General features: G+C 41.4%; 2 protein-coding genes and 1 pseudogene across 4 annotated transcripts; 2 read left to right on the top strand and 1 right to left on the bottom strand.

Moving 5' to 3' along the window:
* Positions 1–4,105: 4,105 nt before the first annotated feature.
* Positions 4,106–30,889, bottom strand: LOC102961076 (WT1 associated protein). 3 transcript variants are annotated; one of them, XM_042987453.1, is made up of 8 exons: positions 30,367–30,889; positions 23,266–23,303; positions 20,996–21,051; positions 18,154–18,212; positions 16,333–16,460; positions 12,263–12,441; positions 7,018–7,172; positions 4,106–5,363 (listed from the first exon to the last, which is right to left on the bottom strand). In XM_042987453.1, the coding sequence occupies exons 2-8, from the start codon at positions 23,293–23,295 to the stop codon at positions 4,780–4,782; spliced, it is 1,191 nt and encodes a 396-aa protein (XP_042843387.1). In that variant the 5' UTR covers positions 23,296–23,303; positions 30,367–30,889; the 3' UTR covers positions 4,106–4,779. The 3 variants fall into 3 exon arrangements, with proteins under 3 accessions (XP_042843387.1, XP_042843386.1, XP_042843388.1); XM_042987452.1 differs by lacking the exon at positions 30,367–30,889 and adding an exon at positions 30,033–30,219; XM_042987454.1 differs by lacking the exons at positions 4,106–5,363; positions 7,018–7,172; positions 30,367–30,889 and adding exons at positions 11,243–12,043; positions 30,033–30,217.
* LOC122238966 lies at positions 14,428–14,540 on the top strand (annotated as a pseudogene).
* A 20,971-nt stretch (positions 30,890–51,860) lies between the features above and the next one.
* On the top strand, positions 51,861–63,297 carry SOD2 (superoxide dismutase 2). Its single transcript, XM_042987451.1, has 5 exons — positions 51,861–52,115; positions 52,450–52,652; positions 56,999–57,115; positions 58,843–59,022; positions 61,530–63,297. The coding sequence occupies exons 1-5, from the start codon at positions 52,093–52,095 to the stop codon at positions 61,673–61,675; spliced, it is 669 nt and encodes a 222-aa protein (XP_042843385.1). The 5' UTR covers positions 51,861–52,092; the 3' UTR covers positions 61,676–63,297.
* The last annotated feature ends 6,866 nt before the right edge of the window (positions 63,298–70,163 follow it).

Here is a 70,163-nt window from a genome sequence, read left to right as displayed (position 1 = left end):
CTGAGCGGATGCCCTCTCCATTGAAATCTCATATAAGCCCATCAAATTTAACAACACATCTAAACCAAACTCATGATAACATCTACCTCTTCCAGCCTTTATTGTTTCTTCTCTATTGAAAATCTCAATTAGCAGTGCACCTATCTTTTGTTAACCCACCTACTGGGGAGGAGCACTCCATGTAGATGGTACTTCTTTCAGGAACCTTTCCTATCTTTCCTAGCATTTGGTGCCCCTTGACATCATCTACCCAACTTATCTTCTTACCAGATGTTAAAACTCCTAGTTTCGTCTGTCTCCTGTACTAGACTACATAAGCTTTACAAATCATCTTGTTATATTGCTTTATGCACAGGTCCTAACACATTACAGGCATTCTATATGAGTGAATAGATTCTTTATGTCCCGTGCCTAACACATGTGAATGAATATGAATATATTCTTCTGGATGCAAGGAATGTATCCAGCTGTTTCCCACCTGAAGGCTCTATCAAGAACCAAGTTAAGAGCAAAAATTGAGAGGGTAATTGCTTGCTTCTGTTGAGGCGCCACACAGCACCTGTTTTCAGGGGAGTCCTCATTATAGTTGCGCATCAAGCTCTACTCAGAGCTTTGCATGGACCAGATAGGAACTAAGAATAATGAATAGGCAAAAGGAGAGCAAGAGAATCATTTTAAAAATTGCATCTAGATCAAGGATCATACGCTACCTGGGCTGGTGAGGAATGGGTGGGTAGCCACCATAATCTCCACGTGCGAGCGAGGGGCCACTGCTACAGCAGCGCTCCTCAGCCAGTTTCTCCTGAAGGGGCCTTGGAGCCATTCTTGGTGAAGTTTCACAAAGAGGTTGCAGGAGTGCAGGCCAGATTTAAGCTAGAGGGCAGAACCCCCAAACCTCCCCTGTAGCAAGCTCCCCAGTTGGTCTGAAGGGGGCAGCGAACCACCACTGCAGATTGGCCACAGCTCATTTGCCGTACACTCTGCAACAGGGGTGACTCAATTCTTTCTCGGCACAACTCCTCCATGGTGGCTCCAGACCAAAGGTGATGACGTTATCCAGGATTGTGAGAAGGGTTCATTATGAGCACAGGGATAAATGAACTCCTAAGAAAGTGTCGTCAGAGAAGAGCAGGGGGGTAAAGACTGGTCTAGAGGACAAACTGCTACGAATGAGAAATAAGGAGTATCTGAGAGAAAGAATGCCTTTGCATGATGTTTGCAGAAATGTCCCAGAAACTGGAGTGGTCAGTTTTGTCAACTGCAGCCAAGGCCAAGAGAAGGAAGTGAGCCCTCTGTACCAAGCGCTGTGACATTTCTGTTCTCCCAGCAGCAGTGTCCACGGAAACTTCTGTGAGCAGGTGGCAACTGGTACACTTCCAACAATGCCAGACCTTTGCGAAATGTTTTCGTTCCTCTCGTCCACAAACTGGTAACATCTTCAAAAGACATATTAGCCACTTCTAAAAGACTATTCTTAATGAAACCCTCTTACTTCAGCCAGTGTCTTCAACTACATACTACAAATCTTTATAATTTGTATTTTCACCATCAGTGCATTGCTGGGTCCTGTGGTTGTTGCCTGCTCCTACATACCTGACACAGCAGCCTCTCTGACCGCTGGGGGACCATCACCCTCCGCTCAAGCACAGCTCCTTCTCCCACCCAAGAGGACTAGCAGGATGACACAGCCCCAAGCCCAGGCTTTAGGAATCAGACAAACTTTTGCTCCTAGCTTTGGAGGTGGGTATTGCCCAGGAAGCTTTGATGACAGGGCCCTACGGGGCAGATCTAATACCTATCAATCCTTGGGTGACCACTTAACCCTTTCAAACCCCATTTCTTGTTCTGTAAAATGACCAGTTGCCTCTTCTCAAAAGGGTGATGATAAAAATGCAGATTAAAAAAATTACTTGTCAGTTTCTGGCATGTAAGTACTCAAAACAGGTATCAAAAAAACGTTCAGGCACTTTTTGCTATCTTCATAGTACAATTCTCTTCAGAGTGATGCTAAAGTAGAGACATCAAAACTTTACTAACCTTCAGCTTTATCCAAGTTGACTGCACTTACAATTAACCTTCTTTGGCAGTACTCGAGTTTTTGCCAAATGGCAGATTCTCCATTACTGGAGGTTGTCTAAAAAACGCTTCAGTACTCTCACTTATCCCACTTAAAGAGAAGGAATACACTTTTAACAGGAAGTAAACACAGGCAGCTTTTCACCTTTACACCCAAGACCTTACCATTTACTGAGAAGGCACCATGTACTTGGCACCACTGTAAGCACTTTATGTGTATTAGCTCGTTTAAAAAAAATTTTTTTTAATGTTTATTTATTTTTGAGACATTGTGAGAGACAGAGTGCAAGCAGTGGAGAGGCAGACAGAGGGAGACACAGAATCTGAAGCGGGCTCCAGGCTCGGAGCTGTCAGCCCAGAGTCCGACGCAGGGCTCGAACTCACGAACCGTGAGATCATAACCTGAGCCGAAGTTGGACGCTTAACCGACTGAGCCATCCAGGTGCCCCTAGCTCATTTAACTTACAGGCAAAAACTGAGCCACCGAAAGAGAATGCAATTTTCCTGAGTCTTGAAGCAGGTAGTAAGTGGTAAAGCCAGGATTCAAACCCATTAGCTCCAGAGGCCAGGCCATGCTCTGAACTGGATTAAGACTTACCACCTCTCTTATCATAGTCATACCAGCAAATAAAGCATCCAATCCCCAAAATGAAAAATATTGACTTTGCACAATCCCAAGTTCTCTCTGCCTGACACAGATGCATCAGAAACTTGAAAACTGGTAATGACATATAACCGTTCTATATTAAATTTAGTTATAAAATTCTATCACTAGTTGAAAAGTTTATTTCCTATTATACGCCAAGGATTACAGAACCTCAAAGGAAATTCCATTTTTCTTTAAAATGGCAAGGTTAAAAAAGTATCTAAGAAAAACCGAAGTCAAAAGTACTTCATAAATCCAGGGAATATTTAGTATTAAAAAAAATTTTTTTTTTTTACATTTATTTTTGAGAGAAAGAGCGTGAACTGGGGAGGGGCAGAGAGAGAAAGAGCCAGGCACAGAATCCGAAGCAGCTCCAGACTCTGAGCTGTCAGCAGAGAGCCTGATGCGGGGCTCGAGCCCACAAGCTGTGAGAGCATGACCTGAAGTCGGACGCTTAACCGAGTGAACCACCCAGGCGCCCCTAGTATTTTAATATACACCAAAATGTCAAATTATCCTGAGTAAATGTATTTAAAATTGTGTAGGATTTGAGACCGCACAAAAGGCTAACCAAAAGTCACAAAGTGTAGTATCTTAAATACACCAATGAAGACAAGATACACCTGTATGCCAGCTGAACGAGCAAAAACACAGGGCTTATATTCAAATAAGCTGTACCTCAGTTTCGGGTGTCCTAATTCCACTTCTGAGGTCCCTTGATTATATTACAAGAAATATCTAAAACAGTATCTTGCTTTCATCGGAAATCACATTTCCTCTCAACCACATATATGTAAAAAACTATAGATTCTAAAACCATTCTATAACACAGACTTTGATATATCAGTAGACATATTATTAGTATCAGTAGCAGTGGCCAGTGTTTTCAAACAAACATCACTGACTACTACACAGATACCCTAGTGACCTGAAATCATCTCACAAAAACAAAGTCTACTTCTCAACTAAAACCTAACACACACTTAAGGAACCGATTTTCTTCTTTATAAAATTTTTCTGTATGTGAATATTTTATAATAATTATTTTTACAAGTCAGAAAAAACATTTACAGTCCTAAATTCCACGTTTATCTTGCAAAACAATGCATATTTTTTTTTTAAAGATTTTATTTAAGTAAAGTCTATACCCAGTTGTGGGGCTCAAACACACAACCCTGAGATCTAGGAGTCACATGCTCCAGCAACTGTCAGCCAAGCACCCCAAAGAATACTTTTTTTAAAAATTAAGTGCACAATCAAAATCAATGCATGAACTGAAGTTTCACTTTTGTGGTATGTTGAAGAATTAGGAGAACTTCAGCAATTCAATGAAAATAAATGCTAAAAACACACACGCAAATAAAAAAAAACTAATGCAAGCGGTTACAATAAAAATCTTTATTTAGGTTTGGTCAGTACAGGTAAGATATACTGGAGTCACAGAGCAATATGCATTAACAGGATACAACAGTTCATAAAAACTGAGTAACTATGCACACAAATTTCTTAAACATTCAGTCACCTAAAGAGAAAATGCACAGATGTAAGGTGGAAAAAACTGTATCTAACACTGAAACTACTCTAGGACTCCATCAGCAAGTCCAGCTTTTAGTGAAAAACTACTGTACTGGGCAAACTTGGCAGTCATAAACCCACATCTACTCTAACAAGTCTGAATGGTGCATAAGTATAATAACAGCATGAGGAAGAATGCCCGTACACAGCACAGGTTCTAGGATAGACACAGATTTATACAGACATCATTGTGTTATACTTTAGGGAAAGATTTCCATTTACAACTTCACATTAACTCATATAAAAATAACTTGACCCTACACAAAATGTCCTTTTAGCAACATTCAAGGTAATTAACTGTTACAATTTCCAAAGTGGCAGAGGTATTGAAGCAAAGGGGGGGGAGGGGCGGGGAGGAAAAGAAAAAAAAAAACCACACCCACAAAAAAAAGGCAAATTGTGACAAAAGTATGCGTTAATTTTCCGGACAGTATCCTCTCCCAAATTAAATGACACTGTATAAAAATTTGTTGGAAAAAATATTACAAAACTGAACCCTGTACATTTACACTTGAGTCCAAGCCATTCTGAACGTGGCGGGAACCCGTAGTTCGGTTACCTTTCCCACTCACTGTTTTCTCCTCTTGAGGGTCAGGATTGGAGTCTGTGTCATTTGAGTGGTGTGTGAGAGAGTTTTCACTGCCCGTGGGAGAGTCTACACTTTCATACCCCGCACTGAGTTGATTTACGTAACTACCACCTCCTCTGCCAGTTCTCTCCTCTGAGCTGTTGGAGGCCTTATTCCCATTCCCTGGAGAAGAAGGAAAGTCATCTTCGGCTGTGTCCCCCTCCCTGTGAAATCCAGACCCAGACGTCCTCTGCCGGGAGGAACTGCCATTACTTGGTCCGTTGGCCAGCCGGCTGCAGTCTTTACCTGTGGCCTCCGCCTGTCCTCCAGGCTCGGAAGGTGTAGTCCTGCTGGTACTTGGGGCTGGAGCCTGAGACTGCTGTTGTTGGTACTGAGCCAACTGCTGACGCGTCTCTTTCAGCTGTTGCTGAAGAACTAGAATGGTGCTCTGCATACCCTCGACTTCTTCGTCAAGTTGAATGATGAAGTCATTCAGTTCTGTGCAAAGGAGAGTCAAACCTACTTTAATATCTCTGAAAACAGATTTTAAAATATTGCTTAGCGCCTGCCACAAAGCTAGACAGTCAATAAATGTTTAAGTGAACAAATACAAGTCTAAAAGTCACAAACTATTTCAAGCTTTTGCTTAGAATTTAAAAATAGTCATTCAAGAATGAGTTTGTTTGGGGTGGAAGTAGGGGTGGGGGAGACTTGCTTAAAATATCTATAAAGCAACCAAGTTCCAACTGACCCAAGCCATCTAGCCATATACAACTCATTATAGCCCACAAAATCCACTCCGCATGGGTTTACCTCTGGGCCCACATGGCCACTCCCCTTACTCCTTATTCTCCTAATCAGTGTCTGTCTCAGCTCCACAGCAGGTTCAGCCCTAGGAAACAGTGGGTCCTCTACTCTAACACTCCAAAGAGGCCTATGCTATAACAAAGGACTGTCCCACATCCAAAAAAAATTAGAGAAAATAACTCTTGAAAACTGATAAAATACACATGTCCATTAAATCCTAAAAAGCCTTGGGAGAGGAAAAAGTCCTTCACTACTATACTGAAATCTATTTTCTATGTTTACGAACAGTAAGAGCTAACAACTATCACTATGAAAAGATACTTTAAAAGATACTACACTGACTACTGATCTTCACAATTAACTGTCAAATATACTAATTCTCAATTTAGTTTTCATTGGTGAGATATTTTAGGTACTATTCATCCTTCCTCAAAGAGAAGAGAAACAGAACAGATGCAGCTACACTTGCCAAAAAAAAGTGTGGGGGAGGCGGGCGGAGACAGAGACTGAATTAAGTTTACCTTTAGCAAATTTAAGTATTACATTACATGTTTAGCAGCACCTGGGTGACTCGCTTAAGTGTCTGGCTCTTGATTTCGGCTCAGGTCATGATCTCATCATCAGTAGACTGAGTCCCACATCAGGCTCAAGTTGGGCGTGGAGACTACTTAAGATTCTTATTCATTCTCTCTCTCCTCTCTGCCCCTCCAGAGCTCATGCTCATTCTTTCTCTTTCCAAAAAAAGTCACATCTTATTCACTAAACAGGACCTTAACAGGTACAATCAATTCTTTATATTCAGACCACTGGAAATAGCCAAATACCTCCAAGATTTACACTTACAGAGAAATTGGTTAAATGGAGATAACCCCCTTTTAAAAACACTGAATTTAAATTTGTCTACATACAGCCTTATGTTTCACCAAATTCCACCCCTCCAAAACCAAAAACTTCTCGAAATTTGCACAATGAACAATTAGGAGGAGGGGGACCGCTAAAATTAAAATGGCTTTGCTACTCAACTAGAAATTTTTAAGTTTATTTAGAGAACAAGTGAGCGGGGGAGGAGCAGAGAGAACTCTAAGCAGTCTCCTTCCTGTCAGCAAGGAGCCCAATGTGGGGCCTGAACTCACAAACCTGGAGATCATGACCTGAGCTGAAACCAAGAGTCGGATGCTTCACCAACAGAGCCAACCAGGTGCCCCAGCTAGAAATGTTTCATTTGTAATTTTATAGAACTACTGGCAGAGATTAGCACATACAGAATCTAATCTATAATATTCATGCCTGGCAAGTTTTTTAAAGCCAGTGCAAATTTAACCAAACTTTTCAAAAATCCCCTTACCATCCTGACTGCTTTTAAGCTCCTCACTATATTTCTTCTGTAAAGCCAACTCTGCTTCAAGTTGTGCAATACGTCCCTGGGACAGCTGCCTTCCAAGTTCTTGATTCTCCTGGATAAGCATTCGACACTTCGCCATTAACTTTTTGCCTGTTTGGCTGCAAAGGAAAGAGCCATCCATCACAAAATGAAGACAAGTTTCTACAACCTTGTTTACTTGCAATTATTACAGCAATAGATGTAACACGTACAGAATGTAACTGTCACAGCAGATGCCTCCCTATAATTACCATCTTCTCTTCTGGAACACGTCCATCTTCTGCATTTCAGTATTTTGCCAATACAGCAGCAAAAATAAACCCTAAACAAAAAGTACCCAAATGGCCACATCTTCTATTACACTAATAATTAATTCTGGTATCTATTTTCATCCCAATTTATCATTTGTAATAGAAACAAACCAGTTAATTAACACACATCTCAGATATATCAGTATTAAAAAAACACTAAGGTACTTAGCTTGGAACAGTAAAGTTCTTGAAAAGGTAAAGGCAGGATCATAAGCAGAGTATATTTATTCTTGCTAAAACAGCATTTGATGAGGATGCCTCTTAATAAGCTGTTCTCACAAGAAGGTTTACTGCAGTAAGTAAGGCATATTCAGTAACTTTTTAAGGAGCCGTTTAAAAACCCGTTAAGACTATTTCCATTCACTAATCTTCATTTAACTTCTTTATTATATACTTCTGAGCTATCTTCGACTATAAACATAAATTTAAAAAAATTTAATATTGATATGTGGTTAAGATTTTATTCATGTTTAATAGGTTATCTTTAGAACAGAAAACTAAGATTGGGATTACTTATCACAAATAACACTGATGTAAATATCTGCCAAATTAGGGATACCAAACTTTCCACAAATTAGTTACCAAGGCCCAGTGCAACACTCCATAAAGACTACACACACATACACAGCAACTGCAAAAATGCAATCAAATGCCTTAATAACAGTCTTCAATAAAACTTTACAGCTTTTCTTTAGCCTCAATAATAGAAATGATGACTTCTAAAGGCATCTGATTTAAATACATAATTGTGATATTACCTGACACTTGAATAAGGACAGTCTGATATTTTTAACTTTTTTTTTTTTTTTTTTTTTAACTAAGTAGGCTCTACACCTACACCCAAGTAGGCTTGAACTCACGACCCCATGATCAAGAGTCGCATGCTCCACAGGGATGGTCTGGTATTCTTGTGATGGCGTTAAGTTCAGAAAGACTTAATGGGTTAAAAAAAAAGTTTTGCTGACATTTCCTGTCCTTTCCTTCCTTTAGTGGGGCTTTCACTTGCCTGATACATTACTTCACAATGCATCATATCCTGTTATATAAGCCTTCAGACTTTTTAAATGAGAGCATTTTGCGGAGTGCCTGGGTGGCTCAATTGGTTAGGCGGCCGACTTGCGGTTTCAGCTCAGGTAATGCCCTCACGGTTCGGAACTTTGAGCCCCTCGTCGGGCTCTGTGCTGTTAGCACAGGTGCCCACTTCAGATCCTCTGTCCCCTCCCCTCTCTGCACCCTCCTCGTTCTCTCTCCAAAATATTTAAAAAGTAAGTTAAATGAGAGCATTTTGTAAGTGATTCTCATTCTTTGACTCAGCGTTCTAGTGTTTTTATCCATTGTATATACTCTACCCTAATTCAGGGGTAATTTAAGCAAAAGTTCGTAAATTAACTTTCTCTGTGGTACAGTGAAACCTGGGTTACTGCTGCTTGGAGCAGCCTCAGGTGAAAGCACTTGCTAAGGGTTTTATTCTCTCTATGGTAACTCTATTAGCTGGTGTTCTTGCTCGTTGCTACTGTAGCTCCAGACTCCCCCTCATCGCCCATCAGTACCCTCCGACTTTGGCTTCCACTGAACAAGAGTTTAGAAATCCAGTGAGGAGTTAAAAGACGGGGCACCACTGTCAGGCAGCGCGCTCCTCCCACGCCCTGCCTGCGCTCCCAAGTTTGTTTTCTTACAAAGTCTATAGCTTCAGTGTTTTCCAACTAACCTGAAAATCCTATGTGAATTTAATAAAGATTAGAAAAAAAAGACTACTGGTAAAACCAATACATTAACTTGTGACCTGACTTAACCTCGTATAAAGTACCACAAATTCTAATAGGAAAAATGCTTCCTTTATGGTCATACCTTTTAATAAATGCCTGTTCTAAGATAATCCTATCACTTCTGAAATTAGTGATTACTGAAACAAGTCTTAAAACACTTTACCATTTTACCATGTCATGTGAGATTTATATTGTGTTCATTACATCCTCCAAAATGGTAAGAGTTCAATTACCAATAACTGTCTTTGGAATAATTTTCTTTAATTACACCCCCCACCCTGCCCCATAACCCATTCCTAAAAATCAAATAATCCCAAAGAAAATATGAAAGGAAACAGTCTTGAGAGAAAGATTTATAAAAAAGAACAGACACTATACATTGCTTTATGATCACAAGGAAGGGGGCCAGGGTATCTGAGACATGTACACACAATTGCCTAAATGATTAAACGCAAAACAGAACTGTCAAAATAACTGAAATATACCTCTCTTAAATACTCTAAAATATATGCACTGTTACATGTATGAAGTATTTCAACTAAAGAAGATAATTTAGAGAATCTTTCTCTTTCAAAATTAAAACAGAATAGGAAAATGGGGGGGGGGGGGGGGAAACCCATAACCCATTCTATTTGAATTACTCCAGACACAGCACTGATTAATAAGCACTGTTTCAAGTTAATGATGTATTTATAGTACCATTTATACCCTATTCTTTACAGAACAAAAATTCACTTACAGGTGATTAAAATAAATTATGATTTATTAATACAATGGAAATATTATGTACCCATTAAAAATGAAGTAATCTAATAAAAGAATGAAAAAACCATGCAAGGGATAAACTGTGTCTGTGTGTTAGGGGGAGGGGGACACCAAGCTGCAATCGTGTATGTACGTTCACATTTGTTTAAAATCAATGTATATAAAATGACTGTATGTGCACAGAAACGATCTTGATGATACCCAAGAAATTTAACAGTGGTTACTGTTCCTGGAGAACACAATGGGGAATGGCAAGGTCACATCCAGAAGGGACTCTCCTTTTTTGTCTCCACCTTTCTTCATGCTGTTCCAATTTTATACATGAGCATGTATTATCTTATTAAAAAAATATTTTTAACCCCACAGAGAAAAACCCCCACAGACCTCACAATGACTCTTACCTAAGCAGTAAAGAAGGATGCTAGCTAATAAAATTTGAGTACACGTTAATAATACATTTTATGAATTATTTCTTGACCTACTAAAAGTACGTAGGCCATTTCTACTGTGATCTTAAATGGCATAAAATATATACAAATGCCTTAATGCGGCACATTTTTGTTTACTTACCCTCCAACCCCACAAATAGTGAGAATTTTAGAAGCGGATTTTCTTGCCGTAAAATCACACAAACCACTTCTTCAACCCACCCTCTGCCCCACAATCAGTTCCCTAAAGCACAAACATATAAGATACTTACAATTGATTTGAATGGTTAAGAGAGAACTTAAGTCACCCTTGTTAAAACTGCACTTAAGCGTTGGGACAATCTGGAACATTTATCTTCCACTCATCTTAGACTCCATTATCACCAAGTGAAAATTCTCACTGGTGACTTAGAGAATGATCTGACGAAAAAAATTCACCTCCAGGATTGGATGGAAGCATGAAGAAATAATGCCTCATTTATCTAAATGATCAAATGAATTTGCTAGAAATGATCACTATACCTTTTTTTCAATTCACAAAATGTCTCACTTAGGCCAGCCCACAGTTCCAATACATTATTTCCCCCAATCTTCTGGCAGGCACCCTGTGAAGCTGTCCCACATTAATTTCTACTGCAATACCCTGGGACAAGGTGTCAAAAAGTAGCAAGTGTCAAGTCTCCTTGTCTTTTATGATACCAGCTGGAAAAAAGTAGGTCTTTAAAAATGTGACACAGAGCCTTTTCCTTCACTTTGAAGAGCATGGCAACAATTTTTCCAAAATCAATCTGCTCTCCACAGCCCCCCAAAATCAAAATGTTAAAAGTACAACAAAATCATCAGAGTATTCCTTGAACTTAAAAAAAAAAAAGAAAAAGAAAAAAAAAACCAACTACTTCAAGGCACATTTAATTTAATATCAAGAGTGCAATACAAAAGGCCCCAAATACAATGAAGGAAACACATTCCCCCATTAACACCAACGACAATACTCTTTCAACATGTGCCTGTTGAATGGAATGGGGATTTAATTTCACTACTGAAAAAAATAACGCGGTGAGTCTCATCACAGCCAATATCCTTATACAATCTAGTAGTGAAATGAATGTTCATAATGCTTCAAACAGTTTCAACCTGAAGTTTGATACCACACCTTTATGTTTGTACAGTCCTCAGTAAGATTATCTACAGCATTAGCAAGAATTCAAAGAACAAACCATTGATTAAACCCACATTGATTTAAGGCTCAATCAAGTAATATAGAGCCCCAAACTAAACGGTTATGAACTACTTGTACTGACATCTATTATTTGATTCTCTCACGACTATTAAGTTGGTTCCTTAGCAAATGAAGCTCTTTAAAGGCAAAATTCACCTCATTTGAGTTTTGACCCAGAAGTTCAACAACAATCACGAAGTCCACAGTCTTATTGGCAAAACTGATATACAGTGTCTCTAAGTCACTATGCTCAAGGTTAAGAGCGATGCATATTCCATTTTTACATTTTACTGGAATTTTACATGTTCAATTCATGATTTTAAATCTCTAGGTTTTCATTCCTCCAAACTGTCTGAAGACACAGTGTGCCACAGACTTAAGACTTCTGTTTCTCCCTCTATTTTCTTCAAACAGAAACATTTCTCAAGTGTCTACATGTTCTAGAAGGGGAATTTTTCGGAGGTGGCCACTTCTTCGGAATAGTCCGACGCCATCAGGCCTCTGAAGCAAGGGGAGGGGGAAGAGAAAAAAGCTGAAACACAAGGTTCATCTGGTAAGTTTTACATTAACCATTACAAGCTGGATAGTGTAAGAATGTGGCTTTTTTTGGCTCAAAAAGTCTGAGTCTTGGTGTGGAAACGAGTACTTGGCTGTCCCACCACAGCTTTCTCGCAGTGGGACTGTCAGGGAAGTCTTGACTGGGGAGTATGATTTGTTTACCTATCAGGCGTAAACTTCCAGGCACTCAGTTCATTTTGGGCTTGTTCCAGTTTGTCTTTAGTCTGTTCCAGTTCACCTTTCATTTTTAGGAAAAACAAGTTGATCGCTGGGTCTACCATTGTTGATCTCAGTTGGGCAACGCTAGGCTGCTGGACTTGCTTGAGGTACTGGATTTGAGTCTGTACAAAGTAAAAGAAACAATTACTACCAAATCAAAGAAAATATACACGAGAAGGTGGCGTAAAACCCCTTTTGTTCACAGAATTTACCAATTTATTAAATCCTTCCTCCTTTAATCTTAACATCCTCTAAAAAAAGTGTAAATTGTAAACAACTATTTAAGGTTACCCATGTAGGAATTAAGGCTACAATTGCATTTCCATATTTGGAATCTTTAAAGAGGCTGTATCTTACTTCGCAACCAAAGGATACAAAAAAATCAGTTATATTTACTAAAAATATTGACACCCCTAGAAAATTGCCAAGTTTAAAATATTATCTAAGAGTACAGTAGTTTATTTGTATCTATGGAAATTATTCTATGTATAGGTCTCCTAAAAATATACCAAGTACAAGATTATAACTTAAAATACACATTTGTATTTCCAAATTTAAAAATACACCGTGCTTATATTTATGAGGTGGTATTACAGCTTTATAAATAGCTCAAGTGAAAATGAAGTATATATTCATTTTTTTCCTTCTGAGTAGATATGAATCACAGAATTATATAGGTGGAAGGTGACTGACCAAATCCAAACTGCTCATTTTTGAAATTAAATAAGGCAAATGTCTACAGATACACAGTTCAGTGCCAGAATGGAGACTAGAATCTAGTTCTCAAGCCTCCTGACTCCCAGTCTGGGGCTTTTTCCACCACACCAGAACCCTTCTACTTACATATGAAACCTTCAATTTCGACTTCAGTTGTACTATTACTAGCACACTAACATTACATTTCTAAAATATGAAATACAGTTTATTAGCATTAAATGCATCACTTTCTTCACACCCAAAGTAGTTTTGGTTCAAGATCCTGCTGCACACTAACACTTAAAATAGGATTAAAGTAAACAATTTATAAGCTGCTAATTTCTACCAAAATTTAGCATAAAGTACAAATATGCTATGTGGATTGGAAATATATTTACTATTTCACTGAGCAAACAGAGGTAATTTTTTATTTAGCATAAGGAGATTTCTTAAAGTTACTCATTAAAAAAAAAATTTTTTTTTTGAATGTTTATTTTTGAGAGAGAGGGAGAGAGAGAGAGACACAGCACGAGCAGGGGAGGGGCAGAGAGGGAGACACAGAATCTGAAGCAGGCTCCAGGCTGTCAGCACAGAGCCCGACACGGGGCTCAAACTCACGAGCCATAAGATCACGACCTGAGCCGAAGTTGGACGCCCAACCAACTGAGCCACCCAGGCGCCCCAAAAGCTACTCATTTTTTAAAAAGCGTTTTATTTTTGAGAGAGAGAGAGCATGAGTGGGAGAGGGACGGGGGTGGGGGGGAAACACAGAGGATCCAAAGTGGGCTCTGCGCTGCAGCAGCTCGAGCCCTATGCTGGGCTCGATCTCCCGAACTGCGAGATCATGACCTGAGCCAAAGTTGTATGCTCAACCAACTGAGCCACCAGGTGCTCCTTAAAGTCACTCATTTTAAACAAAAAAGTGCAGCTGCTTATTTAACATAAGACCAGTTGTTAAGATAACTGAACAGGAACAAAGCATGTCATACAGCACATATCAGCCACTGTTATCCCTAAGAAAACATGCCTCTCCGAGATGGACATAGTTACTATTTAGGTTTACAAAGTGAACTGCCCTCATCTGCCATAGATAATCTTGTCCTTTCCTAATGGTTTTGTTCCTACCACCCTTTCTGCAAAATCTTACTCTGTAACTAACTGAAAACGAGCTGGTTCAGCTGACATGTGAAGGGGAAAACTATTAAAAAAAAGTATGACTGGAAATGGTTAGATTCTAGTTGAAATAACCTTAAAAACCTAGGATGAAAAGACAAAAGGGTAAATGAGCATCACCAAAGGCTCTGATCAGGCATGATGTTACCAAAACTGTCTGTGCCATAGCATAGCTGGAGAATAGAAGTGAGTCAACAGTATATACTGTCTAGGCAAGCAGTAAGAAGTATTTGACCTAGGTGTTGTATGAAAGGAGCACTCACTTGACAAGGATGGAAGAGGCCCTCGGGCATGACAACACATATGGTTAAGGCACTGCCACCTATTTCGTGTCATCTAACCATCGTTAAAAAAAGGTACATGAACTAGGATGTCAAGAGTAGGGCTCAAGAAAGAATTCAAGACACACTGGTGCTAGGAGATATTAGCACTGGCACCCTCCAATCACACTCTACCAGCAGTTTGTATCTTGCAGATAAGATTCTTCCATTGCATGTATAAGCATCTGGCACAGTGCCATGCAAACTGACCCAAAACTAGGTAGAATCTAGAATCCTTAGTATCAAAAAAAGGAGAAAAGAATTTAAGAGTTTTGAGATTGGGGTGTTACCTATAAAGAAAGAAAATTAGGGGTGTCTGGGTGGCTGCCTCAGTCAGTTGAGCGCCTGACTTTGGCTCAGGTCATGATCTCACGGTTCGTGGGTTCGAGCCCCACGTTGGGCTCTGTGCTGACAGCTCAGAGCCTGCAGCCTGCTTTGGATTCTATGCCTCCCTCTCCCACTCTCTCTGCTCCTCCCCCCTGACTTGGCTCTGCTCTCTCTCTCTCAAAAATAAACAAGCTTTGGGGCGACTGGGTGGCTCAGTCAGTTAAGCGGCCGACTTCAGCTCAGGTCATGATCTCGCGGTCCGTGAGTTCGAGCCCCGCGTCGGGCTCTGTGCTGACAGCTCAGAGCCTGGAGCCTGTTTCAGATTCTGTGTCTCCCTCTCTCTGACCCTCCCCCATTCATGCTCTGTCTCTCTCTGTCTCAAAAATAAATAAATGTTAAAAAAAAAATTAAAAAAAAAATAAACAAGCATTAAAAAAAAAAAAAAGAAAAGAAAATTATATTCAAACTATTGGTGAGACTTCTTGAAACCAAGTGTCCAGGTAAAAAATACAGCCAAAGGTGGGGGTGGTCAAGAGATAAAAATATAGAAAGTAAAGGTGTGCGATTACTGAGAAAACAAACTTTACAGGAAGTAAAAGGACTGTGACTGAACCCTGAAAAACATTTTATTAGTGAGAAAACAACTAGGAATAGGACTGTGTCCCATTTATGATCAGAGTCTCCAGTGACCAGAATATTATCTTTTGCATTAGATTTAATAAACAATGTATCAGACCAATGGAGATTACACAAAAGAATTCAAGAAAATTTCAGATTTTCAGGCTGCCTGTCTGGCAGTTGGAAGAACATGCAACTTGATCTCAGGGTCATGAGTTTGAGCCCCACATCGGGTGTAAAGATAGATTACTTTAAATACATAAAATTTTAAGAAATTTCAGATTTTTAAAATTAGTAACAACATGGATAGAGCTACCTCTATTTTACATAACATATATACAAACACTAAATAAAAAGGAATAACTGGGACTACAGAAGACAGCGTAAAACCTAAATCCAACCAGACCTAAATGATCAAACATGTCAATGGAGTTCAGATCTGTGTACAAATGAAAGCTATTAACAATTAAAAGCAGACATGGCAGAGGTTGCTGATACCAGGAAGAAGTTTTTTTATGCACAGAGAGGTAAAGAGAGCAGAGGAGAAACAGCTTGCTTAGAAAGGAGCAAATGCTCCTTATACTCTCAGATACCAACCTACTAAAAAACATCTGAATCAATATACTGATTATTGTATCATGGAAAATAACTGAAAACCTTGAACTTCCTGGCCATTGAAAAAAACCTCAAATCCGACAACAGGGTGATCGCCCAAGATTTTACAATTTGCATATTTATAGCATGAAGCTGATCTATCTCAACAAAATGTGTGTTTATACTTACGAGCAAGTATATAAAATTCGCTAACTACGAATACACGTCATAATGCAGACTAAAACCCAATTTCGCCAAAAGACTTAAACCACTTGAAATACTCACAGTACACTCTTGCATCTCTTGCTCCTTGGTAGCCAGTCGCATTACCAGGATGTTTTCCCTGCGGGCAGACTCTTGCTGTTGTTGCTTTAGTTTTTCTTCAGACTCTCTTAACCCAGTTACGTCATTAGCTGATGATTAGAAGAAAAAAAAATCCCCAAACATTAGGACATATAATTTCAAGATCAACCTGACGTACCCAAATAAAGTTCCGACTGCCTCTGTCAAGAATAAAAAAAACAAAGGCAAAAAAATTCATCTAGTCTTTAATTTCTATCCTAATGTGTTCTTGATCACGAGTGCTCTTTCAGGAGGCAGTGGTGTTAGAGTGGCCCACAGCCACCTCATCCTACATGGGATTACATTATTCTTGTCCAATCCATCTCCCAGAACATGGGAAGCTTCATTATTTGCATCCGTCTATACTGTAACACACTGACAAAGTCCTGACTATATTGTTTTTAACCTATTCAATGTAAATATGCCAAAAACTGCACGATTATTACTTTAAGCTTCATAATGCTAATGTGTGTGGATTATAATATAGTCATATAGTAACTGAAATTTCAGGTTATTAAGCTTTCTGGACTTGAAAAACTATATTGTCCCCCTCCGCCCTTTTCAATTTTTGAGAGAGCGAGCGAGCGAAAGCGCACGCACACACACACACAAGCAGGGCAGGGACAGAGAGGGAAACAGAGAATCCCAAGCAGGCTGTGTTGGGACACTCAACCGAATAAGCCACCCAGGTGTCCCTATATTATATTGACCCTTTTTAAAAAAGTTTATTTACTGTGTGTGTGTGTGTGTGTGTGTGTGTGTGTGTGTGTGTTGTGTGTGGTGTGTGTGTGTGTGGGGGGACTGAGAGTGCATGTAGGAACAGAGAAGGAGCAGAGAGAGGGAGAATCCCAAGTGGGCTCCATGCTCACAGCACAGATCTCACAAACCATGAGATCACGACCTGAGCTGAAATCAAAAGTTGGACGCTTAACTGATAGAGGCCCCCAGGTGTCCCTGTATCGTTTTTTATGTTCACAAATAGTATGTTATTCTTAACTCAGTGACAAGTGACAAAAACTAAAATGGCTTGAAACTAATAAACTTTGTTGGTATTATTTTTCAGCAGGTTTTGAAAAATCTGTAAATATATCCTATTGTTACACTTGAAGCTCTTACAAGTTTGTTGTGTGTGCTTCTATGTACTTCCTTTCTAAGACTAATAACTCATGTTTCACTTCCAATTCTTCTGTGGAAGCAATGAGGGACACATCAAGGAAAGTTCAAGTAGTTGTTGAGTTTCCCCATCTATGCTCTCAGACACTTGTATGTAATTCTACTAAAACAGTCTCGCTATCATACGATTATTAGATGTCGGTCTTTCCCAAGAACTACACACGAAGGGAATTAAAGAAAAGAGACCACGGCTCATTCACCTATTTTGCAGCAGCAATACAGTGAATGCTTGGACAGAATTCTGGAACGAAATGCTTGAATAAAAATTACAATTGCTGGGGCGCCTGGGTGGCTCAGTCAGCTAAGTGTCCAACTTTGGCTCAGGTCATGATCTCAATGCTCCTGAGTTCAAGCCCCACATTGGGCTCTAGGTTGAGAGCTCTGACAGCTCAGAGCCCAGAGCCTGCTTCAGATTCTGTGTCTCCCTCTCTCTCTGCTCCTCCCCGACTCGTGCTGTCTCTCTCACAAAAATAAACATTAAACAAAAATTACAGTTGCTTAGTAAAACCAATTATCCTGCAACAAAAATTTTCCTTAACAAAAATCTAAAAGGAGATATTCATGTAATCTTCAGGAAACTTAAAAACTTACAATTAAGATCTGTGTATTTGCCCTCCAAAGCTTGGACGTATGCTTCATATTGTTTCCATCTAGCACAAAAATAAATTCACATATTAGTTGTTACATTGATATTGCTTTTACTAAATTTATAAATTTATAAACTTATAAATTTAAGTAATGCCAAGAATTTCACTACATGATTTTTAACCAATAATAAAGTTAGTCACTTCATTATTCCTTCTCAACTTATAGGAACTAGGCAAAAGGAAACACAGAACAAAGTGTTCTCTGCTGAGAATATACTAAGTGTGCTCCTCCAGGTCAGTTCATGGGCCTTACAGGACGCTGTCACTGATGCTCAGCACATGCCTGGATTAAGGAAGCAGAGTAAACAACTCGCTACTTTCAGATATGCTGTCCACTTCAAACAAATGGCACCTAAGAAATGTGCCCACTTATAAGGGACTCAAGGTTATCTTAGCTCTTTTCTGAAAATATCACGTGACTCCATTTATTTTTGCCAGTAAAAAAGGGGGGAGAGAATACACTCTCTCTCAGAACTATTCTTTAAAGCGTATCTAATTGGCAGAAACAATCTGCATAAATGCCATACGCTATGAGAGTATGAGGGAACCTTTCTTCCTTGCTATATTCCTCTACCTTCAAAATACAAGCTATGTTAGCTTGGCTATTATTGCTGATAAACAAGGTCCCCAGACTTATGCTTACGCAACAAAAAGTAACCTGCCCCAAATGTCTACTATTCTGTTCTTCTGAAGAGCTATGTTTTCGAGCTGCTCTTCAGTTACAGCTATTCAAAATTTAGTTGACCTCTGACCCATGTGGGGTGGAGTTTAGGGAGGAGAAATCCTGCATGCTCAAAAATCCATGTATAACTCTGGACTTTCCAAAAAGCTTAACTACTAATAGCCTACTGTTGACAAGAAACCTTACACTAGTAACATACACACTTGAATAACACGTATTTTGTGTATGTATTATATACTATATTCTTATAATAAAGCCAGAAAATTTTCCTAGAAAAAGGAAATATTAAGAAAACAAAATACATTTCAAGTATTGTACTGTATAAAATCTGCACGTAAATGGACCCACACAGTTCAAACCTGTGTTGTTCAAGGGTCAACTGTACCCTTGATTTTAGAAAATCTTTCTACAAAACCTCAAAAACTTCTGAAAGCTTTGCTACGAGATATTAACATTACAACACAATGAACAAAAAAAATTCCAGGATACCAAGCAAATTCACCTTTTACTGTTCAGACTACTGTTCAGTCAAAGGCATGCTTATTTTTACGGGCCCTACAACCTAGGACACAAACAGGAGTTTCACTCAATGTTTGGAGATGAATAAACATCTTTTGTGGAAGCCACATTAACAACTATTTTAGAGGAACAGAAAAATATAAAAGCTCAGCCAAAAACATCCTTATCAAGATGACAGAAAAAACACAGAACAGTTAAATAAGCAGAACTTGATTTAAAATCACCAGGAGAATTAATGAGGACAAAAACTCACTTAAAAGTCATATGTGAGAATTCCCTGAAGAAAGAGAAGTTAAACTGACCTCAAGAATATAAACTGCACATGACTTAAAACCTTAAAGGTAACTTAATATAAAAAATTGCTACCATGAGTTTTATTAAGATCATAGCACTGATTTCTCCCCCTACAGATGAATCAAGAAAAAGACTGCACACACCAACCAAATATACAGAGACAGTATCAACATGTGAATGGCAGTATTATCATAAACAAGGGACTACCTCAGCAGGAGGATAAGAGTGTTTTAGAATACTATGGATTTAAATTTCATGTGCAGGAAAATAAATGTATGCAATGGAAAAACTGTCCTCTGCACGAAGAAGATAAAGAGCTTGTCTACAATAGAGTAGCTGAAGGAGGTGGGAAATTATCAGATTCTAGTTAACAATGGAACATGTCATCTGTGCCTGCCCATCTTATAAAACACCTTTCTTCTCTCCCCTACTTCCAGCCAATTAAATTTACTTATTCAAGTAAAAATCACTTGGAAAGTTCTAGAGAAAAAAGTTCAATGACCTTGGCAAAGGTGCCCTGAAAAATCTTTGTTCTAAAAACTATCATGTAAAAAACTTACCACACAAAGTAATAAAATGCAAAAAGAACACATTTAAGTTACACAACACAAAACCAGTGTTGATCATATTTTACATTAAAAAAAAAAAACCCTTAATGCTGTTCTTGACAATCTGGTTTCCAAAGACATTTACAGAATAACCAAAGAAATTCAGAGCTTAAAGTAACCTTTAAAAATAATTTAATTCAACTCCTTTAACCTGCAGATGAGAAAATGGATATAGTTAAATGAGCTGACCAAAGTCAGTTCTGAGAAAGAGTAACTTTGCCTATCAGCAAATGATATATGTCTTCCATAACTAGACTTGTCATCCTTCAGGACTACAACTTTTTCACATGTTGAACAGAAAAGGAAAAAATAACATCAAAACAAGTCTATATACTTGTTAAACTAAAAGCCTTCTGAAAGCAGGGTTATTCCCCATAGCCAAATTATACACATGGAGTACAAATGCTTTCAATTAAAATTCTGAGTATCTTCCCTCAAGAAAACCTCAAGTTACCTATTAGTCTAGAAGCTACCCAAGCTAGTACTTTAGTTCTATGAAGTGTTATACTTCCTTCAATGTTTACACAATGAACAGACCATATTGTGCTCGACAGTACATTAAGTGATTTGAGGATGCATTAACGTTAAAAAGAAAAGTCTAACTTGAAGATAATTACAGGATAGAATCACAGTATGTTCTATAGAAAGTGCTTTATATTTTTGGTTAAAAAATTTTTTTTTACCTTAGAATTAACTCATCTCGTGCCATAACTTTGAAGTCTGTTTCACTCAGTCGAACCTATACAAAGAGATTTAAAACATGAACTGACTGCTCTTCCTAAAACTTCTTTTTCCAAAGTTTATTTTTATTTTTGAGAGAGAGAGAGAGAGAGAGAGCGAGCGCACGCACACATGCCTGAGAAGGGGAAGGGTAGAAAGAGGAAGAGAAGGAATCCCAAGCAGGCTCCACGCTGTGAGCGCAGAGCCCAACACGGGGCTCCATCTCAGGAACGATGAGATCAGGACCTGAGTCAACATCAAGAGTTGGACGCTTAACCAACTTAGCCACCCAGAAACCCAATTCCTAAAACTTTTAAGTACTGAATACTCCTAGTTCTTATATTCTTCACATTTTTTTATTTAAACAGGATCGTAACATTTTAATCCCTCATTTCTGTTATTAGGATTACCCTTATTACTAAAATCACACAGCACCCTTCCTAAAAGGAGCTCTGTACTGAGATGAAACATTTCCAGAGCCTGAGACTTAAATGGCTCAATATATATTATGTTTTTTTAAATCTTATTTTATTGAAAAGAAGTTTTTCAAAAGTGAACTACTTATCTTTAATATAAGCATCATTCTTAAGGAAATGCAAATTACAACTCCAATGAGCTATCACTACACATTGATTAGAATGGCTTTAAAGAACAGTAGTAACACCAAATACTGGGTGTCATACATTGCTGGTGAGAAATAAATTTATTTTCATACAGCAATTTGTATATGAATGTTCACAACTTTATTTGTAATAGCCCCCAAACTTCCTTCAACAGGTCAAATTACAATATATCCAAACCCTTGGAATACTGTATTTACCATTAAGAAAGAAACAGTCTATGGATCAACTTGGGACAAACCTCCAGAAAATTTTACTGAGTGGGAAAAAAACATACATACTGCATAATTTCTTTGGTGTAACTTTTGTGAAACAGCAGAATTACTAAAATAGAGAACCGATTAGTGGTTGCCAGGGGTTTGGGATGGAGAGGGAAAGGATGGATGGGGCTATGGAGGAGTAGCAAAATGGAGGCTTATTAGTAATGGTTCGGTTGACTATTTTGGTTGTGGTGATGGTTACACTTAATTACCCATGAAAAAACTGCACAGAGCTACACACACACACACACACACACACACAGAACACACACATAAGCTCTGTGGATTGTGCCAATGCCAAGTTCCTGGTTTTCATATTGTTATACAAGATTCTGATAGTTATGCAAAATTAACCCTGAAGGAGGCTGGGTGAAGAGCACACAGAACCTTCCTGTACATTTCTTTGCAACTTCCTATGAATCAGTAATTGTTTCAAAATAAAAAGTTAAAAAAAAAAAATGAGCACAATATTCCAACTAGCTGAAACTGCTTTGTAAATTGAGAAACATTGTGTATTTTCTCTATACCAAATGAAGACTATACAGGTGAGACACCTCTCCTACTTTAGTATGAAATTAATGCTTTATTAGTTTCCTTTTTAAGAAACTTGCTTCAAATTGCAACACTAACCAGTGTAATAGTACTATCATCAAAAGGAAAAGGGAAAATCACTGTACCAAAATACATTAAAAGTCTAACAAAAAGCACACAATTCTGATTATTAAAACACATTACAATTCTTTATTTCATGAATAATTTAACTTCAAAACTAAAGACGAATTCCCATAATACCACCTTAAGTGTTCACCTAAATTCTCACTGCTTAATTTGTACATACCCTGCTTTCCCACTTGAATTATAAATTACTTTTACGAACAATGTTATTTTGTAATTCTGTGACTGACTAAATTGAATTAAGTTAGGGATATAGGACAAGGAGAAAATAAGACTAGAAAACAAACTTCAGAGGAAAGGCAGGATCTAAGAACTAGCTGTAACCTTTTCTTGAAAAACACAGAAGTGGTTTTACCACACAACCAAAGGGATTTAAAAAGTAGGAAAAAAAAAATAAGCAACTTATAAGAACTTGTGAAGGAAATCTTTTTTGACACTTATAGTCATGTAGATGGAATTACTTGTAAAATAAAGATTAAGAGTAGACCATGGAGATAAAAGTTTTTTAAAAACTCAAAATATTCTAAAAATACACTCCCTATAAGATTATGTCTAACACATTATTAGTGTTATAAGGCAAAAGAATGAACAATAAGCAAATAAGGACAGTCCCTTTAATTCTATTAAACACCCCCCCCCCAAACACAAAGTGCTTAAAAAACTGCTGAAAAAACACACCTTTTTGGGAAGAGGTTCCTCGTTGGTCATCTTGAATCCTAGGAAAAAGAGGCAGAGAGCAGAGGTTCGATTGATTTTCTCCCAGTTAAGGTAGGAACAAAATATACTGGCTTTTCTAAACCAATTAGGGAACTTAGTTAATCACTAGGTTATTTATTTAAAAACCTTTTATTTCATAGTTTTTTTTTTAAATGCTTATTTATTTTTGAGAGACAGAAAGAGAGAGAGACAGCACGTGCCTGAGCGGGGGAGGGGTGGAGAGAGAGGGAGACACAGAATCTGAAGCAGGCTCCAGGCTCTCAGCTGTCAGCACAGAACCTGACACGGGACTTGAACTCACAAACCATGAGTTAACCGGCGCTCCTAAAAACCTTTTATTTTTTAAGTTTTAGATTTACAAAAAAGTTACAAAGATATCACAGGGCTCCAGTATACTCCACACCCATCTTCTCCTTTGTTAACATCTTTTGTTACTACTGTCTTTAGGTTTTTTTTTTAAGAATTCCTTTGTTAAAAAAACTGATCATTCCTTTTGATGTTCCCATAAAGGATTGACCAGAAATGAACTCTCAATGCATTCTTACAACTGTCCTATGAGAAAGAGAAACCTTACGGAAGCGATAGCTTTGTACTAAACTCAGATACTGACCTCAGGCAGTATCCCAGACATCTTCCACAAGAATAGGAAGGGTAGTACCAGTTGCTAAATCTTTCCTTTTACAGCATTAGGTTGCTATAGTAAAGTAGAATCTGTCATCATCGTGATAATTCACCACTGTACAATGAATATTTATATACATTATATACTACACCTTAATAAAAATATTCCCAAACTACTTAATTTTATGCCACAGAATTTATGTCAAGTTAGCTTTTTATAAACGTATACAAAATTTACTGAACCCAGTTGCAAAAGACAGGTTATATAGAAGAACTACTCTCAGTAACTTTATTATGTTTATTGAAAACACTTTCTGATACCTCCTATTGTTCAAATAAGGACACAAGCAAATTTAAATTCATTCCTAAGTTTTATTTCCAACAGCACTGTCATGAATCTTCCCCTTATATTTTAAACTTCCTTTATATTTATTTTACTTACCCACACTTATTACAAATCCCAAACTATTAAGCATTCAGCCAAAGGGAAATAAGTTGCAATGATGTAACGCACAGCATGGTACTATAATTAGCAATACTGTACTGCATGTTTGAAAGTTGCTAATAGAATAAATCTTGAAAGTCTTCACAAGGAAAAAAAACTTTCTAACTGTGGTAACAGATGGTAACTAGGCTTACTATAGTGAGCATTTCACGATATATACCAATATCAAACCATTATATTGTACATCTGAAGCTAAAGATACGTCAATTATACCTCAATAAAAAAATTAACCAAAGAATTTATAATTTAAAACTGAATTATTTATTTGAGAGAGCATGGGCACCCACACACACACATGGTACTCAAACTCAGTGAGATGTTGACCTGAGCCAAAATCAAGAGTAGGATGTTTGACTGAGCCACCCAGGTGCCCCTAAAACTGAATTTTTAAAAGCTACTTGATTTCTTACTATTTGAGAGTCCTCAAAAGGAGATAATCTTCCAATATCACTTTTTATGTTACATACAATCCCAACTGTGTAAATCAGACATTCTAATCATATGCTGCCATTAAAACCTCATTTTCAGACTAGATAGAGAAATCAGTGTTAAAGAAATCAGTACATTTTAGAAAAAAAAAAAAAAAACCGTAAGTTGATATTATATATTGCTGGCTTAATTCTTCCTTCTTTAATAATTTTATCATTGGGGGCAGAAGGCAAAAATCTGAGGTTATCTGTTTCTGAACTAAGAAGCTGACCAAGTCGCTGACCAAAACCTATGAAGACATGACCATTATTTCTACGATATAAAATCTGTATATTTTTCTTCTTTGACTATCCTAACGTGATACCAGTGATTCCAATCATCTGGGAAACAAACCTTCACCATGTTTGTCCTCAGAGGTCTACTTGTATGTTCAAAGTATACTCACTCTACTAGACTGCAACCTACTGGAACCCAGAAATCAAGCCTGGCATTTCCTTAGAATTTCCCATTTGAGCTAAATATAACAGGTAAATGTCAATAAACTAAATAACTTTTAGGGGCGCTTGGGTGGCTTGGTCGGTTAAGCGTCTGACTTCGGCTCAGGTCATGATCTCACGGTCCGTGAGTTCGAGCCCCGCGTCGGGCTCTGTGCTGACAGCTCAGAGCCTGGAGCCTGTTTCAGATTCTGTATCTCCCTCTCTCTCTGCTCCTCCCCTGTTCATGCTCTGTCTCTCTCTGTCTCAAAAATAAATAAACGTTAAAAAAATTAAAAAAAAAAAAAAAAAAAACTAAATAACTTTTAAAAACCGATGAAGGGCACCTGGGTGGGTCAGTTGGTTAGGTGTCTGACTCTTGCTTCCGGCTCAGGTATGATCTCAAGGTTCTTGAGTTCAAGCCCCTTGTTGGGTTCCAAGCTGACAGAGCAGATTCCAATTGGGATTCACTCTCTCTCTCAAAATAAATAAACATTTAAAAAAACCTACGAGACAATTCTGGCCCTCTGAACTTCTAGCCATTTTTAACTAGTATACATGTGCCTCTGCAAGTCACTACTCCTTCTAAAGGCACCCAACTCACTCAAAATAGTGCACTGATCCCTTACTATCCCCTCACATCAGGCTTTATGTTTCTTCATAGTTCTTATCATTAAGCTGATATTTTGCATACTTATCTGTTTCTCCCAATTATAAAATAAGACCCATTAGAATTGTCTTATTCACTGCTGATGGCACAGTACACTGGAGACACTCAAACATGCTGAATGGAAGTATGAACAAATGAATTTGCTTCAATTACCAATGAAATCATAAAAGTGAACTAAATAAGCCAATGTAATTCCCGCCCCCCCCCAAAAAAAAACCAAGATGACCTACAGTAAAATCTTGAGAATAAATATGGAACCTAATGTAACAGATACTGTGATAACACTGCTATGAGCGACAGTTTCAAAACTGCTAGATTTATCACTGTGGATAGGTAATCCACAGTATTGCTAAATGGGCACCACAGCTACTCAGAATTTTAGTTGTAAAACTTAAGGATTATGGCTGTTATTAAACATAAATTCCAGTTTATAAACTAGTAAATGCTTCTGTAACATGACATTTTCCCCCAGATTGGTTCATTCTTTTAATACGTATTCAGATTATTCCATTAAAATAAAATTAATTAAACACTTAATTAGCAATGAATAAGCTAAACTGTTTTTAAAGGGCATTTAAAGGACTGGGAAACACATGAAATTCTAATAACCCTGCTTTTATCTAAGAGAGTGACAAACTTTGAAAATAAAAATAAAAAAAAACCAGAACTTCTGAGCCCATTTTGCCCAACCCAAAAAGGATTACCACCACCCAAGGCTCAAAACTATTCAGCTACTTCTAAAGATAAACACTAATCTTTAGCATGGTGACCGGCACAAAATAAGCAATTATTAGTTTCCTTCTCCCCATCAAAAAAATAAAAACTTTCAGTCGCTACTTCTTGAAGAAACTGAAAGGAGAATTCACAGGTTGAGGATAACTATCAAGACATGCTCCCGTCTTTGTTTCTAAGCCCCACTGTAGAATGCTTGATCTCCAATTTTTAGAATTCTAAACAGCAAGCTGTTAAAATTTTTAACATTAGTTTATGTTCTCTTTCTTTCTAAAAAGTTTGATGGTGGGCAAATTTTCATTACACACAGCTTAACGAATATCTGTATGCTCTTTATAAAACTAAATATGTAAATTTGTGACATACATCAGAAATAAATGTTTTTGTATAAAGGTTTGCATTTTATGTCGATTCTCAGAGTCACAGGTCATTCCACACGTTATAGGATATGTATGTGGCTTGGGAATTCAAAGCATAAGCATTTTTAAAGAAATCCCTCCCTGATTTATAGCTGTTGAAATGTCACTCTTTCCTTGAGAATCCATAATATGCCACAAGAGTCAAAAGCAAAAAAAAAAAAAAAAAAAAAGGGAAAAGGCAAATTAGAACATATTTAAATTTAAAAGCATCAATATTTAACTATTTAGTCAAAATAGAACTTGGTTCTCAAATTTGTCTTTCATATTACATGAATGTACTAAGAAAATTATTATTGCCTAAGGCAACTTTTAAATTTCAACTGACAAGCACAATAGCCATCTAAAATCAATTCTAGATTCATAAAGACAATGTTTACTCCAGGTTCTTAGAACCACCTACTTTTGTATCAGAAAAATGAATGACTGAAATATCTAGATTTAAATTCAGAATCTTGGGGGGGTGGGAGGGCAGAAATGAATATAATATTAAGTGCTATGAGTCACATGCTTAATAATCAAAACTTTCCAAAATCAAAGTTAGTCCCCATCTTCTAGATGATGAAAATGATTGGGTCATCTGGTGATTAGCTCTGGTCAAAACAGCTATTAATAAATTGGGGGTTAGGACCCCAAATGCCACACCTCTCAAAAGTTGGTAACTGATTAAGATGGATTATTCTCCCACTCTCCCATCGTCAATAATTATTAAGCTTAACTAATCTAAGAATATAAAAAAAGCAAAATAGGGGGCGCCTCAGTCGGTTGAGCATCAGATCAGGTCATGATCTTACAGTTCGTGAGTTCAAGCCCCGCATCTGCTTTGTGCTGACACCTTAGAGCCTGGGGCCTGCTTCGAGTTCTGTGTCTCCCTCTCTCTCTGCCCCTCCCCCGCTCATGCTCTGTCTCTCTCTCCTTCAAAAATAAATAAAAACATTAAAAAAAATTTTTTTTAATTATGTAAAGGTTTCAGTTATTCCTATGGATTAATTCAGGGATAACCTCTTAAATTCAGATCTCAGAACCACCATGTACTCTAAATGCCTTAACAATGAGAAACATTTAATGATGGAGAGTTCAGTTTTGGTTGGCTAGGTGCCTAGCATCCCAGATCCCAGTACTTCCCTGGCTCTTAGCATTATGACCCGAAGTTATGCAACTCTGTTCTCTCTTAGGTGAACACCAGCCAACACAATTTAAGAAAGCATGTACCTCACTGAACCTAATCATAACTAAACTCAAGAAACTAATAATCTGACAGCATACAACACTCGGTCTGTGGTAGGTAAAAAGGGTACTAATTAGGAACTGGAAAACCACCTTTTCCTGATTCTTATCAGTCATGGATCTTGAGCAAGTCACTTAACTCTGGGCTGCAGTCTCCAAATCAGCAAAAAAAGGATACCAATTTTGCCTGCCTCACATAGTGTTGGAAATCTCAACATCCAAGTGCCATAAAAATGCTACACAAATGATTTTTTAAACAAAATATCAACATTAAAAGTTTAATATGCATTAAAAACAATTAAACCAAAACGCAACAACTACATTGTCAAGACCGGAGAATATTTATAGCTCGGAGTTCTAATCTGATGGACCAGGTTAATGTCCAATGGAATATACTATTATGGGAATACTGAAAAGTTTTTCTGATAATCTGAGTTTCAGAAAACAGGTAAAAAAAATAAACATAATTTGAAAAACAAGCATAAAACCAAACATTATCTGGATATTGTTTTGCTAATTAGCGACAAAATCTTCTTTCAAGAGCGAGGTAACATACAGTTATATGAAAGTGCTAGGACCATATCAGGCAAAGGTTATTTTCTAGGAGATTCTATACTATATACATACAAACACATACGTACATACAAGAACACAAAGGACTGTGAAAGCTGTAACGTACTGTACAAATTATTACAGCTCTCGTCCACATCGTAGAGCGACCACAGATTTTCTGTATCGCATATACCAACTCATTTCTAACACAAAAAATATTTTGAGCAAGTAGGACTCAAAATTGAATCAGGAAAACTAGACACTACTAAGTTCTATAAATTACATAAGCTAAGTAACACATCAACAGTGCCGGGGACACATTCTTATTATTACTTTCGTCCTTTGGGACTTAGAAATTTAGGGAGGTTGCTTAAGGTCCGCCAGTGAGAAATGACAATCCTGATTACCTGGCTATAGCTACCTGTTTAAGACAAGGTAAGCTCTGAAAGAACTCCCGAAAGGCACGCACCCAAACCCTCCAAATTTAACTTCATCCTTTATCACATGCCACCTGGTGGACTGCAATTTCTTTCGCCGACTAGCCTCATCGGATGCTACTGAACGACAGGAGTAAACAGCAGCCTTGGAAAGACCCAAGGTGAGACCCCGAAATTTCACGAAAACCTCTAATTCAATAAAGGATTTTTTCTTTACTCAGAATGCATGCAATCATTCAAAAATGGAAGGCTACAGGAGGACGCAGCTGCAGCAATAACCTACTGCGCGACGTGAAATTTGGTGCACGGCTTTCCTTCCCTTCACGAACTCGTTAGTGCCGCCAACCCTCGGGATCCCGCGGAGAGGTGGGAGGGGGCGACACCGAGGCGGGGACACGACGCACACCGAGGGGGCGGCCTCCCGGTATCGCCGGCCCGCGGGAGCGCCTGCCTCGCCCCCGGGACGGAGGCCGAAGGCAAAATGGCCTCGGGGCGGCGGAAGTGTCCCCGCAGGCGAGAAGAAAGCGCAGCTAACGGGAGGCCGGCGGGCCCGGGAGCCCCGAGTCGCCCTCCGGGCTCTGCCCACCCCTTACCCGGGTCGGCCGCGCCTCAGCCCTCGGGACCCGGAGGTCCTCGCGGCCGCTCCCGCCGGCGGCCCGCACCTACCTCTCCAGACGGAGGCCGCGCCGGCGCCGCCCAGTCACATAGGCCAAGGCCGCGCTGCCCGCTCACCGCCCAGGCGGCCAGACCGCGCTACCGCCGGCCCCCGCGCTCCTCCTCCCGCCGCAGCCCCGGCGCTCCCCTTTATTTGCGGGTCTCGCTGCCACAAAATGGCGCTGAGGGAGGACGCGAGGCCCCGACGCCCCACCCCCTTCCCGCTCCTCCCGCCGCCCCGCCCCGCCCCGCCCCGCCCCGCGCCGCCCACCGCCCGGCCCTCAAGCGCCGCAGCCGTAGCCCGCCCTCATCGCCGCCGGGTCCTGTCAGCGTCCGGCTCACTCACCGAGTCGCCTCCCGGACGCGGCCGCAGCCCCCGGCCCGTCCCCAGGCCCCGCCACGGGGAGGAAAGACGAAGGGACGGCACCCGCCCAGGCGCTACGGGGGGGGTGCCGCGCCTCGGTGGCACGCCCCACAGCCTCCGGAACGCGGCAAATCCAGCAGGGGCCGGGGGAGAAGAGGGCCGCAGGGAGGGGTGGGAGGCGAGGTCGGAGGTCAGCCGCGGGGCATCACGGGAAGGGCGGCGGGGGTCGCGATTGGCGGCGCGGGGCGAACGCGCTGGCCGGCCACCTGCGGCTGCAGCGCCGCCTCTGGCGGAGGAATCTGGGCCAGGCGGCGCGTGATTGGTTGCTGTATGGTGTAGCGTCCATCGGTGATGCTTCCGCGCGCTGGCGGGCCAGGTGCTACCTCGGGAACGAGGCCGTGGGTGGGTCGGTTTAGGCTTGACTAAGCCGTGATGTTGGAGGCCTCGGAAACCAGCGTTCTGTCTTCTGTCGTGAAGCGCAGCCTCCTGGCCTCTTGGTCCGTCTCCACCTTGACATCTCGTGGCGAAACCGAGGAGCTATTGTCTAGGAGAAGGGGGTTGTGCCTGTGTCAGCAGCTCTAGGGGCACCTTGCAAACTCAGAAACTAAGGGAAGGCGAACCCTGTGAGTTTCTAACGAACCAGATAAGTTTTGTAATTTGAACACACTCCCTTACGCAAGACTTTGTCACCCGGACCATTGCATAAGAACGACAGTGTTACCTGCTAAACGTGAAACAATCTCTTACACGTCCTACAAGGGGTCAGAAATTCTTTTGATTGATCTGCCTCTTATCCGGTTTTACCAGAACTGTTTATGCCTAAAGGAGGTGTCCTGAAATGAGGGGATTTATAAGGATAAGATTAAAGTGTACTCCAGATGGTCAAAGGGATCATGGCATATTCCCAGATCAGTATAGAGAAAATATTTGCAACTCACAAGAAATCTTAAAGACTGAAAAAGACCACAGTCCGAAGAGAATTTTTGGGCAAGAACTTGAACAGACAATTCACAGCAAAGAATATCGGTGGTCCTTAAACATAAAAGGCTGTTTGTCCTCACAATGGAAACGCACGTTGAAATCACAAGGCTCTGGAGAAACAGTGGTCATAAATTTTTTGGTGGCGATGGGAAAATCATTGAAGCCCTATGGAGTACCAAAATTATATTGCACCAATTCTTACATCTTGCAATTCTGCTTCTAACCCTAACCTTATTCTGAGAATACACCTCCACAAATAGAAACAACATGTAGGCAAGGTGATTCGTTGCAGCATCATTTGTCATAACAAGAGTTTGGAAATAACCCAGATGTCCATTAATGGGGAACTGTTTGGACAAGATACAACCATACAGTGGAATACAATGCAGCCATTAAAAAAAAAAAAAGAATGAGTTGCTTTGGAATGAGCTTGTTTGGAAATTTGGAAGGGTATCCAAGAAACAAAAACGGTTACCTACAGAGGTTTTGAATTAAAAAAAAAAAAAAACTGTTTTTTAATGTTTATTTATTTTTGAGACAGAGAGTGAGCAGGGGAGGGGCAGGGGGAGAGGGAGACAAAGAATTCGAAACAGGCTCCAGGCTCTGAGCTGTCAGCACAGAGCCTGATGCGGGGCTCAAACCCATGAAGTGTGAGATTATGGCCCGATCCCAAGTCAGATGATCAACTGACTGAGCCACCCAGGCGCCCCTGGTTTTGAATTTTTAAAGTGTTATATAGATGAGGTGCCTGGGTGGCTCATTGGGTTAGGTATAATCCAACTCTTGATTTCAGCTCAGGTCATGGTCTCTTGGTTCCTGAGATGGAGCCCCATGTTGGGCTCTGCACTGACAGTGTGGAGCCTGCTTGGGATTCTGTCTCCTCTCTCTGCCCCTCCCCTGCTTGCACGTGTGGTTTCTCTCTCTCTCAAAATAAATAAACTTAAAAAAATAAAATAAAACCACACACTTAAAAAAAAAAGTTTTATATAGCCAAAAAGTAAGTAAAAAAGGAAAGAGGGTAAACCCAAAGTTGAAAACAAATTGAAACAAACTTAACTTTAAATCAAGTTGGTAACATAACTATTGTTACCCGGAGAAATGAACATAGTACTCCGACAATATCTGTGGTGGGAGATGGTCTAAGAATGAAAAAGAACGGCAAAGAAATCTTAAGCTTCTCTCAGTGGTTTATAATTAATGGTAATACTGTTGCTGTGGTTTTGAAACTACATATTGTAGGGTGAGACAAGTAGTAATGTATAGAACTTCAAGAGAAAATGAGGTACAACCATAAGATCAAGAAAATTCAGAAAAAAAACCCTATAATTTAAATTGGAAGTATCACTTTGAGCACATTGTTTTAAAAATAAATTTCCTAGTTCTGTGCACCAAAATGGCCTAGAAGCAGTAGGGGGACAAACTGTCCCCAGGGATTTCCCAGGATGTGGATTTTCAGTGTCAAAACTGGCACCATCAGAGGCAAAGGGATGGTTAGTCACCTTCAGTAACAATGAGCACTCTTGCCCCCTGCATGGTAGTTTCTAAATTCCATTTCTCTCTAAATAGATACAAAGCTCTTTGGAGAACTGGCCGATTCCAGTTCTGGAGCAAAGAAAGTACAGGATGAATTAGACACTTGGTGCCTGAATGCAAAGGAAGTGCTTAGGCTAATGAAGATCTGTCACCAGAACTTAGGAGAATAGGCAAAACTAATCTACAGTGATAGAGGTCAAATCCATGCTTGGCTAGGAGAGGGAAGGAGCATAAATTGACTGGAAAGGAGAATGGGGACTTTGGGGGGTTATGAAAATATTGTACATCACAAAGTGCTTACCCAGGTGCATGTGTATATGTGTGTGTGCCTGCATATGTGTGTCAACATTCATCAACTGCAGCACTAAAATGGGTACACTTAATGTCACTTTTACCTCATATAAAGTATACATATTTGTTACATACGTACACTTCATATAAGTTAACCCTCATATGTATGTCTGTTATACCTCATTAAAGCGTGGAAATAAATGAAGACCAGCCAAGTGAGAAAAGCAGAGGCTATTTATTCAGAGCTTGCTATAAGAGAGGCACTGTTACTTGCATTTTTCCTAGTAATTTTTCTTAATGTTTATTTATTTTTGGGAGAGACAGAGTATGAGCAGGGGAGGGGGGCGCGCGCACACACACACACACGCACACGCACACACACAGAATCCAAAGCGGGCTCCGGGCTCCGAGCTGTCAGCACAGAGCCCGATGCAGGCTCACTAACCGTGAGATCCTGACCTGAGCCAAAGCCAGATGCTCAACGGACTGAGCCACCCAGGCGCCCTCCCCCTGCCCCGCCCTGCCCCGCCCCATCACTTGCACTGCACTTGGCAGACACTTAAAGGCAGGCAGAGGAGCGGGAAGGCTTCACAGTGGAAAAAAAGGAATGGCTTCAGGTGGCCCTGTTGGGGGCTGTTGGCATGGAGAAGCTGAAGCAGAAGCAGGGCATCCTATGCGATTGGCTGGGGTGCGTAGTTGGCTTTCTCTGATCGATTCTTAAAAATTTTTTTTTCTTATGTTTTATGTTTGAGGGAGAAGCAGAGAGCGAGTAGGGGAGGGGCAGAGAGACGGAGACAGAATCCAAGGCGGAGACAGAATCCAAGGCAGGCTCCAGGCTCTGAGCTGTCAGCACAGAGCCTGACGTGGGGCTCAGACTCACAAATGGTGAGATTGTGACCTGAGCCGAAGTCGGACACTTAACCAACTGAGCCACCCAGACGCCCCTTCTCTGGTTAATTCTAAGTTGGAAGTGGAGACAAAAATTAGGGAAGCTGTGAGTTTTTAATCAAGCCCTGGCCATTTTGAGCTGATTGTTATAGAAGGTGTTGTTCAGCTGCTTGAATTACTACTTGCGATAGTAATCTGGCTTCCTCCAAGTTCGCCTTACAGGAAGCTGGCTTCCTTGCTCATTGTTGCAGATAAGGAGGTTGATTTCCTGGGCAGGTTGCTGCCAGCTGTGGGTCACAATTCTATTTTTATATATGGTCTGGCCATGTCCGTTTGTATATCCAGTTTTCAAAAATAAATTTTAAAAAGACACAGGAGCCAGCTTGAAGGATCTCCCACAGGCCACATTTGGGGTAACTTTACCATCAAAAAGAAAATGGCAACAATTAATTGTAAATACTCAATAGATAAAAATCTATGACTGCAGCTATACTTGATGAGAGAGGGGGTGGAGGACTATTTTTCATCATTGGAAATGATTATTATGTCAAGTTACTCTGAAAATTACTTATTAAAGGGAAAATAGTATTTCTCTCTCTCTCTTTTCTTTTAAAAGGAGAATTATGGTTCACTCCTGATTAATGAGGAAAAACTCTTCTTTATAATAGGGTGCTAGTAAATAAGTGTAGAATAAATAATATCACTAGCAAATGACTATTATGAAAATCCTAAAGAAATAATTAATTCAGGCAAGAATAGTCAATGGGCTTTAAAACCATTTGATGACACATTGCTGGGAACTGGGAGCGTACATTTGGCACCAAAATATTGTTCCTCAGATTATTCACCTAATGATAAAGAGAATACACTTGTATAGTGGAGTCATCTGGTGGTCATGTCACCATCTGAACAAATGAACAAATTTAGAATCTGTAATAGTGGGACAACTTCCAATTTACAGAAAATACAGGAAAAAGACTAGTGGTAGCAAATCTAATGGCACTAGCAAAATTATTCCCCCCAAAACTTTATGAAACTATAAGTAGTAAATATTTATTGAGCCCGAGTGAGGTCTAGCACAGTCCTCAGTATCTATATCCACTCAACTTTAAGCTACAATTTCTTTTGTTTTAGTTTTTTTAATGTTTATTTTTGAGAGAGAGTGCGAGTGGGAGAGGGGCAAGGAAGGAGACACACAATCTGAAGCAGGCTCCGGGCTCTGAACTGTCAGCACAGAGCCTGTCGCGGCGCTTGAACTCATGAACTGTGAGATCATGACCTGAGCCGAAGTCAGACGCTTAACCAACTGAGCCACCCAGGCACCCCTGGGTGCCTACAATTTCAAAATAATTAGCAAAGTGTGATGAAAGTTACTTACATTTTACTGTTTTAAATACCACACACTGTTAAGTTAGACTGATGTGAAGTAAATTGGCCATTTCTTTCCCATCAGCTTACTGGGTAGCCCATAACCTATATTCCTACTGCTTTGATTTAGGAACGACCTAATAAAATAATAATAGGGAAAAAAAGAGGAAGTGGAAAAAAGAAAAAAGCATTTGCAGTAAGTCTGGCCTTTATCATAGGCACAGAAGAAATCCAGGGAGCTTGGTGGTGGGCAGAATCAGTGGTTAAAGAAGTTGGCAGTGATTCATGGATGCTCTTCTGAGCTCAGAAATGGTCTGACCCTGACCCTGAGCATGTCAAATCCTTCCATGTGTCAGTACTTTTGCTTGGTCCATTCTTTCTGTGTGCCTTCCTCTTTACACTCTTCCTTACCCAGTTATCTCCTATTACTCATTAGCAACATTATTTATTTAGGCTATTCTTTGTCAATCATAGAGATTTGTGTTTTCACAGATATGGGAGTGAAACAAAGCTGTCTACACCAGTTTTATCTTTTTAAGCTAGTGGATTTTACAGTGACTTTCTTACAAAATTTTTCTTTGAGTAGTGATGCAATATACCAACCCAATATATCTGATCTTTCAGGTTCGGTTAACATTTACATTTTTTAATCATAAAGCTAATGATGTTTAGTGTTCAGTTTCTTTGCAGACCACAAAGAACTCTACTGGCACTCTTTTTAAAAAATATTTATTTTTTTAAAAGTAGGCTCCACACCCAACATGGGGCTCCAACTCACGACCTCAAGATCAAGAGTCTGTACTGACTGAGCCAGCCAGGTGCCCCTCCACTTGGCACTCTTTAAAAAAGTTTTAAAAATAAATAATTATATTTGTATCATAATTTTTTATCAGTACTACTTTTAAAATGCCATTTCACGGTATCTATCTCTTTGAACATAATACTGAACAATTTTCCGGGCTTTGTTTCTTTGTATTATTTTGAATCCATGAAACATTGATTAAATGCTCTCCACGTTGTACTAAGTACAGGGTCTACAAAGGAGATCTTATCCCCCAAATAGTGGCTATACAGTGGGGTTTCAATTATTCCGAATCCTTGGTGGGGGCAGGGAACAGAGATGATAGAGGAGTGGGGAACTCAGAATTGCTTGTTCTTGGAAACAGGCTTTACTAGTTACTGGGAAATCCCTTTATTAAAAATAAAATAAAATACGGGCAGACCTCAGAGATAATTTCCCTACCATGATCTCTGTAATTTTTTTCCTTGTCACCCTTTTAGTGAAAATAACAGAGCTTTCTGAAAAGGAGTCAGTGTGCCCGCATGACTAAGCATCACTGTACTCCTTCCAATTTCCACCAGGGTGCCATGGCACACACTGCTGGGAGCCATGTTCCTCTTCTTGGCACTTTATGGTTTCCTGATGCTGTTCGAGTCATAATATCTTCAGCCCAGGGGATGAATTACGGCTGGTATGAGCCAATGTTTCTTAACAGGAGTGCTATTGATATTTTGGGTAGGATGACTCTTTTTTGAGTGTAAAAGTGTTTGGGACACCTGGGTGGCTCAGTCATTTAAGTGTCCGACTCTTGCTTTCAGCTCAGGTCATGATCTCACGGTACGTGAGTTCGAGCCCTGCATTGGGCTCTGTGCTGACAGCAGGGAGCCTGCTTGGGATTCTCTCTATCCCTCTTTGTCCCTCTGTGCCCCCCCCCCTCTTAAAATGAATAAATAAACATTATAAAAAGTGTTCTGTGTATCTTAGGACATTCAGCATCCCAAGACCAACCCACTAAATGCCAATAGTATCTCTCTATTTGTGTGATGACTGAAAGTTCCCCTCCTATATTTCCAACCCCCCCCCCCCCCGTATGTGCAGGAATCTCCTGATGAGAGCCTTGGTCAATTGTGGGTATTGGGATCTTTACCAAATCATGACACTCTGTTTTCTTGCAGGCAGAATTGGCCAGTTGACCAGTTCTGGCCAGGAGCAGAGGAAATCCCCCCCCCCCCCGCCCCGCCCCGCAGGGGCTTCTGAGAAAGATTTTCCTTCCCGATAAGGGAGATGCACATGAGGAGAAAGTGCTTTTTGCCCTCCCTTCCTCTTAGCAGTCTGGGAGAGACTGTGATGTTTGCACCTATAGAAACAGTCTCATGATCAGGAAGTACCAAATGGGAAAACAGAAGCCAGCCTGCTGAGAATACAGAGTAGGGAGTAAAAAGTCCCTGGATCCTGGGTGACATTGTCAAGCTTCCAGATGAATCCAGGGACTGCCAAATGTTGGGCTTTTTATGAAGTAAAATAGAAATGTCGTTATATTTTAAGCCCTGTCCATCAGGGTTCCTGTTAACCCATCACCAAACACATTCTGACTCACTCAGTTAGGCAAAAAGAATATTTACACAATAAGCATGTTAAAGAAAATGGAAAGATACCAAGTAAGCCAGGTTTTTTTTTGAGGGAGGAGGGGGTGGAAATAGAATAAAATCTTTCACCTGCAGAGTGTTGAATACTTAAAGTCTCAATACATGAATTGTGTTTCCTTAACTGAACCCATGCATCGAATAATTGTACTTCCTGTACCATTTTGCTTTATTGTTGTTTTTACATAAAGTTACAATTATGGCCCTCTTTGCTTAGTGGTGTGATAAAGCAGAAATTTACATACCATTATTTACTTCCAGAAACCCAAACTTTGTAAGACACAGACCTAGGTACATTCAAAATGTAGAATATGTATGGAGAATCCTATTTTTCAGAACTTTTCAAAAATCCTATTCTATTTTTCCTTTGCCGCTTCCCAACCAATGGGTGGGTACAACAGTTAAGTTCTGTTGGGTGAAACACTCGATGAAACCTCTAGTTTTTTAAAAAAGACAGCCTTTTGTTCCCCACAGACCACTAGCTTGGGAGACCGTCCATCCAAAAACCATGTGCCCGACTCACTCCTGACAACTGGAACCTGTACTTCTGCCAGAAAAGAGCAATTGTTCCGGACACCATGCTGACCTGACCACCTGTTACAGATGTCTGTCAGGAGCAACATTAAACTTATTTTCATTGCTCTTTCCTGCCTTTATTAACCTCTTAAGTACTTTTCTCTATCCCACTCATCTGTGCCCACTGCTACTGCCCACATCCAGCTCTTTATACTTTCTCATGGAAAACAGCTTCCTAGTTGGTCCCCTGCCACCCGTCAAAACCGTCTTCCACACAGCAACTCTGGGAGATTTCCACTTTGGGGGGAAAGGAGCAGACATACCATTCTGTGCTTCCCTTCACTAAGCACATCAAAAGAAATTCTGGATGTTACCTATGAGAGAAACAAGCACGAGAAGGCACACTGACTTCAGGACCCGAGGACAACAGGAAGGTACATTCCCTGGGCTTGCTTTTTGCCGTCATAAACATCAGAAGCAGGCAATCTGGAAACAGAAACAGGCACAGACAACACATGCTCCCTGCCCCCCCTCCGCCCAAGAAAAGCCTGCTCCCTATCACCAAGGACCAAGAAAGAAAGAGCAGCTCAACAAGACAGAAAATCTTAAGACAGTAACCACTGTCTCCAGCCAAGTCCTCCACCCACGCCAGCGAAGGCTACACATCAAAACGTCGTCCTTGTCGCTGAGGCAGGATGTGGTTAACTGGGGAGACACTGGGGGCAGGAGTTTCTCACAACCTGGGCACTGTGAATCAGTTGTTACACCTTTTCAACAAATTGCAAAACAGGAAGTGCTTTATAGTACGCTGGGAAAGAGCACCACCTAGTGATGAAATCAAAGCAAACAATCTAAATGCTGTGCTCCCAAACCCTTGGTCAAAGCCAAATCAATGTGGACTCTCAGGAGATGACTCCCAGGCCCAGCCTGGGGAAAGAGAGGGTGGCGTACAGTCAGGAAAAGGGGTTGATGAAGTCCAAATGGAATGCGCTAGAATGTTCCAGATCAAAGCTGCGCTCATCCCTCTTGAGGAGGGAAAATTCTGTGTGAGATGTATCACACAGTGGGGGACTCAGGGATAACTGAGGCCCTGGGTTTCTGGAGAGGAAAAAGAATATGGAGAAAGTTATGGAGAGAAAGAGAGAAGGAACATGATGGTTAACACTTCGCTGAATGCTTTACATACATTGTTTCATTAGTTCTCACAAACTGACATCTAGGGAAGTAAGGTCTTGTATTAGTCTCATTTGGCAGGTGGGACATCGGAGACACAGAGAGGTTAAGTAACACTGATGAGAAGAGGTCAAGCTTCAGCTTGCACAAAGTTGAAGCTGATCTCAGAGTCTACTCTCTTAAAACATACACAACAGGCTTCCTTTAGGAACGTATACAAAAATAGAAACCTTTAGCAGAATAAAGATACAACTATAGCAGAGAATGTAACTTAAAGTATGTTTAATCTCCTCAGCCTGATATTATGGTAAAAGTAATGTCCCCTCTTTGGGACACCCTTATTTTATGCCTGTAGACCCTTGAGCTGAACAGAAGGAGTCCCACTCTCAGCAAGGGAAAGCTTAGGCACCCTGGAGGGGGATTTTGTTCTTGCTTAATACATGCTTAATCTAGCCAAATGATCCAGTAAGTTCCAGTAATGCTTCTGCCCAGACAGAGGAACAGCCGAATGACAATGAGGGCAGATTTGGGCAGGAGGCAATCTAAAAGGGGCTGCAGTAGCCACATACTCTTTCTGAATAAGGAAAACCCGGCTATCCAAGGTCATGTCCAGAAGGCATGGGAAACTTAGATGTGTTTAGGTAAACAGATGTTTTCAGAGGTCCATTCTCTGAGCAGGGCTCCACCTTGAAGGAGTCCCAGAGGTGGATGATGATGCAGGACAGAAGAGGAGCCTTGGGGCAGAGGTGCTAATTATAATCCAAGTAGGAGCCCAGGCAGATGCCCAGATGCAGAGAAGGGGATTCAGCCCCTAGAAGGGACTGGCAGGGGCCAGGAATTGTTCGTGGGCCTCAGACATTGAAAACAGGGAAGGAGTAAGATACGCAGGATAAATCACAGCAGAAAATCGTACTTGTTTTTTTGTATAGGAATCTGACTAGAAGACATTACAAAGATAATAAATATTTAATAAGTTTTTAAAGGATAAACCGTGGTGTAGCTTTGACCTAGGTATTTTTCCAAAATCCACTATGTATGAGAGTTCAGCCTTGGCCTTTGGAAAGCTGGAGTCAAGTGCTCACTTTGGTGTCATTTGGGCCATCCCTGGCCTTGTGCTACCCAAGTGATTGTGTAATAGCTTAAGTTATGTCATATTCAACTGGGGTGACAATGTCGGTCATATGATCAAGGTGCACTGTTCAGATTATTTTCTCTTTTTTTTTAGTGTTTATTTATTTTTGAGAGAGAAAAAGAGGAAGAGCATGAATGGAGGAAGGGCAGAGAGAGAGAGAGGGAGAGACAGAGAATCCCAAGCAGGCTCCACACTGTCAGCACAGAGCCCGATGTGGGGCTTGAACATATGGACCATGAGATCATGACCTGAGCCGAAGTCAGACGCTTAACTGAATGAGCCACCTAGGCCCCCTCAGATTAGTTTCAATAGTCATTAGATGTAGCACGGCACGAACATCTTAGGTTCTGTGTTCACTGAAATTCTCTCAGTTAGTTTTATCAATGTATATTCATTATGCAAAACCTTTTTAAACAGCTAAATACAGCTCTCTTCTGTTTAATATCAATTAAATTCTTATAAACATTTATTGCCTCAAAATAATATAAGGGTCTTCCTAAAGCTATCTATATAATATTTAACGTTCTCATTAACTTCAACCTATCTTCAAATGTATTCAGCTTAAAAATTTTTTTATCATGTTTATTTATTTTAGAGAGAGACAGACAGACAGAGTGACGTGGGGGAGGCGCAGAGAGAGAGAGAGAGGGAGACACAGAATCTGAAGCAGGCTCCAGGCTCTGAGCTGTCAACAAGGGATTTGACCCTTGCAATAATAAATCCACATATATGCTTCAACTGATCATGAGAGTTCTTATGAGGTGCAGCAGTGACCTCAGCAGTAATGACATGCTAAGAAATTGTTATGATATCAGGTATTTAAAAGTAAGTTAAATAAAAGGGCCTAAAAATACACTTCCTGGGATGTGCGCTGAGTAATGCATAGAAAAAAAAAATAAAATTGGGATGCCTGGGTAGCTCAGTTGGTTGAGCACCCGACTCTTGATTTTGGCTCAGGTCATGGTCTCATGGTCTCTGGGTCGAGCTCCGCATCTGGCGCCTCGCTGAGCATGGTTCCTGCTTGGGATTCTCTCTCTCTCTCTCTCTCTCTCTCTCTCTCTCTCTCTCTCTCTCTGTCTCTCTCTCCTTCTGCCCCTCCCTTCCTTGTGCTTGCACTCTTTCTCTCTTTCAAAAAAATGAAATGAAAAAATGATAAAAAGTTGTTTCATTTCTAATTTAAAAAATGAAAAAAAAAAATAAACTACTACTAAATGTTTTAGAGAATCATTTCATTTGTTTCAGATAAAACTTCAGATCAGTTCTTGAGTTTCAAAAGTCCATTCTGAGAGGACGCTATATTTGTCTTTGATCAACAATTGGTCGAAACCTATTAGGCATTCAGCAAAAGTGTGCATTTATTGCATGCCTAAATTGTTTAGAAAGTGACTGATGGAATTATGTCATCACATTTCTTGGTCTCCTGTGAATATTAATTTACATCTTAACACTCATTACAATGACCAGGTATAGGACTCTTCAGTGTGTGCGTATGTGTGTGCGCGCGTGTGTGTGACCCCATTCACCAGGCCTATTTCCTCTTCTTCCTGGTCACAGAAGCGACCTACGTGGCCTCACTTGTCTTGTGGTCAGATGTGGCCACATGGCTGAGTTCCACATAACGATGTGTGGGCAGGGGGCTGTCTGGCATGTCCAGGCCGGGCCCAGGCCGGCGGTCAGCTGGTGGAGGGAAGGTGGGGAACACGCACACTGGGCTGTGACAGAAACCCTGGAGAAGTGGGAGTTCACCTGTCAGAGCAGCTAGTGTTACTCGCAACTATTACTCTTCTAAAGGAATTTCAAGAAACATTTGAAAACAGCTCCGGATGCCCTAAAGTGTGTCAAAGAACCTAAGTGGTAACTTTCCATTCTACTTTTTTTTTTTTTAATGTTTATTTATTTTTGAGAGAGAGCGAGACAGAGCACGAGCAGGAAAGCAGCAGAGAGAGGGAGACACAGAACTCAAAGCAGGTTCCAGGCTTTGAGCTGTCAGCACAGAGCCTGACGCAGAGCTCAAACTCACAGAGTGTGAGATCATGACCCGAGCCGAAGTCAGGCGCTTAACTGACTGAGCCACCCAGGTGCCCCTCCATACTACTTTCTAAATTTAAAGTCACATGTGGGCTGATTAGACGTGGGCACCCCTGGACAAGGTGGTGGTGTGGGCACACACTGCCTCTAGAATCCCCACTGAAATGACCCATGGAACAGTCATGGGGACAAAAAATCCACACTGCTGCTAGAAATATGAAGAAGTGCTACCCAAAAACCAGAAATCTGGGAGAATTTCTTGTAGACACAGACTTGATGTGTCGCTGTCACATTGGGTAGCAATGACTTGTGGCATGTGATTAGACAGTGAGTCCCCTTTGTCATCCACTGTGTCATTACATTGGCCTGCTGAGCTCAGTTTTTTCTTTGCCCCGGACCAAAATGCTGGTCCCATGACCTTTTTTTTTTTCTTTCATTTATTTATTTGGGGGGGCGGGGCAGAGAATCCCAAGCAGGCTCCTCACTGTCTCCGCAGGGCCTGATGTGGGGCTCAAACTCGGGAATCATGAGATCATGACTTGAGCTGAAATCGGGAGTTGGACGCTTAACTGACTGAGCCACCCAGACGCCATCCTTTTTTTTAATTGTAAGTCATATAAGTCATATAATCACTTTAAGTTGGAACACAGGCTCAGTCTTAAATGCCCAGTCCTATGTATAAACCTCTGACAGGGACCAAAAGCTGAGAGCTCCCTTAGTGCAGGCCTAAAGCGAGCCAGCAGTCCGCAGTGGGAGGAGGAGGGGGAAACTGATTGGCTTTTCCAGTCTCAGGCCTTAGTCTCTGGCTCCTCTTCTCTTGGCTTGTTAACCCTGGTTTCTGACTTCCCAGGGACTGAGCTGCAGAAGAGAGGAGGTGTGGGGGTTACTGTTCATGCTGGTGGTGTGTGGGGGGGGGGGAGGGCCTGTGGGGGGTCTTCTTTGACTATCACTGTCTTGCCTGGAAGTTGTTGGACACTGTCTCTTGTGGTTTTGGGAGATCGTCTGTCACTGATAGTTTCTCACCCAGACCTCAGTCAAGAAGCAGAAAGACAGCATCGTGTTCCAGGGAAGCTTAAGAAAAGAAAACCAAATCTCTGTTTTATGCTGAACCCCAACGAAAACTAGGCCAACGGAAAGTCAAATTTTATTTATTTATTTAATTCAAATTTTTAGAGAGAGAGATGGAGACAGTGGGTACAGGGGTGGGGGAGAGAGGTGGGGGGGGAGAGAGAGAGAGAGAGAGAGAGAGAGAGAGGGAGAGAGAGAGACAATCTCAAGCAGGCCCCCTGCCCAGTGTGGAGCCCAATGCAGGGCTCAGTCCTGGGATTGACCCTGGGATTGTGACCCAAAGCAAAACCAGGAATCTGACACTCAACCAACTGAGCCACCCAGGCTCCCAGAAAGTCAAATTTTAATAAAAATAGACATTGTGTCCAAATACCAGTCATTTAAACACAACTTCCAAAGTGTTTGCACAGAGATGTTTGCTTTTCATTTAGCACTAAGAGACAACAGTTGGGGCCAGAATGAAATGTCGCATACTTACCTTAAACAACGCATTTTAACTTAAAATGTGCCAATGTATATCCATTCAAAACTTTTCAGATGAAAAGCCAGAAAATGATTGGAGCTACCCATGACCACACTAATAATGCACTGTCTACGATATCTGTGTACAATTCTCTGGAGTGGAGTGGGAACTTGAACATGTCTGCAAAGCAATCTGATCCTTTCAATGTTCAGTGACTTTCCCAATTTTCTATATTTGCCTTGCTCACATCTAATTGAACAGCGATTATTTTTAGTGCATCACCTTTATTGAAACATAACAAAGTAGTCCCTTTAGTTTTCATTAAAATAACTTCCTTTCTCACATTTTATCAGTTTATACAACTACTTAATCAAATCACGTACTTTTGGGGTGCCTGGCTGGCTCAGTCAGTAGAGTGTGTGACTCTTGATCCCAGGGTTATGAGTTTGAGCCCCACGTTGGACATAGAGCCTACATAAAAGAAAATTTTTTTTAGTAATATAATTTCAGTAACTAGTGAATAAGTAAAACTAGGCATAAACCTGTTTGGGGGAGAAATACACCTGACTCTCGGTAGGCATCCAACCCAAGCATCCAACCTGGGGCAGCAGTGAGTGGTCTGACCCTGATCGTGCATAGTCTATGGGCATCTGTCACTATGCTCTGCAGAGGAATGCAAAGATGTCTGTTAATCTGGAAAGCAGTTGACGTGGACTGTGTATAAAAACTTCTGTATTCTGCTGGAAACAGCATGACATGGTGCAAAAGCATTGGCCCTCGACTATGCCTTCCTCAGTCTGCTGTCCTTTGCTGACTAACTCACCTGGTTTGACACTTTTGTGATAGCTTTACCATTAGGGCAGTGGTTCTCAACTGGAGATGATTTGGCCCCCAGGGGATGTTTGACAATGTTTGAGACATTTTTTGGTTGTCACAGCTGGAGTGGGGTGCGTGCTACTGGCATCCAGTGAGTAGTGGCAGGGGTTGGATAAATATCCTACAATATGCAAGGCAAACCCTGAAAGAGTCATCTGGTCCAAAATGTCAGCGGTGCTGGGGTAAGAGCCCCTGCTCTGTGAGTTCTGGCCTTTGACCCCCAGACTCCAGTGTTGTGGCAGCCTCGGGCCTTCTCATCAGCACTCAGAAGCCACAATCTTTCCTGAGTGACAGGCTCTCCAGGTCTGTGATGAAGCTCCTGAGGATAAGGATGGTGGCTGGTTTTAACCAACTCTTAACGAGCTGAGCACATAGGTGCATCATTGTTTAAAGAATAACAACAGAACATGAAGGTTAAAGCACCAGTTGAAATCCTTTCTTTTTTTTTTAATTAAAAATTTTATTAATGTTCATTTATTTTTGAGGGGGGGGAGGGGCAGAGAGAAAGGGAGTCACAGAATCCGAAGCAGGTTCCAGGCTCTGAGCTGTCAGCGCAGAGCCCAATGAGGGGCTCCAACCCACAAACTGTGAGATCATGACCTGAGCCGAAGTCGGATGCTTAACCGGCTGAGCCACCCAGGCGTCCCTGAAATCCTTTCTCATTCACACTCCAACTCCAACTGATGGAATCAGCTGCCACTAAAGTTTATGAATTCTCTAACGCCTGGATTGAAGGTAGAGGTGGAGAGGCTCGTGTTGTGAGAAGGCTGTGCGGGTTTGGCAGCTTTTTCCACGGGGAAATACAGGAGGGGGATTGAAAGGAAGAGCTGTTCTGGAATTTAACAGTGTTGGGCTTGCCCCTTTCCCATTTTGCTCTTCCCTCAGAGAAGGGGGGGTCGTGGAACATTGGGAGTGAACTTCGGCACTGGAACCCACTTTTTGTCAGGATATTTCGGAAGGTGGAGTCACCAACCAACTAGTCTTTTAAAAAAAAATTTTTTTTAAATGTTTTTTGAGACAGAGAGAGACAGAGCATGAATGGGGGAGGGTCAGAGAGAGAGGGAGACACAGAATCCAAAGTAGGCTCCAGGCTCCGAGCTGTCAGCACAGAGCCTGATGTGGGGCTCGAACTTACAGACTGTGAAATCATGACCTGAGCCGAAGTTGGAGGCTCAGCCGACTGAGCCACCCAGGCGCCCCACCAACCAACTAGCCTTAAAGGGAGCATGGCGAGGAAGCATGAACCAGGATGCCCTCATGGCTGCATGTTGATCAATGAACATTCATCCAGAAAAGGGGCAGGGGGGCCAAACAGAGGCATGGCCACACCCGGGCAGGGGCAGGGGGTCTACATGACAGAGAGCCAGCTGGGGGTGAAGCTGAGCCAGATACGTCACTTGCACAAAAGCGCTTGTACATATGTGGGGCTATTAAAATGAAGTTGAACCAGACCAGTCTCAACCCCAGACTGTGGCTGGAACTGGTAGCTGGGGCCACGTGACACCCAAGGCAGGAGCCATCCCTCCTGGACATAGACTCCCCTTTCCATCCCTGCAGGCGAGTGCCAGCGAGCCTTCTGAAGAAGAGGGGGGAAGGGGAGGGGAGTGTGGTAGGAGGAGTCCCAGGTGGGAAGGAGACCCTCTGATTGTGATTATAAACTCAACAGTGGCTGACAGTTTGATAACCAGATTGGATTATGGAAGGCGGTGGACTGCCCTATTGGTTTGCTTGGGTTGGTAAAGCAAAATACCGTAGACTGGCTGACTTCAACAACAGAAATCTATTTTCTCACGGTACTGGAGGCTGGGAGTCTGAGATTAAGCCGTCAGCAGATTGATTTCTCCTTAGGTCTGTTTCCTCAGCTCACAGATGGTTTCTTCTCAGCCTGTGTGTGACAGTCTTTATCTCCTTATAAGGACACCTGTCACACTGATTTAGGGCCCACCCTAATGCTCTCACTTTTTACATTTATTTATTTATTTATTTATAAATGTTTATTTGTTTTTGAGAGAGAGACAGGGAGAGAGAGAGAGAGTGCAAGCGAGGGATGGGCAGAGAGAGAGGATCTGAAGCAGGCTCTGAGCTGACAGCAGAGAGCCTGATGCGGGGTTTAACTCAAGAATCTTGAGATCATGACCTGCGCTGAAGTAGGATGCTTAACCGACTGAGCCACCCAGGTACCCCTAATATTCTCATTTTATTTTATTTTATTTTATTTTGAGAGAGAGGGCACAAGTGAGTGAGGGCAGAGAGAGAGAATCCCACAAGGGGCAGAGAAAAGGAGAGAGAAAAGAGGGCTTGTGCTCATCTGCCGTGGGGCTCAAGCTTACCTGATGTGGTGCTCGAACTCATGAACCATGAGATCATGACCTGAGCTGAAGTCTGATGCCCAACCATCTGAACCACCCAGGTGCCCCTAATACTCATTTTAATTTGAACACCTTTTTGAAGGCTCTGTCTCCAGGGTACCTGGGTGATTCAGTCAATTGAATTTCTGGTTTTGGCTCAGGTCATGATCTCACCGTTTGCGAGTTTGAGCCCCACGACTGGCTCTGTGCTGACAGCTCAGAGCCTGAAGTGTGCTTCGGATTCTGTGTCTCTCTCTCTCTCTCTACCCCCTTCATGCTCATGCTCTCTGTCTCTCTCTCTCAAAGATAAATAAGCATTAAAAAAAAAAAATAAAGTCCTTATCTCCAAATACAGTCACATTACAAGGCACTGGGGGTAATCCCTAACAACTGGATTAAGTACTAAACAGGTCTAGGACAAAACTAAGATGTCTGCTCAAGGGAGAGTTGAGTGTTCAGGGTTAGTGTTGAGATTAAGAGAGCTTTTGGTTTGTATATCACTGAGAGGATACTCTTCAAACCCTGGACAGGAGTTATTGATCAGCCTTCTTTTATAACCAACCAGAATATCTTGTATCAATGTATAGCTGAGTAGTTGCTTAAACTAAATTAATATTCTTAGGATGGAGACACTTGTGGGCTTGTTTTCCACAATTTTATGCTATTTCCCCACAAAAGGGCCAGTGAAGATGTAAGCCAATACCAGAGTGGGGGGAGGGGGGGGATGGAGGCCAGGATGGCTAGTCTTATGGGACATGCCTGAGATGGGACCCAAAGTTCATACTATTCCCAATAGACATGAATCTTCCAGAGGTTCTGGCATGAACCTCTGTGGTGTATGAGGCCAAGCCTCCTGCACACCTACTCTGGTTCCCCGCCGCGGGGTGTAGTGCCTGGCATACGCTGGCCAGGATGTGTAGCCAGTCTCAGATCCTTATGCTTCTTGGTCATTGCCCTCAGTGATGTGAGTCAATTCATCTTGGGTAGCTCTTGAGAATTATTCTTAGAACTGTGCCCATGAATTCAATTTTACTCCATGATAATCTGGGGATATTAATTGGATCTTTGTGGTATAATGATTGACAGACCAACTCACTCCTTACATAGAATGCGTTGGCTATGTTGTGTTTTGCCTGGTGTGATGGTTAATATTATGTGTCAGGCTTCAGGTCCAAGAATTATGACCTGAGTTGTAGGCAAAAGATGAGTCTGAAGTTAAGTCAGGGGTTGAGAAGACAGGAATATGTCCTGAAGAAGCACGGGAGGGGGAAGTTTCAAAACTTGGGCCACACACAAGCAAGATAGGATTGAGCTCAATTTTATTGGCGTAAGGAATGTGGGAGGGGGTGGGGCAGCTGTTAAGGTGCGCAGAGCATGTCAGGGTTAACAAAAGAGAGCAACATAGTACATTCAAAGCTCAGCTCGCTGTGTGCGTGACTCGGGCACATCACTTACTATCTTCATGAAAAGAGGCATAATAAGCCACTGCACAGAGATGTGTAAATTAAGAGGTGACGTAGAGCCTTTGACCTAGTACCTAGCACACGATGAGGGTCTGCTCGCTAAGGTTGGTTCCCTTCTCCCTTTATGGATAGGATCAACCCACTACATACATGCCTTGTTCAATAAAAACACTTTCATTCTGAAACAAGTTCCTCTTCTCCTTTTCCAGTAGTCAATGTGTTCTTTGAGCGTGCAACCTAATTATAATTAGCCTGAAGATATGGGGATGAGGGGAAGCTCACTTCAAAACCTTTGTTAATGATGCTACATCTCTACCATCACTTTCTGTTTTAGCCTGGATCACTGATTTCATTTTAGCAATTTAAGTACTACCTTTGGTCCTATTAGCAATCCCAGCTATGCGAAGGGAAAGGTTGTACAGCAATTCTCACTTAGTTTCCTGCCTGGGTAGGATTTGCAATATGAGGGGTATAGAGTAAAAGAGGAAAAAAAAAAAAAAAAAAAAAAGAATGTGGCTCAGGTCATTCCATGAACAGCCAGGGTTTGTATCCAAGCACGTGGAAATAACGCCTTATATAAAGATATCTGGCAGAGTGACTATTTGCCAATCCACTACTCATTTTCCCTTTCGTTCTCGAATTTCACATTTTTCAGACTGGAAATGCGCACAGCTAAATGACTACATTTCCCAGCCTCCTCGGTAGCTAAGCATAGCCTTGCACCTAAATTGAGTGGAATTTGTTGGGTGAATCTACCACAAGGATCCTTAAAAGGGAGAGAGTGGGGGCCCAGCCTTTTGTCCTTCCCTCTTCATGGGAAGGAGGTGAGATGGTTGGTGCTGCAGAGGCTGTTATGGATCATGAAGCGACTCTGAGGACAGAAGAGCTTGGGTCCTTGATAATTTCATGGCACTGTCATCCCAACCCTGGTTTACCTACCCCTGATCGCTTTTACATGAGGGAATGAATATGCTTTCCTGTGCTTGAGACACTCAGTCACTAGAATATGAATGCAATTAATAACTGGCTCAAAATGATGTTATCTCAACCCATATTTTGTCTCCTCCAGCCAATATGTCAGTCTAAACCGTCGTAGGTCTTAGGATGGCTGTGAAGTAGCCTTGGGAAGTTTATTCAAGGGAAATGCACAATTATGATGCCTATGTGGCAGATGACATCCTGAGCTGGCTGGAGGAATTGGGGACAGAATCCAGTCAATTGTAATCTAACTCCTTGGGCCAATACTGAATGAATACTTCATATAGTGGCCGACTAAAAAAGAAAAAAAGAGGCCTGTTTATTGGGTGTGGCAGTCAAAGAAGGTAAAAGACTTCTCTTAACCTCCAGTATCCCCCAAATCCTTGGTGTCGATGTAGATACTCTCACAGTCCGAGTTGTTTTCTGGAAGGATGGAGGTGTTACAGATATGATGTTAGAGATGCTTCTATGGGACTGTTATTGTCACTACCTTACCCTCCAATTGTTGCTTGTTCAAAAGGGCATTTCCCTGAGGTGGTCAATGTAACAGAGAGAAAGCTCACAAGCAGGGGAGGGGTGGGGAGAAAGGGAATCCCAAGCAGCCTCCACACGGTCAGCAAAGAGTCAGCAAAGAGTCCCCCATGGGGTTCGATCCTACAAACCCAGGAGATCATGACCTGAGCCGAAATCTAGAGTCAGATGCTTAACCGTCTGAGCCACCCAGGTGCCCCGCAAGCAATACTGTTCTAACTAGCTTGCCCCCTCGTGGTAACGATGTCAGACTACCTGACTGAAAAACTGCTTTCAATGTGTCTCACTTCAACTAAAATGCTTCTTGCTTTCCTCTACCCAACCATATGTTTGGATTTTAAGGACATGCACAACTTGCCCCCAACCTGATTTTCCTCCTTTACCGGGTCGTATACTCTTGGTTTCCTGTCAGCATGCCCCAGGCCTCTTGCTGGGAAGTCAGCTCAGTGGTTCTTGTTTACTATTCCCCAACCCAAATGCTAGTCATCCTTGTGGAGGGGTGGGGGTAGGGGTGGAAGAGAGTAGCTGAAAATCTATGCAGCACCTACTCTATGGTTCCTTTTATATTATTGTATTCAATAAGGACCCAACATAGATCAATAATAGTGTAAAGCTTTCCTAACTTCTATACAGGGAGGATTCACACAATTCAGGATTGTTTAGTACAGCTCATTACACTGTAAGAAACAGCACGAAAGAATCCTTCCTCTTGTACTTTTTAAAATACTCTCCGGAGCAGTTGGTTCGTGGAAGTCATCCCCAACACACACACTCAGGACGTGACTGCTAAGGCTTAGTAATCAAGAAAGTATGGACTTTCGGTTCTAATCCGCTATTTTACTTATTAACTGTGTGATCAGGGCAACCTGCTAAAATTTAGTGAGCTCATTACTGTCGCCTGGGGTCAACGATACCTACCCGGGAGTGAAATAAAGATCAATGTATATAAACCCTGCTGCGTAGTCCCTGGCACCTCGTGTTTAGTAACACTATTATCAGACGGCCCTGGGCTTGGCTCCGGCCCGAAGGTCAAGTTCATTAGAAAAGCAAGGTCACTCCTGGCAGTGGTTAGAGGAGCATTGTTGCTACACCTTACCAGCGCCCAGGACCCTCCTCACTGAGGGATCCCGGCCCGCTACGGCGCGCCAAGCCAGCTCAGGGAAACCGCAGCTTTCGCTCCGAGAAGGTCGCCGGACCGCAGGCCGACCCCGGCGTGCCGGCAGCAGCTAAGAGGCGGGGAAGCACCGGCCCCACCAGCCAAGGCCCTCCCAGCGGACCTCCGAGGGGCGGGGCTTCAGGTCGTACCATCTTACACCGTGAAGGGGGGGAAGCATAGCCTTTCTTTTGGCCACACGCACAGAAGCGGGCAGGTGGGCGCTGCGGTTCTTCTGACTCCCTGAATAAGGTCCCTCATGTGCCTCTTTCTCGGGTCCCTTGGGCCCCCAAAGGGGGCGGGCTGGCGCAGGGAGCGGAGACGGCGCGCTGCGCGTCCCCCCCCCCCACGGTGTGGGAGCGGCGGGCGCAGGGGGCGGAGCCCGTGGAGGACGGCGGTGTCCTTGCGGCGCCGCCGGGGACGCGGGTCAGTGTACGCCGGTGGGTCGGCGCGGTGACTCGAATTCAGGAAAGCGACTAGCGGCATCGCTCACTATGTTGTCCCGGGCAGCGCTCAGGTGAGGCGCCCGAGCGGCGCGTAGCAGCGGGGACGGGTCACGGCCCCGAGGGCGAGGGGTGCGGGCGGCCTCCTCCAGCGGCCCCGCTCCCTCCGTACCCGCGCTGCCGGGTACCTACGGGGACGCGGCGTGGCGGGGACGCCGCGGGCGTCCCTGCCGGAGGGCAGGTGGCCTCTGAGCACATCCGGGTGCTGCCGCGGCGCCGTTTAATGCTTCAGAGAATGTGGAGGGCGAGCGAGCAAGCGATAGAAAGGCCCAGATGCGCCGGGACGTCCGTAGCCCTGTCTGCGTAGACACGTGAGCGAATCGGTGTGTGTGTCTGCTCTCTTTCCAGCTCGAGCAGGACGCTGGTGCCGGCGCTGGGGGCTCTGGGTTCCAGGCAGAAGCACAGCCTCCCCGACTTGCCGTACGATTATGGCGCCCTGGAGCCTCACATCAACGCCCAGATCATGCAGCTGCACCACAGCAAGCACCACGCGACCTACGTGAACAACCTGAACGTCCTCGAGGAGCGGTATCGAGAGGCGCTGGAGAAGGGTAGGTGCCAGGCCGCCCGCCGGTGAGAAACCGCGCGGGGAAACGTGACGGCGACGCGGTGCCCCTCGGTTCCGTGGGGTCGCCCCACGCGCTCTTGAACTCAACCAGGGGTCAGACTTCACAAGGAAGGTGCCCATTTTGTGGGAAACTGAAACAGGCTTGTGGTTATTTACTAATACTTTAGAATTCAGCGTAACACTATCATACGGACGTCACACTTTAGTTTTTAAAGAGCTCAGTCGGCAAAACCAGTCGAGTGTGGACTTTGTGGGTCTGGGTCTGGGGATGTGTTTTAATGTCTCTGTACAAAATAGTATTGCACTTTTCAGTCTATCGATCAGTGGCTTGCAGGAGGAAAATAATTGTACGTATTGCTTAATACGCTACACAGTTCAAAAGGTATTTTTTTTCTTAAGCATATTTTTGATGACGTTCAGCCCTCTGAAATTTGTTGGGTAAATTTCAGACGGTGGCAGCTTGTTGAATGGGGGCATCTAGCGGGAAAGTGTAGTATTTCAGCCCGGTTGTGGATGAAGTAATTGTCTAAACAGAAACAAGAGGAAATTGCCACATTCTGGAAGATTTGTGACAGGAACCTGGAGCATGGGGAAAACGTTTGGTACTTGTTCGGGGAAAAGGTTCGGGGTTTTAGAAAATAACAAATTCGGGAAAGATGTGGTAATGATGACAAGGTGGGGAATATCCCGATTGTGAAATTGTTTCCTGCGTGACAACATCTGACAACTTGAACCTTTCTTTTCAATATTTTAAAAACAACTTGAATTTCAATCCTTTCCTTGCGCAATCACATCTTTACTTGTGTAACAGAAGCTACTGAAAAAAAAAGCTTTACATTATGTGGTGCTATGTTGCCTATAAGTTACTAAGTACCTGCAGAGCTTTTTCTTTTATTTATTTAAAAAAAATATTTTAAAGACTATTGAAGGGTTAAATTTTGATGTTTGAAAATTTGGGGCAGTAATGTAAGTGAAATAACATCATCGATCTCATTATAAGGAAGTAAATAAATACTTTTCAAACAGAAGTATTTAACTTTTATTGTATTTTACAGGAAAAAAATGGAAACCAAAGAAATTGTTGAACTTAAGAAAAGTATTCTTAAAAGCAGATACTAAAGCCTCCCAAATTTCTGTTATCATCATTATTATTTTTTAATGCAAGCTCTATGCCCAATGTGGGGCTCAAACTCACAACCCTGAGATCAAGAGTCGCATATTCTACCGACTAAGCCAGCCAGGTGCTCCCCAAATTTCTATTAAAACTTAAAAATGACTAACCTTTAAGAGATTGCAATTATTAAGTTAGTTTTTAATAAGCATGTTTCTTTCCCATTAGAAAAATTTAGTTACTGTTGATTTATTAGAAAACAATATAGGGGCTCCTGGGTGGCTCAGTCGGTTGAGCATCTGACTCTTGATTTGGCTTGAGTCATGATCCCAGGGTTGTGGAGTCAAGCCCTGTGTCGGGCTCCAGACTGAGCATGGAGCCTACTTGGGATTCTCTCTCCCTCTGACCCTCTCCCCCTGAGCCTCTCCCCCATTTGGGCTCTTTTCTCTAAAACTAAAACTATACGTGCGCGCGCGCGCGCACACACACACACACACACACACACACACGTGTTTATATATGTATATATGCATATATATGTGTATATGTTTGCATGTATATAAATATATATAAAACGTGTGTGTGCGCATGTATATATGTGTGTATACACACGTGTATGTATATGTATATAGAAATATATAAACATACAAACATTTATATTTAGGATGACTTTCCTAGAATAATTACTAAGACACTGATCTGTAAGAAAATTATTTTGCAAACATAACAACAACAACAACAACAATGAGAAGTTGGCATCTTAAAACAGCTCTCCAAGATTATCTGTGTATTCTGGTATCACTCGGCCCTCTCCTCCTTTCTGAGATGTGCCCAAAGAGCAGATTAGAGAACCTTTTCTATCATGTAAACTCCCTACACACAGAGTCCTCAGTGGTTCTGTGTATCTTCCACTTTGCCTCTTAATGTCTGGTGAATAATAAGCACTCAGGACTTATTTCTTTTTTTTTTTATTTTTCTTTTTTTTTTTAACATTTATTTATTTTTGAGACAGAGACAGAGCATGAACAGGGGAGGGTCAGAGAGAGGGAGACACAGAATCTGAAACAGGCTCCAGGCTCTGAGCCGTCAGCACAGGGAAGTGCTGGGAAGGGAATTCCCATTTTTCCTAATAGTTAATCTTAGTTTCTTGAAGGCCTGGAAAAGAATATTTTATTTTGCCTACTTGTTCAGCAAGGTAGAAAAAGTCTTCAAATGTGACTTTTTTTTTAAAGTGCAGATAGCAGAGAATTTTTCTTCCATAAAAGCTACATTTAATATATTCAATTATCTAATCAATCAACAAACGTTCATCAAGTGCCTGGTATGTAGGAGGCAATCTAGCAGCCCCTGGGATACAGCAGTGCAAAGAATTCCTTGTTGTTATTGGAGCTTTCATTCTGGTGGGGAGACAGATGAATGAGTAAATAAATATGTAGTATGCCAGGGGTCTTAAGTCCTCTCGAGCAAAACAGGTTGGGGAAGTGGTGGGGAAGTGCCCATTTTCTCTTGTGGTTTGAGAAGGCTTCTCTGATGAGGGTGACGTTTCAGCGGAGGCCTGAAGGAGAGATGTGGGAACAAACCACGAGGCTATCTTCAGGAAGGGTGTTCCGGGACGGGCAGCCGCCATCAGTAGAAGCCGTAAGCTGGGCGCATGCCGAGCCCCTGTTGTACGTGCAGGGAGACCAGTGTGGCCAGAGCTGGGCCAGTGAGGAGACACAGAGGATCAGATGATTTGCCCCTCTGAAGCCAGTTGTAGGGACTTGGGGTTCATCGAGTGAGAGGAACAGCCTTTGGAGGGGTCTGGCTCAAGGATGCTGCACTCACTTTGGGGTGTAGAGGAGCCTTCCGGCCACTATTGGGAACAGAGTGTTGGGGGGGCACATGTGGAAGCCGGAGACCAGGGCGGGGTGGTGGCTCAGATGCAGGCAGGTGATGCTGCTGGTCTGTACCACAGGTTAGCAAGAGGGGGTCAGATTCTGGATCTTTTTTTTTTTTTTAATTTTTTTTTTTTAAATGTTTATTTATTTCTGAGGCAGAGAGAGACAGAGCATGAGTGGGGGAGGGTCAGAGAGAGAGGGAGACACAGAATCAGAAGCAGGCTCCAGGCTCTGAGCTGGGAGCACAGAGCCCGACGCGGAGCTCGAACTCACGGACTGTGAGATCATGACCTCAGCTGAAGTCTGTCGCTCAACCAACTGAGCCACCCAGGGGCCCCATGGATCTTTTTTAAAGGGAGAGCTGGCCTTGCCAGTGAGTATGTTGGTGGGCTATATGTGAGGAAAGGAGTAAGGGGTAAGAAAGGGCAAGTTATCAGAAATGCCCTGTGAAAAATAGCTGGCACTTGCTGTGATGAGGAAGGCCATTGGAGAGTAACTTTGGGATTAAAATTCTCGAGTTCAGTTTTGAATATGCTGAATTTTTTGTTAATGTAACATTGAACTATTTTCCAATGAATAGTTGTCTATCTAGAAAATGAGAGCTGAAAATGTACCATTTAAAAAAAAAAGTCTATTGTTTATTTTAAGTAATCTCTACCTCCAATGAGGGGCTCAAACTCACAACCCTGAGACCCAAGAGTTACATGCTCTACCGACTGAGCCAGCCAGGCGCCCCTGAAAATTTACTATTTAGTCTGTGAAAGCACACATTTCAACCTTCCACTATTTTCTATTGTTCTCTTTGTTATTGCTGAAATGTTTTTTTTATAATTTTTTTTTTTTTCATTTTAGAGAAAGTGAGTGGGGGAGTGGCAGAGAGAGAGAGAGACTTAAGGATCTTAAGCAGGCGCCACACTGAGCGTCGGACACGGGGCTCGATCCTATGACCCTGGGATCATGCCCTGAGCTAAAATCAAGAGTCAGATGCTCAACTGACTGAGCCATCCAGGCGCCTCTGAAATCTTTTCTATCCAAGAAAACTTTCACTTCTTTGAAGCTCAGGAAAGAATTTTCTACTAGCTTTGCCCCTGATGCCGGACCTCTCATTAGTTGTTCACGTTACTAATTGAAATTGAAAATCCACTGGAACAAATAATTTTTAAGTAAATCTTTTTTTTTTTTTTTTTTGTAGAATCTTGAAATTGTGGGATTTTAGGACCTATAGGGATGTTACAGATAAGCAAGTATAATTACCTGATGTTTTACAAAGAGAGCAAATGGTGCATAGAACGTTTCAAAAGAAAGAATTTTAAAGAATATGTTTGTATCTTTACATTTCAGGTGACGTTACAACTCAGGTAGCTCTTCAGCCTGGGCTGAAGTTCAATGGTGGAGGCCATATCAATCATTCCATCTTCTGGACGAACCTGAGCCCTAAGGGTGGTGGAGAGCCCAAAGGTTGGTAGATATTGGTGCAGTCTTAGCTACATTTGTGCATGATAGGAATGGCTGTTGCTTTTCTTACGTTAATTCTCTCTGAGGTGTCACAGTGGCATATTTTTCCTAGCAAGGAGTACAACAAAGGTGTGACTTTCAAAGGGACATATGTAGGAACGGAGAATATATTCAGGGAGTTATTGTGTCTTCAGATTTTATACACACATACACACACACACACACACACACACACACAGTGTCAGATATGATGTCAACTTTTGTCAAGATGTACTGTATTTTACATTAGAACAAGACCAGGAAACAGTTTTTAGAAGAAGTGAGTGCCCTGGGTGGGGTAAGACACTTGATCATTCTGTACTTCCTTCATCTGTAAGGTACAGGGATAATAATAGATCCGTTTTGACAATTAAATAAGTTACCAGATATAAAATGCTTCGAATAGTGCTTTTTGCTATTTTACTACTCTCCCCAGCTGATAAAGAGTCAGTTGTCCCAGGAAATTGGGTTTTCCAGGACACGTGCAGGTAGCGAGGGGAGTACAGAGCCAATGGCCTTGCTCACTCTGGCTGGTTTACGTGACTTACCATGTCCTGCGTGGAGGCCCAGACGACTTTAATTAGCCTCCTCACCCCAGGGAAGATGCGGGGCATAAGTAGAGCTCTCCTTGTCCCTGGGGCTTCTGGTGCACACCTTAAGTTTCTGTGGCTTTGTTCGTTTTTAATTGGTGTATGGTAAGCGTCTCATGTACTTGTGATAAGCAGTCTCATTTGGAAGTAAAGGTGAATGGGGAAGTCAGCATGGGAAGCTGGACATTTTTTTTTTTTTTTTTTTCCTGAGTTAGGTGTGGAGACGGTGATGTAATACTGTTGACGTTTGGTGAGTTAGCAGAATGTCAGATATGCCCGTATTCAGCCAGTGGTACTTTGCGACTTTGGGTTGTCTGTACCACTTTATTCTGTCATTTGTGCTTATAATAGATAATTACTTTTATTTTTGAATTTTCGGTTTTTTTAAGTAGGCTCCAATTGCAGGGCTTGAACTCACGATCCTAAGATCAAGACCTGGGCTGAGATCAAGAGTCAGACACTTAAATGACTGAGCCACCCGGGCACGACGATAATTACTTTTAACTCAGTGGGATAAGAGGAGTGATATTTTTAGCCTACTTGATTTAGTTGATGTGCTCCATCTAGAATTATATTCTACATTGCCAGAGAATAAAAGGGCTGTAGCTCTTATAGTGTACCCTCAGTTCGGTGATAAAAGACAAAATTACTCTTCTTAAAATTATATAATTGTGATAAGAAAGATCTCAGCTGCCGTGGGGAAGAACCAAATAACAGCCATAAAATTTTACTATTCCCAAATCGAGACAGAGTAGGTAGGGTAGAAATCAAAGTAAAAGTTTTCTGTAAAAGGGGGGGGGGGAAGCTAATGAAAAAATTACTCCTTTTCTGATGGAAATAGCACAGCGAAGGAAGAACTTGCTCTAACTTGGTTCAGTAATAAACATGTGAATTAAAATCATGAGATCTTGTGATGCCAGTGTGAGGGCAGGAGAAACAGTGCTAACTAGGCTCACTGGGTTATGTTACGTCTTCCCTATGAGGTCGTCCAGTTTCTGGTGCCATATGACAAGAATATTTTAATATATGGAATAGAATTCTTGATTGTAATTGTTGCAGTCTGTTCATTTGTGGGTATTTTTGGATTTGTTTTTTAAATAGGGGAATTGCTGGAAGCCATCAAACGTGATTTTGGTTCCTTCGACAAGTTTAAAGAGAAGTTGACCACTGTATCTGTTGGCGTCCAAGGCTCAGGTTGGGGTTGGCTTGGTTTCAATAAGGAACAGGGACGCTTGCAGATTGCTGCTTGTTTTAACCAGGATCCCCTGGAAGGAACAACAGGTTAGCTTTGAAAATTATTTCACATTCATTAGTGGGAAATGGTTCACTGTAAAGCATTTACCTTGAAATAAGGAACACGAGCAGTGGTTAAACCTATCGTGAGCATGTACTAAATCTTAACAGGTGATACCCAGAGCCTCGTGTAAGCAGAAATGCTCTAAAAGTCCTTGATGTTTTGTAACATTAGCACATGTAATTTTACAGATACATTAACAAAAAATGTTTTTTTTTATCAAAACATTTTTTTAATGTTTGTTTATTTTTGAAGGAGAGAGAGACAGAGTGTGAGTGGTGGGGGTGGGCAGGGAGAGAGGGAGACACAGAATCCGAAGCAGGCTCCAGGCTCCGAGCTGTCAGCACAGAGCCCGATGTGGGGCTGGAACCCACAGACCATGAGATCATGACCTGAGCTGAAGTCGGACGTTCAACTGACTGAGCCACCCAGACCCCAGGTGCCCCTAACAAAAAATGTTTTAAACATAAACTCTGCTTCATTGGACAGAATTCATGTCAGCTTACATAATTGCATGCACTGAAGTTGGATAAACACCACAAAAGAGGAAAAGACCTATAAGCTGAGTCCAACTTCAGCCCTGGGACGCAGCCTGTCTGCTGAGCACCTGTGGTCAAACTGGGACTAGAGCTCAGGTTTCCACACTTCTGCCTTTTGGGGGATTTGGTCCAGGGAAATATTTGGCTTAGAGGCTCCAGGCTGGCTTCACCAATTCCTTTTTCATGTTCAGCCAGATTGAATTAGAATGTCTTTAGGAGATATTCCTGAGACATTGATCTTCAGATGTAATGCACCTACAGTGATGTCTTTTTTGTTTTTTAATTTATTTTTTAATGTTTATTTATTTTTGAGAGAGGGAGACACAGAATACGAAGCAGGCTCCAGGCTCTGAGCTGTCAGCACAGAGCCCGATGCAAAGCTTGAACCCACAAACCGTGAGATCATGACCTGAGCTGAAGTCAGACGTTTAACTCACTGAGCCACCCAGGCACCCCAAGACCTACAGTGACATCTTAACGGCAATCAGCTGTAGTTCTCAGCCACGTTTTCTTTTCTTTACTTTTTTTTTTAAAGATACTTAACTTATTTAGGTTTATTTATTTTGTGAGAGAGAGAGAGAGAGAGAGAGAGAGAGAGAGAGAGGCGGAGAGAGAGGGAGGATCCCAAGCAGGCTCCAAGCCTAGCACAGAGCCCGACGCGGGGCTGCATCTCACGACCACGAGATCATGACCTGGGCTAAAACCAAGAGTCTTGACGCTTAACCAGCCAAAGCACCCAGGCGCCTCTCAGCCACATTTTCTGCCTCTACACACGTCTGCAGACTTGCTTACATGACTCACTTTCCTGGGTATATTCAGATTTAGCCAAAATCTGAACGGCTCTTTTGGGAAAGAGATGCCACAGAATTTGTAAAACCAACAGAAGATTTGTGAGCACTGACTAGAGAGTCGGGTATATCTTCGAAGGCACCTGGCCGAAAGGCTAATTTCTAGGTAAATCCTGGCTACACCTGCTTCCCTTCCACTTGAAGAAAGCCCATTGGAATGAAAATAAGTGGAAGTCATGGCAATTTATGTAGGGGAGAAATCATTTATAAACTTTGTTACCTTAATTACTCATAATGAATGATGAATGACATACCTCACCACTGATCAAGACCTACTGGTTGATCATTGTTTTCCTAGAGGAGGCTGTCATTCAGTTGGAGAGTTTCTGAAAATGAATGTTGCATAAATATAATTCTTTGCATGTACTATTTCATTTCTAAGAACTGTGTCTTTTTTTTTAGTCCTATTCAGTTTTCCTTGTTAACTGTTATTTCTCTAAATGTCTCATAAATGCTTTGTATTCTCTAAGACTGACATTATTAGGCTTGGGAGCAGAGCAGTTTTCCTAAAACTCCCCTGACTGCTTGGGACCTTCGGAAGGTGCTCAGCCACCCCATAAACATGGCATCCTTACCGATACCCCCAAGAATTGCCTCATGGATAGATTTGTTGGTAGTTTAAGCATTGCTGTTAAAATACTGTACTTAATTTTCCCAAGTCTTTAAAAAATTTTTTGCTATTTATCACGTTTTCTTCCAAAGAGTAAAGTTTAAGGGCGCCCGGGTGGCTCAGTCGATTAAGCATCCGACTTCAGCTCAGGTCATGATCTCACAGTTTGTGAGTTCAAGACCAGCGTGGGGCTCACTGCTGTCAGTACGGAGTCCACTTCGGATCCCCTGTCTCCCTTTCTCTCTGCCCTTCCCCCTACCTCTCTCTCAAAAATAAATAAACATTAAAAAAATTTTTTTTGAAGAGTAAAGTTTCAAATTTTTTATAGGGTATTCTTAGGCAAATTTTCTCTTTGTAAAAGAAGCTAAAAAATGGATGGGAATTTTGCAAAGGGTAATTTGGGTAATTTGGTGTGCATAGGATAATCGAGAAGAGACAATAATCTTTCAGATTGAAATTCACAGCTTTTGCTTTTTTTCCCCTCTTCTTTCCAATAGGTCTTATTCCACTGCTGGGGATTGATGTGTGGGAGCATGCTTATTACCTTCAGTATAAAAATGTCAGACCGGATTATCTAAAAGCTATTTGGAATGTAATCAACTGGGAGAACGTAACTGAGAGATACATGGCTTGCAAAAAGTAAAACATCATTACACTGAGCAGAACAAGCTTTTTACGACTATTTTCATAGCAGTGCAGAGTACCGTAGTATACCAGTAATCTGCTCTATAGTAGCATTTCTTAATGTAGGTTCTTCAAGTATTTGATAAACATGATTTAATGCTGTGAACTTCCTGTTTTCAAATTTTATTATTGGGCAACGGAAAACAGTAAGTGCTTTGTATGATTTAGTCTTGATTGAACATTTTCTTCAAGAGCTGAAATAGCTAGGAGGTTATAATTGTCGTCATAAAGCCATCAAAAATATCTCAGCCCTGTCCCCTTAGGGCCGCTGGAGAAGCCTTTTGACCCTATTGCAGTTGTAGAAAACCTGGTCCTTTGCCCCAGTTGTTTATAGAAGATTAAATTTATTTCCCAAGGGAAACGTTCCTCGTTTCTGTTGAAAACTGCTCTTTTTGTAAGTAATCTTCTGTCTACTAGTACTTCTGGTAGATATCACCCATTGGCCTTTAATTATTTTTGGTCACGTGTTACACAGGGTTAACACCATGTTGTCTTTTAAAAAATATAACTTGATTGCTAATTGAGAATTGCTTTATTATGACAAGGAAATAGTCGTGCATTTGAATTTTTCTGTTGGGAGAAATAGGAGGACTTGTGTGTGAAATTTTGTCATCAGACAGAAATATGTGTTGTGTACATGCTCAAAATGGGCAGATTCGGGCCTTGTTGATAAAATGAGTGTTGGGAATGGGGCCACAGATCATTCTGGCGGGGCACTTGCCCCCGCCTTCCAGTCCTGTTCATGAGCATCGCTTGGGGTGGGGGGAACCAGCCTGAATCAGGTGCTGCCTGCCCACAGAGGCAAAGGAGTTGGTTTCTGGATGTGGTCAGCAGCGTGTCCCCATCCAGGAACATTTTTTTTCGAAGACTTGTTTTTGAGTTACTCTATCATTTTTATCTTTTCTTTTAAAAAATGTACAGTCACTATAGACACTTTATATTGTTTAGTCCTTTCAGTAAAGGCAAACGATACCCATACTCCAGTGACCCAACATGTCAAATTATGTTCCTGGTTAGCTTTTGCAGATGGGACTGTTTAAATGTAGCAGGGATCCTTTGGCTTAACATTGTCATGTATTCCATGTTTCATTATTTTCTTTATTTTTACTGGCTGTATAATTTATCAATTGGACACTTCCTAATTTATTTTACATTTCTGATACTGAATAGTTCATTGGTTTCTAATTGTTATTCAAATAATGTTGTGGTGAACAACCCACATAGGTTTTGCCTTCTATTGGAATATTTTTTCTGTATAGGTTTTTTCTTAAACCTATTCAGTAACAGAATGTTTTCCTAAGTTAGTGTATTATTTTTTCCCCCAAAATTTGTTCTTTTTTTTTTTGGCTTGCTAAAATGGAGTAACTTAGCAGTTTCAATATTGAAGACTGAAGTTAAAAAAAATTTTAATTTAAGGCGCTTTTGTTTTAGAATTCAAGTAGAAAGTACTTAGGGTTTCTGAATTGTCAGCAGTGTTGATGAGACCAGTGGTAGCTCTTTGTGTGCCTGTGGATTGAAAACACTTTGGAGACAAAGATTGCCATGCTTTCTCCCACAGTAAAGTCACTTTCGTGGAGCACAGATGGGAGTCATGTGATTACTGCTTACATATATACATATATACACATGCATGCCTATATAGATATATACACACATATATATGCATACACGTATATATAAACAAGGCAGTGACTCTGTTTAAACGGACCATGTAGAAAAGTAGAACTTTTTGAAAGATGGGCTTTTGAATATAAGTAGTCTGCCAGATCATGGTTTGTATTGAACTAACAAAGATACGCAGAGACTCCTGATTCATACAGTGCCTTTTGACTTTTACTAAGCTTTAGCATTTCAAAAAAATTCAATGTTGAAATTTCTATGGGGCTCTGTTTTTGCCTCGATTTTACGTTGAGGGAGTGAGCGAAAGCACACTGTTCTTCTCTAAGGTTTTGGTTTCTCCTCCCCATCAGATTTTAAGAGACTAAGGTAAATTACAGATAAAGATTTTAATCATCCGGTGGAAAATGAGGCTTTAAGATTTTGTTCAGCCTGGTTTTTCATTGTGGAAATAAATAAAAAAGGTAAAAGCGGCTGCTTCTGAAATAAACCCAAGTGTTGTTCATCCAAGAGGGATTTTTGTGGCCGAATGAACAGTGCCTGCTCTAGTTTTAAATGTGCTTCCAACGCCATAGTGTGATTCGTACTGAAGGAAAACAGGACACAAGGCAAATACTGCCTGAGGTAGAATCTACTGCTTGAACCATTGTGTAATAATTAAACTTTGATGTTGAGAAATCACAGTTTTACTGCACACCTCAAATTCATGATCTTAAAATGAGATTTGAGTTTCCGGTGAATACCTTTAAAAAAAGTACCACCGGAACCATAAAATTAAGATTGATTGGTGTTGTGAGTCCTCTCTAGAACTAAGTCTAAATACAAATTCTATTTCCTGTTTTGATTTCAGGGGAGCTACTGTTTGGGAAAGCTATTAGGTAAATGTTTTATAAATTACTGTTTCTCATTTTCAGTCATACCTAATGATTTTGGCAAGCTAATGTCCTGTTTTCTTAGGTACGCATCAAACCTGGCACACATCAGAAATCCTATAAAGTCCTGGATAGTTTTCATTTAATTAATCGATAGAGAAACACTTATTTTCCTATTGTAAGTGTGAAGCTTTTTGATTGTTAATAAAAGAATCTACCAACCATCAAAAAGAGGTCTGCGTTATGCATGTGTGTTAAACATTAGTAATCCTGTAATGCTTTGTCATTTTTACTGCTTTTCTGTGGGAAAGGGATAGTAAATGTTAGGTAGCATTTTAAGCATTCTTAAAACCCAGAAGGCATATGAACTCTCTCCAGTCATATCTGTAGTAACATCTGATAATAGCATAGTGTTTTTATTTCATTTATTTTTTATTTTAGAGCGTGAGTCAGGACAGGGGCAGAGTGGGGGGGGGGAGAGAATCTTTTTTTTAAAAATTTTTTAAGGTTTATTTATTTTAGAGACAGAGTTCTAGTGGGGGAAGGGCAGAGAGAGAGGGAGACACAGAATCTGAAGCAGGCTCCAGGCTCTGAGCTGTCTGCACAGAGCCTGATGCGGGGCTCAAACTCATGAACCATGAGATTATGACCTGAGCAGAAGTCAGAGCAGCTTAACCAACCGAGGCACCCAGGTGCCCCGGAGAGAGTATCTTAAGCAGGCTCCTTGCTCAGTGTGGAGCCCAACACGGGGCTTGATCCCATGACCCTGGTGTCATGACCTGAGCCCAAATCAAGAGTCAGATGCTCAACCAACTGAGCCACCCAGGCACCCCAACAGCATAGTATTTTCTATAAATTGTAAAGTCGCAACATCTTTGAACACTAACCACATGTAGAATATTGCCCTAACTACATACAGCACATCTTGTGATAATTGGCTGTTTACTTCTTTTTTTTCCATAAAATTCTGGGCTGGTGATATTTTGTCCACTCTCATATTGGGTATGAGCTTACCTCATGAATCTTTCCCTGGACTGTTTGAAGGATAATCTTGGAAAGGGAAGTGAGGTGCACCTATGTTGGGTGAAGTCTCTGCTCTTCTGTGTGTGCTTGAGAACAGGTGCAGTTCTCAAGATTCTTCTGGAACATATTAAAAAGACTAAGACCTCAGACTGTGGAAAGGAAAGGATGTGCGGTTCTGAGTCCCACTGTCGCTCTCAGTGCTCGTCTTGACATAGCGGTAATTCTAGCTTTGTCTCGGCCCCCGCTAAAGCACAAGCTCCAGGAAGGCCAGGGACAGAAGATTCTTGTTCGTGTCTTTGCGACTGAGCACACAATTCTAGGCCCATTTTCAAATATTTTTATTAAGTGGTGTGGAGGGGAGGGGAGGTGGTGGGCATTGAGGAGGGCACCTGTTGGGATGAGCACTGGGTGTTGTATAGAAACCAATTTATATATATATATATATATATATATACACATATATATATATACATATATATAAAAATAATAAAAAATAAAGATCTTGGTGGAAAAAAACCCAAATGGTGTGATTTAATACAGGCCTCGTAAATACATGTATTTGCAAGGTTCAGGTCACCTCAGCAAGTTCACCTATCAAAACCCAGAAGGACGTTTGAAGGCAGAGCTGCTGTGACCGCGAAGGCCTTATGCTTGCTCGTCTCCCTGTCGCCTTCGCCCGCGGCCCTGGGAGAACAATGAGTCGGGTCCTCGCAGGCCTGGGTCCCGGTCCTGGTGCTTTGACTCAGGTCAGCTGTGTGATACTGGTCAGCCTGCCTGCTTTGGGTCCTGTCCCTCTGATGTGGAACGATGGGTTTGGAGAGAGCATCTTAGGTGCCAACTCTAGCATTTGAGGGATTTATCTGTGTACTGACCAAACTTACGGTGGATGAATGAATACTGAGGATACGAAATGGTCATGTCATTTGCAAAGGGCATCCATTTGGCTTATGTCCCTTGAACAAGGGTTCTCGGACGATAGCCTTGCTGGTGTTGTTCATTGTGGCTCCATCTTTCACCGGGGCTCAGGAAGGATGCTGGGAGGAAAAAAAACCAGCGAGTCTTTTAGCCTCTGGTCCCCACTAACATTTTTAAGTGGTATCAAAAGGAGCGGTTCACTTGGCTAAGCTGTCTCCTGAGTGCCAACTCGTATGAAGTGCACCTCAACTAAATTTGGCCTTTATTCCTTTTATCTCCCCTGGCCAGGAACAATGTGATTCATCTATCATTGATTAGGAATATGTTATTTTGCTTTTATTTATCTGAGAGAGAGACAGAGGGAGAGAGAGAATCCCAAGCAGGCTCCACACTGTCAGCACAGAGCCTGATGCAGCGCTCGAACCCATGAAGCCATGAGATCGTGCCCTGAGCTGAAACCAAGAGTCAGGTGCTTAACCTGTGCCACCCAAGCACCCCTGTTACTTCTTTATTGCCTTATTAGGAGATATTATCCTATATGCCATTGACTTGTGAAATTCTTAGTGAACCCGTGTTAAATTCTGGCAAAGATTAAAAAAAAAAAAAAAAAAAAAAAAAAAAAAGGAGAGATCTTGGGGCTCGAACTCATGAACCATGAGCTGATGACCTGAGCTGAAATCAAAAGTTGGACACCTAAATGACTAAGCCACCCAGGCGCCCTTCTTGAGGTTTTGGTTTTAGCAATTCTGACAGATGTGAGGTGATACTGTGGTTTTGATTTGCATTTCCTTGATGGTGAGTGATGTTGAGCATCTTTTCATGTGTCTGTTGACCATCTGTATGTCTCCTTTGGGGAAATGTCTGTTCATGTCTTCTGCCCATTTTTTAATTGGACTGTTAGCTTTTTGGGTATTGAATTGTATAAGTTCTTTATATATTTTGGATACTAACCTTTTATTGGATATGCCATTTGCAAATAATCTTCTCTCGGTAGGTTGTCTTGTAGTTTTGTTGATTATTTACTTTGCTGTGCAGAAGTTTTTATTTTGATGAAGTCCCAATAGTTTATTTTTACTTTTGTTTCCCTTGCCTCAGGAGACATATTTATAAAGAGGTTGCTATGGCTGATGTCAGAGAAATTACTGCCTGATGTCTCTTGTAAGATTTTTATGATTTCAGGTCTCACATTTAGGTCCTTAATCCACTCTGAGTTTATTTTTGTGTGTGATGTAAGAAAGTGGTCCAGTTTCATTCTTTTGCATGTAGCTGTCCAGTTTTCCCAACAGCATTTGTTGAAGAGACTATCTTTTTCCCATTGCATATTCTTGACTCCTTTGTCAAAAACTAATTGGCCCTATCATTGTGGGTTTATTTCCCGGCTCTCTATTGTGTTTTATTGATCTATTTGTCTATTTTTGTGTCAGTACCATACTGTTCAGATTACTACAGCTTTGTAGTATATCTTGAACAGGGATTGTGATACCTCCAGTCTTATTCTTGATCAAGATTGTTTTGGCAATTTTGGGTCTTTTGTGGTCTCTAGTCTCTCTAGGTTTTCTATATATATTATCATGTCATCTGCAAATAGCGAAAGTTTTACTTCCTCCTTACCAATTTGGATGTCTTTTATTTCTTTTTCTTATCTGATTACTGTAGCTTAGGACTTCCAGTACTATGTTGAATTAAAGTGGCAAGATTGAACACTTGTCTTATTCTTTAAAAATTATTTTTTATTTTTTATTTTATTTATTTTTAATTAATTTTTTCTAACTTGTTTTATTTTTTATTTTTTTAAATTTACATCCAAATTAGTTAGCATATAGCTCAACAATGATTTCAGGAGTAGATTCCTTAGTGCCCCTACCCATTTAGCCCATCGTCCCTCCCACAAACCCTCTTGTAACCCTCAGTTTGTTCTCCATATTTGTGAGTCTCTTCTGTTTTGTCCCCCTCCATGTCTTTATATTATTTTTGTTTCCCTTACCTCATGTTCATCTGTTTTGTCTCTTCAAGTCCTCATATGAGTGAAGTCATATGATATTTGTCTGACTGACTAATTTCACTTAGCATAATACCCTCCAGGTCCATCCATGTGGCCATCCAAATGGCAAGATTTCATTCTTTTTGATTGCCGAGTAATACTCCATTGTATATACCACATTTTCTTTATCCATTCATCCATCGATGGGCATTTGGCTATTGTTGATAGTGCTGCTATAAACATGGGGGTGCATGTGTCCCTTTGAAACAGCACATCCCTATCCCATGGATAAATGCCTAGTAGTGCAGTTGCTGGGTCGTAGGGTAGTTCTATTTTTATCTTTTTTTTTTTTAATTTTTTTTTTTAATGTTTATTTATTTTTGACACAGAGAGAGACAGAGCATGAACGGGGGAGGGTCAGAGAGAGAGGGAGACACAGAATCTGAAACAGGCTCCAGGCTCTGAGCCATCAGCACAGAGCCCGACGCAGGGCTTGAACTCACGGACCGTGAGATCATGACCTGAGCCGAAGTCGGACGCTTAACCGACTGAGCCACCCAGGCGCCCCATCTATTTTTAGTTTTTTGAGGAACCTCCAGACTGTTTTCCAGAGTGGCTGCACCATCTTGCACTGCCACCAACAATGCAAAAGAGATCCTCTTTCTCCGCATCCTCACCAACATCTGTTGTTGCCTGAGTTGTTAACATTAGCCATTCTGACAGGTGTCAGGTGGTATCTCATTGTGGTTTTGATTTGCATTTCCCTGATGATGAGTGATGTTGAGCATTTTTTCATGTGTCAGTTGGCCATCTGGATGTCTTCTTTGGGGAAGTGTCTATTCATGTCTTTTGCCCATTTCTTCACTGGATTATTTGTATTTTGGGTGTTGAGTTTGATAAGTTCTTTATAGATTTTGGATACTAACCCTTTATCTGATGTCATTTGCAAACATCTTCTCCCATTCTGTCCGTTGCCTTTTAGTTTTGCTGATTGCTTCCTTCGCTGTGAGGTCCCAGTAGTTCATTTTTGCTTTTGTTTCCCTTGCCTCTGGAGACGTGTTGAGTAAGAAGTTGCTGTGGCCAAGATCAAAGAGGTTTTTGCCTGCTTTCTCCTCGAGGATTTTGATGGCTTCCTGTTTTACATTGAGGTCTTCATCCATTTTGAGTTTATTTTTGTGTATGGTGTAAGAAAGTGGTCCAGGTTCATTCTTCTGCATGTCGCTGTCCAGTTTTCCCAGCATCACTTGCTGAAGAGACTGTCTATATTCCATTGGATATTCTTTTCCTGCTTTGTCAAAGATTAGTTGGCCATACGTTTGTGGGTCCATTTCTGGGTTCTCTATTCCGTTCTATTGTTCTGAGTGTCTGTTCTTGTGCCAGTTCCATACTGTCTTGATGATTACAGCTTTGTAGTATAGCTTGAAGTCTGGGATTGTGATGCCTCCTGCTTTGGTTTTCTTTTTCAAGATTGCTTTGTCTATTCAGGGTCTTTTCTGATTCCGTACAAATTTTAGGATTATTTGTTCTAGCTCTGTGAAGAATGTGGTGTTATTTTGATAGGGATCGCATTGAATATGTAGATTGCTTTGGGTAGTATCGACATTTTAACGATATTTGTTCTTCCTATCCAGGAGCATGGAATCTTTTTCCATTTTTTTTGTGTCTTCTTCAGTTTCTTTCATCAGCTTTCTATAGTTTTCAGCGTATAGATTTTTCACTTCTTTGTTTAGATTTATTCCTAGGTATTTTATGTTTTTTTGTGCAACTGTAAATGGGATCGATTCCTTGATTTCTCTTTCTGTCGCTTCATTGTTGATGTATAGGAATGCAACCGATTTCTGTGCGTTGATTTTATATCCTGCAACTTTACTGAATTCATGCATCAATTCTAGCAGTTTTTTGGTGGAATCTTTTGGGTTTTCCATATAGAGTATCATGTCATTTGCGAAGAGTGTAAGTTTGAACTCCTCCTGGCCAGTTTGGATGCCTTTTATTTCTTTGTGTTGTCTGATTGCAGAGGCTAAGACTTCCAATACTAC

This window comes from Panthera tigris, chromosome B2, assembly GCF_018350195.1.
Source record: "Panthera tigris isolate Pti1 chromosome B2, P.tigris_Pti1_mat1.1, whole genome shotgun sequence".
Taxonomy (NCBI): domain Eukaryota; kingdom Metazoa; phylum Chordata; class Mammalia; order Carnivora; family Felidae; genus Panthera; species Panthera tigris.
This window is presented reverse-complemented; position numbering and strand designations above follow the sequence as displayed.

What these genes read in the sequence shown, in the direction of transcription:
- LOC102961076 (XM_042987453.1), bottom strand. Translation starts at nt 23,295, where the DNA reads ATGACCAACGAGGAACCTCTTCCCAAAAAG. An exon ending in AGGAACCTCTTCCCAAAAAG is followed by an intron (nt 21,052 to 23,265) that starts GTGTGTTTTTTC and finishes CTCTTTGTATAG; the next exon opens with GTTCGACTGAGTGAAACAGA. An exon ending in GCTTAAAAGCAGTCAGGATG is followed by an intron (nt 5,364 to 7,017) that starts GTAAGGGGATTT and finishes TCCTTTGCACAG; the next exon opens with AACTGAATGACTTCATCATT.
- SOD2 (XM_042987451.1), top strand. Translation starts at nt 52,093, where the DNA reads ATGTTGTCCCGGGCAGCGCTCAG. An exon ending in TCGAGAGGCGCTGGAGAAGG is followed by an intron (nt 52,653 to 56,998) that starts GTAGGTGCCAGG and finishes TTTACATTTCAG; the next exon opens with GTGACGTTACAACTCAGGTA. An exon ending in GGGTGGTGGAGAGCCCAAAG is followed by an intron (nt 57,116 to 58,842) that starts GTTGGTAGATAT and finishes TTTTTTAAATAG; the next exon opens with GGGAATTGCTGGAAGCCATC.